We start from the raw sequence: 72,089 nt of genomic DNA, 5'->3' as shown, positions 1-72,089 counted from the left end.
AGCAGGGACTCCTCTACCGGATCACAGAGCAGCACCACACAGGGACGAGCCCCACTATAAAACGACAGCTGGTAGTTCCCAAGAAGTATAGGCAGGAGTTACTGCGAATCTCTCATGACATACCCTTCACCGGGCACTTCGGCGCCAGCGCGTATGGTACGATCGGAGGGCCAGAGAGCGCACCTTGGATATAGGACAGAAGGTCCTGGTGTTAGAGCCCACTGGGCAGAACAAGTTCCAAGCTGCATGGCAGGGGCCCTACCAGGTAGTGGGGAAAATAGCCGACACGACCTATAATGTCGCCGATTGTGACGACCCCAGGGTTATCTGCATGTTCCACGTGAATATGCTGAAGCCCTACCGGGAGCGCCCTGAAAAGGTAGTGGCCATCTGTGCACCTGAAGCAGAGGATTTAGCCGGACTTCCCTTGCCGGATGTCTTAGGGTAAAGGACTCAGTCTAAAACATGGGACTAGGTACACTTGGGTGAAGACCTAGGCCCCCGGTAGAGACAGCAGGCGGAGAAGTTGTTGAGGCAGCGACAGAGGATGTTTTCGGGAAGACGAGGGTACACTCGCCTGGCACAACACAAGGTTGAGACCCAGGATCAGACCCCCCTGCGACAAAACCCCTTCCACGTCCCTGAGTCTGTACAAGAGGGGATGCGACAAGAGATACAAGAGATGTTGCGTTTAGGGGTCATTGAAGAATCAGATAGTCCCTGGGCATCCCCCGTAGTGTTAGTGCCCAAGAAGGATGGGACTACATGGTTTTGTGTAGACTATCGTAAGCTCAATGAGAAAACAGTGATGGATGCATATTCCATGCCGCGTGTGGATGAGTTGTTAGACCAGCTGGCGGGGGCAAAGTATTTGACCACCATTGATCTATGCAAAGGCTACTGGCAGATTCCCCCTAGTCCTGACGCTATTCCCAAGTCGGCATTTGTCACGCCGTTCGACTTACTCCAGTTTTGAGTTATGCCATTCGGGATGAAGAATGCCCCGGCAACCTTCCAGAGGTTGGCTGACCGGCTTCTGGATGGTCTCCAGGACTATGCTTGTGCCTACCTGGACGACATCACCATCTACAGTGCGACATGGGAAGAGCATTTAAATCACCTAGAGACAGTATTGGACAGGATCCACAAGGCCGGAATCACCCTGAACCCAAACAAGTGTCACGTGGGCAAAGCAGAGGTTCAGTATTTGGTGCATTGGGTGAGAAGTGGGAAACAGCGACCAGAACCAGCCAAGATTGAGGCCATAGCCAAATGGCCCACCCCACGCACTAAAACCCAGCTCATGGCTTTTCTAGGGACAGCGGGGTATTACAGGAAATTCGTTCCCAATTACAGCAGCATAGCCAAGCCCCTCACTGATCTGACCTGTAAGAACCAACCCCACCAGGTAACCTGGACCCCAGAGTGTGAGGAAGCCTTCCGCCAACTAAAGGACGCCCTCACCAATACCCCTGTATTGGCCGCACCCGATCCAACGAAACGTTTCCTTGTTCACACAGACGCTTCTATGTTTGGATTGGGGGCAGTACTGAGCCAAGTCGGGCCGGACGGCCAAGAACACCTGGTTGCTTACCTGAGTCGGAAACTACTGCCCCGTGAAGTAAGCTATGCGGCCATCGAGAAGGAGTGCCTGGTGGTAGTAGGGGCACTCAAAAAGTTGCAACCATATTTGTATGGACGACAGTTTTCCCGCCTAATGGACCATAATCCCCTACTCTGGCTTAATCGGGTCTCCGGAGACAACACCAGATTGCTGCGGTGGAGTTTAGCCCTACAACCTCTGGACTTCACCATCCACTACAGACCCGGCAAACAAAACGGTAATGCCGAAGGACTAAGTCGACAAATGGAACTTGTACCAACCCTATAAACTTCGGTCATCCCCAAACCGATCCGTTAAGGATCAGACTGTGTATGCCGATCGCGTCGCTGAAAAGGGAAGCCGTGTTACTTGTTACGGAACCACTCAGCACCCAGAATATGTTGTGCAGTTATATGTATGTATAATAGGTTCCATGTGAGATGAATGTCCCTAATGTATCAGCCCACAGGCTGCGCCCTGGGCAGAGGGGACACGATATTCCCCTTTTGTCCTCCCCCACCTTTGTAATTCCCACAGTAAATATCGGCAGGCTCCGGCCACCTGCGGCTATTGTAATGTATGTCTTGCCTGCCACTTTTTGTATTGGCCTGCCCTCTGTATCTGTGTGATATATTCTGTGTCCTGTGAGTAAACTTTTGTCAGACTGGAAATACATGGATAAGCAGTGATCTTTTATATGCACCCATGTAACCAAGCAATTCCAGCCAGCGTCCTTCATTCAGACCCAAGCCAAAGCAGAGTGGACCTCTTGAAACACGGGGTGGTACTGAAAGAGGTACCCCAGCTTGGTAGACCCCGTTACACCATCATAGAAGGAAATTAGATTAGTCTGGCATGACTTGTTTGCTACAAACCCATGCATGTTCAAAGATCTTTCCTGGTATAGAAGTAAGGCTCACTGGCCTGTAATTTCCTGGCTCCATCTTTTCTCCTTTTTTTGAACATTTTGGACATTTCCTGTCCTCCAGAATTTTTCAAAGATTCAGGCTAGTGGTTCTGCAATTTCCTCTGCTAACTCTTTAAGTACCCTAGGATGTAATTCTTCTGGACCAGGATGTAAATTTATGTAAATTAGCTGAGTGTTCACTCACCATCCCTCTGTTTATAGCTAGTGTAGATTCTTTTATTCCTTCAATGGCACCGTGAATATCAGTTGATGTTACAATTGCTTCTAATAAGTAATGACATCACAACTCACTGCTAATAAGTGGTGTCATAAGTTACTGATAAGAAGTGACATCACAACATACTGATAATTATAAGTTATGACATCACAACTCACTGATAATGAGATGATATCACAGCTCACTGATTATCCAGGTCTGCATGGGTAAAATAATTTGAAAAGAGGTGATTTTTATATACATTTGATTGCTGAACTCAGTAAAAGTATCGAAAAAATTCCATCACATACAGTTTTTTTTTAACAAACACTGACTCCATAAGCTTTTTCTTGCATCAAACTTTAACCCCTTTGCACGACCTTGGTGGATGATTTTAGTATCCTTACATTGGTTAGAAATTAATGCACGCTGTGCTGCAATTGGCTGCTGTGGGCAGAGAAAATTGTCTTAACCCAGTTTCCAAAGATTGTGGTGTTCACAGCATCCAATCATAGAATATCTTTCATTGCACTTCAGCAGTATAAAAAATAAAAGCTGCTGTCACAGGCATACCGCGACAAAGAAGGGCCATAAGATTGGCACGTATGGTTAAACGAACTGCTGCATTAATTAGAACTACTTCACCATCCTATTAGCAGTGCAGGTTTTCATTGCTCTGCCATTACAAGGGTTAATCAGTCCAGCTGATCTCCGGGAGCTCTGCACCCTGAATTGTCTCAGCTGTTCTGTGTTGACCGATCCCCTCTGGTACATATGCTGCCTCTGGCACTTGGGAGTTGCCAGTGATAGTTACAAGTTCCTGGTTTGGTGTTGAAGGAGAGTTCTGAATTAGCATCAGTCGGTTGGTGTAGTTTAGAGGAGATATCTGCGTGGATTTGGTATTGTATGTTTATCCTAATCATTTCCCATTTGAGTTACTCCTCCTACTGTTCCCTTGATTTCCCCTTGGTTGTTTGGTAAGTGCATTTGTGTGATTGTAGCTTTCTTTTATCCCTGTGTTAGGTTTGTGTTTTCCTATACACTTGTCGTTCATACCTTCCTGGGTGGGGTAGGAAACAGAGCAGCGTGCATATATTAGCAAAGCTAGGTATGAGACCGCAGCACCTCCACCTTCAGGGGTAATCTGGGGTACAGGGATAGCCTAAGGACCTCCTAGCTTGAGGGACAGGGAAGGAGCCAATTGCCCTGAGGAAATCTTGCTACAGTATTGTGACACCTGCGCTGTGATTGGTTGTTATGGGTAGTAAAGACAGATTTTTTTTTTAGTCACAGTTCATAACAGTGTGGTGGTGTCTATAGTAACCAATCAGAGCACAGCTTTCATTTTACCAGAGCAGTATACGAGCTGACAGCTGCACTGTGATTGGTTGCTATGGGGAGCAAAGGCAAATTTTCTTTTAGATGCAGTTCATAAGTGTAGTGGTGCGCTTTCCATGATTCCTTTCAGTATTTAGTGGTTGCGGTAGATTAAGGTTCTATTTCTAACAATGTGATCAAAATGGCTACAAGGGGGTGTTCCAATTCACCCAACAACATTTTCTACATTTGCGATTAGTTTGCAGAAAAGAAACAACGGAGGAACATTCTGGACTTCATTAGAAAGGTGTATTATGCGTATTTTGGTGTAAAACTAGGTGATCAGGATAAGTCGTGGGCTCCACACGACAGTGGTCTAAAGGAAAGAAAGAGAGCTTTTGCATTGACATGCCTATGATCTGGAGGGAACTGCAAAATTATTGTCATGACTGATACTTTTGTAAGTGCGATATGGAAGGATTCAACCTTAAAAATAAGGAAATTATATACCCCGACCTCCCATCAGTGATTCACCTTGAGCCTCATGATCCAGGAACACCTGTTCCTTCATCTCCAGAGAAACTTAAAGATACACCTGATTCAGAAGGTTCAGAAGACAAAGAGCAGGATTCTGGCGAAGATTTTCACGCTAGTCCCTTACGAGTAACAGCTTTTCTCAGCTAGAATTAAATGACTTTGTCAGGGACTTGGTCCTTCCTAAACATTCTGCTGAACCTTTAGGCTTTAAACTAAAGGAAAAGAACCTGCTAACTCCTGGTAGCTGATTTTCGTGAAACAGAAACAGAGAAAAGGAATTCCTTCCATAATTTTCTCAAGATGGTATTCTAGTGTATTGCAGTGATGTTCCTGAGCTAATGGACAAATTCAACATTCAGTACAATGTGGGAAAGTGGAAACTCTTTATTGATTCATCCAAAAAAAGTCTGAAATCTGCAAGGGCTCAATGGCGGCACGTATGCTTCATTGTCTGTAGGGCATTCTGTGCACTTGAAGAAAATTTAGACTTTATTCTCTAGAAAGATATCTACAAAAATTAAGGATGGTCAATATGTGGTGAACTGAAAGTTCTCTCTTTGCTCCTTGGGCAGCAGGGAAGATACATGAAGTATCCATGCTTTTTTTGTGAATAGGACAGCTGGGATAGGACTCATCACTGGAGCCACCATTCCACATTAAGCTTGAACTGATGAAGTCGTTTGTGAACGCTCTACCAAAAGGAAAGACTTTTGAGTACTTGTGTACCAAGTTTCGGGGACTGTCCTAAGGAAAACTGAAGGAAGGCATTTTTGTGGGTCCAGTTATTTTGAAACTCATGATGAACGATGTGCTAGAACAAAAATGAAAGCTGTTGGGAAAAGGGCTTGGGATTCTTTTAAAAAAGTTGTGAAGAAATTTCTAAGTAACAACAAATACTCCAAAATTCAAGCCCATCGTGGAGAACATGCTGAAATGTTTCAAAGCCTTGGGTTATCTGATGAATTTGAAGTTACATTTTTGACATTCCCATAATTACTACTTTCCTGAAAACCTTGGTGCTGTTAGCAAAGAGCATGAAGAAATATTTCAACAGGATATAAAGGAGATGGAACGATGATACCAAGGTACATGGAATGTAAATGTGATGGTGGACAACTGCTGGATGTCTCACAGAGATCTGCAGGCCTTCTTTAAGAGAAAAGGTTTCAAGAGAAGCTTTGAAGAGAAAAGGAAAAGGCACAAGAATTCATTTCCAGTAAAGTTGCAGAATGAATGTTCAATACATTTTTATATATAATATTGTGTACATTTTTGGCTACAATAAGGATTTTGTTCATATTGCTTATACATAATTTCACTAGCGTTTTGTGCAAAATCCATACTGGATCTTTAAGAATAGAAGTTTATTTTTTTAAATCAGGGCATAAGAAAATATAAGAATCAGTCATTGGATTGGAAATAAATGTCATGAACCCAAATTTTGCATACCTGTGTAATAAATGGTGACATCACAACTTATTGATAAGTGGTGACATCACAACTCTGATAAATGGTGAAATCACAACTCACTGATGATAAAAAGTGACATCACTAGTGATGAGCGAGCGTGCTCGGATATCGTGTTATGGAGCATGATCGGGGGTTATCTGAATATCTCGGGCATGCTCGAATAATACAGTGGGTGCCGAATTTATTCAGACCCCTTTAAATTTTTCACTTTTTGTTTCATTGCAGCCTTTTGGTAAATTAAAAAAAGTTCATTTTATTCTTATTAATGTACACTCTGCACCCCATCTTGACTGAAAAAAAACCAGAAATGTAGAAATTTTTTCATATTTATTAAAAAGGAAAAACTGATATATCACATGGTCATAAGTATTCAGACCCTTTTCTCAGATACTCATATTTAAGTCACATGGTGTCCATTTCCTTATGATCCTCCTTGAGATGGTTCTACTCCTTCATTGGAGTCCAGCTATGCTTAATTAAACTGATAGGACTTGATATCGAAAGGCACCCACTTGTCTATATAAGACCTCACCGCTCACAGTGCATGTCTGATCAAATGAGAATCATGAGGTCAAAGGAACTGGTCAAGGAGCTAGGAGACAGAATTGTGACAAGGCACAGATCTGGCCAAGGTTACAAAAGAGTTTCTGCAGAACTCAGGGTTCCGAAGAGCACAGTGGCCTCCATAATCCTTAAATGGAAGAAGTTTGGGACCACCAGAAGTCTTCCTAGACTGGGCCGTCCAGCCAAACTGAGCAATTGTGGGAGAAGAGCCTTAGTGAGAGAGGTAAAGAAGAACCCCAAGATCACTGTGGCTGAGCTCAAGAGATGCAGTAGGGAGATGGGAGAAAGTTCCACAAAGTCAACTATCACTGCAGCCCTCCACCAGTCAGGCCTTTATGGCAGAGTAGCCCAAAGAAGCATCTCCTCAGTGCAAGACATATGAAAGCCAGCATAGAGTTTGCTAAAAAACACATCAAGGACACCCAGGCTATGAGAAATAAGATTCTCTGGTCTGATTAGACAAAGATAGACTATTTGGTGATAATTCTAAGTGGTATGTGTGGAGAAAACCAGGCACTGCTCATCACCTGCCCAATAAAATCCCAACAGTGAAACGTGGTGGCAGCATCATGCTACGAGGGTGTTTTTCAGCTGCAGGGACAGGACGACTGGTTGTCATTGAAGGAAACATGAATGCGGCCAAGTACAGAGATATCCTGGATGAAAACTTCTTCCAGACTTCTTCCAGAGTGCTCTGGACCTCAGACTTGGCCGAAGTGGCTTCAGAACAACTCTGTGACCACTCTTCACTAGCCCAGCCAGAGCCCTAACCTAAACCCAATTGAGCATCTCTAGAGAGACCTCAAAATGGCTGTCCATCAATGTTCACCATCCAACCTGACGGAACTGGAGAGGGTCTGCAAGGAAGAAAGACAGAGGATCCCCAAATCCAGGTGTGAAAAAACTTGTTGCATCATTCTCAAAAAGACTCATGGCTGTACTAGCTCAAAAGGGTGCTTCTACTCAATACTGAGGAAAGGGTCTGAATTCTTATGACCATGTGATATTTCATTTTTAAATAAATGTGCAAACATTTCTACATTTCTGTTTTTTTTCAGTTAAGATGGGGTGCAAAGTGTACATTAACCCCTTTACCCCCAAGAGTGGTTTGCACGTTAATGACCGGGCCAATTTTTACAATTCTGACCACTGTCCCTTTATGAGGTTACAACTCTAAAACGCTTCAACGGATCCCAGTGAATCTGATATTGTTTTCTCGTGACATATTGTACTTCATGATAGTGGTAAAAATTCTTTGATAGTACCTGCGTTTATTTGTGAAAAAAACGGAAATTTGGCGAAAATTATGAAAATTTTGCAATTTTCCAACTTTGAATTTTTATGCAATTAAATCATAGAGATATGTCACACAAAATACTTAATAAGTAAAATTTCCCACATGTCTACTTTACATCAGCACAATTTTGGAACCAAAATTTTTTTTTGTTAGGGAGTTATAAGGGTTAAAAGTTGACCAGCAATTTATCGTTTTTACAACACCATTTTTTTTAGGGACCCCATCTCATTTGAAGTCATTTTGAGGGGTCTATATGATAGAAAATACCCAAGTGTGACACCATTCTAAAAACTGCACCCCTCAAGGTGCTCAAAACCATATTCAAGAAGTTTATTAACCCTTCTGGTGCTTCACAGGAATTTTTGGAATGTTTAAATAAAAATGAACATTTAACTTTTTTTCACAAAAAATTTACTTCAACTCCAATTTGTTTTATTTTACCAAGGGTAACAGGAGAAAATGGACCCCAAAAGTTGTTGTACAATTTGTCCTGAGTACACCAATATCCCATATGTGGGGGTAAACCACTGTTTGGGCACATGACAGAGCTCGGAAGCGAAGGAGCGCCATTTGACTTTTCAAAGCAAAATTGACTGGAATCGAGATGGGACACCATGTTGTGTTTGGAGAGCCCCTGATGTGCCTAAACATTGAAACCCCCCACAAGTGACACCATTTTGGAAAGTAGACCCCCTAAGGAACTTATCTAGAGGTGTGGTGAGCACTTTGACCCACCAAGTGCTTCACAGAAGTTTATAATGCAGAACCGTAAAAATAAAAAATCATATTTTTTCACAAAAATTATCTTTTCGCCCCCAATTTTTTATTTTCCCAAGGGTAAGAGAAGAAATTGGACCCCAAAAGTTGTACAATTTGTCCTGAGTACGCTGATACCCCATATGTGGGGGTAAACCACTGTTTGGGCGCATGGGAGAGCTCGGAAGGGAAGGAGAGCCGTTTGACTTTTCAATGCAAAATTGACAGGAATTGAGATGGGATGCCATGTTGCGTTTGGAGAGCCACTGATGTGCCTAAACATTGAAACCCCCCACAAGTGACACCATTTTGGAAAGTAGACCCCCTAAGGAACTTATCTAGATGTGTTTTGAGCGCTTTGACCCACCAAGGGCTTCACAGAAGTTTATAATGCAGAGCTGTAAAAATAAAACAAAAATTTTTTCCCACAAAAATTATTTTTTTAGCCCCCAGTTTTGCATTTCCCCGAGGGTAACAGGAGAAATTGGACCCCAAAATTTGTTGCCCAATTTGTCCTGAGTGCGATGATACACCATATGTGGGGGGAACCACTGTTTGGGCGCATGGGAGGGCTCGGAAGGGAAGGAGCGCCATTTGGAATGCAGACTTAGATGGAATGGTCTGCAGGCGTCACATTGCGTTTGCAGAGCCCCTAATGTACCTAAACAGTAGAAACCCCCACAAGTGACACCATTTTGGAAAGTAGACCCCCTAAGGAACTTATCTAGATGTGTGGTGGGTGCTTTGACCCACCAAGGGCTTCACAGAAGTTTATAATGCAGAGCCGTAAAAATAAAACAAAAAATTTTTCCCACAAAAATTATTTTTTAGCCCCCAGTTTTGTATTTTCCCGAGGGTAACAGGAGAAATTGGACCCCAAAATTTGTTGTCCAATTTGTCCTGAGTGCACTGATACCTCATATGTGGGGGGGATGAACCACCGTTTGGGCGCATGGGAGGGCTCGGAAGGGAAGGAGCTCCATTTGGAATGCAGACTTAGATGGAATGATCTGCAGGTGTCACATTGCGTTTGCAGAGCCCCTAATGTACCTAAACAGTAGAAACCCCCAGAAGTGACACCATTTTGGAAAGTAGACCCCCCAGGGAACTTATCTAGATGTGTTGTGAGAGCTTTGAACCTAACCCTAACTTTAGCCCCAACCCTAACTGTAGCCCTAACCCTAACCCTAGCCCTAACCCTAGCCCTAACCCTAGCCCTAACCCTAACCCTAACCCTAACCCTAGCCCTAACCCTAACCCTAGCCCTAACCCTAGCCCTAACCCTAGCCTTAACCCTAACCCTAATGGGAAAATGGAAATAAATACATTTTTCCCTAACTAAGGGGGTGATGAAGGGGGGTTTGTTTACTTTTATAGCGGGTTTTTTAGCGGATTTTTATGATTGGCAGCCGTCACACACTGAAAGACGCTTTTTATTGCAAAAAAATATTTTTAGCGTTACCACATTTTGAGAGCTATAATTTTTCCACATTTTGGTCCACAGAGTCATGTGAGGTCTTGTTTTTTGCGGGACGAGTTGACGTTTTTATTGGTAACATTTTCGGGCATGTGACATTTTTTGATCGCTTTTTATTCCGATTTTTGTGAGGCAGAATGACTAAAAACCAGCTATTTATGAATTTCTTTTGGGGCAGGCGTTTATACCGTTCCGCGTTTGGTAAAATTGATAAAGCAGTTTTATTCTTCGGGTCAGTACGATTACAGCGATACCTCATTTATATCATTTTTTTATGTTTTGGCGCTTTTATACGATAAAAACTATTTTATAGAAAAAATAATTATTTTTGCATCACTTTATTCTCAGGACTATAACTTTTTATTTTTTTGCTGATGATGCTGTCTGGCAGCTCGTTTTTTGCGGGACAAGATGACGCTTTCAGCGGTACCATGGTTATTTATATCTGTCTTTTTGATCGCGTGTTATTCCACTTTTTGTTCGGCGGTATGATAATAAAGCGTTGTTTTTTGCCTCGTTTTTTTTTCTTTTTCTTACACTGTTTACTGAAGGGGTTAACTAGTGGGCCAGTTTTATAGGTCGGGCCGTTACGGAAGCGGCGATACTAAATATGTGTACTTTTATTGTTTTGTTTTTTTTATTTAGATAAAGAAATGTATTTATGGGAATAATATATATATATTTTTTTCATTATTTAGGAATATTTTTTTTAATTTTTTTTTACACATTTGGAAATTATTTTTTTTTACTTTTTTACTTTGTCCCAGGGGGGGACATCACAGATCGGTGAATTGACAGTGTGCACAGCACTCTGTCAGATCACCGATCTGACTTACAGCACTGCAGGCTTCACATTGCCTGCTCTGAGCAGGCTCTGTGAAGCCACCTCCCTCCCTGCAGGACCCGGATGCCGCGGCCATCTTGGATCCGGGCATGGAGCAGGGAGGGAGGTACGGAGATGTGATCGCGTTGCTGCGGGGGGCTCACGGAAGCCCGCAGGGAACCCCCTCCCTGCGCGATGCTTCCCTGTACCGCCAGCACCTCGCGATCATGTTTGATCTCGGTGTGCCGGGGGTTAATGTGCCGGGAGCGGTCTGTGACCGCTCCTGGCACATAGTGCCGGATGTCAGCTGCGATAGGCAGCTGACACCTGGCCGCGATCGGCCGCGCTCCCCCCGTGAGCGCGGCCGATCGCGTATGACGTACTATCCCGTCGGTGGTCATAGGGGCCCACCCCACCTCGACGGGATAGTACGTCTGATGTCAGAAAGGGGTTAATGTGAAAAAAATTAACTTTTTTGAATTTACCAAATGGCTGCAATGAAATAAAGAGTGAAAAATTTAAAGGGGTCTGAATACTTTCCGTACCTACTGTATGTTCGAGTCTCCGTGGCTGCATGATTCGTGACTGTTAGACAGCCGCAACACATGCAGAGATTGCGGCAAAACATGCAGCTGTGAGGACTCGAGCATATCATTCGAGCACACCCGAGATACTCGGATAACACCGGAGCATTCTTCGATAACAGGATATCCGAGCACGCTCGCTCATCACTAATCACAACCTAAAGAAGATGTGTGGTGACATCATAACTGATCATACAACCCAAATACTAAATTAAGTGAAAATTTAAACCAGGCTGACATCATGCAGAGACCAGGAGGCATCAGGGCCTCTCAGCTGTGAATTTTCTCTGCCTTTTCCGGGTGAGGTTTAACTGCCTGTCACATCTGTGACCGCAGGAGCCAGCTGCACAACCCGCAGGTGGGGGAGGATGTGACGAGACGGGGAGAAAGTGAGCTATTGGTGATGATGAAGAGTGATAAGTATGAAGACCCCCGGCATGAGGGGAGCTATACGTATACCCCAATATTCTCACTCCAGTGCTCGGTGCTGCTGTGAGACCCGACTTCATCTAGTCTCACTAGTATAATCACAGGAAAAAGGTCACTGTCTACCAGGAAATCAGTTCTCTTCTCCTAAAATACTCTGTGCTGCTGTGAGACCCTGAGAAGAAAAAAAGTGCAGCGAAGCCGATACTGTATAAAACCCTAAAATAATATGTTCTCCTCTGTAAATTAATATGTCTATTATAAGGAAGGATTTTGCCCCTGCCCAGTATGAAAGGGGTTAACTGCTTCATAATACTTTTCACCGCCACCTCTCAGTTAATATGACCCCTTATTACGCTCCGTAAGCAAAGCCTTGCTATGGGTTCCTTGGCAACCACCCGTTACCATGGCAACCCCTGACAACCCATGACAACCTTATGCTCATTAATTTAAGGGGAAAAAAGGGTTCACTGTGGAACAAATGATATTGTTATAATCTTGTCATGGCAGAAAAAGTGAGACAGCGGGGAGGAGACGTGTCCATGTTCTATGGGCCTAATACTAGGGTGAAGACACCAGACTCTTAATTTAGAACGCACGACCCACTTCTAAATTCCCTCTTAGAAAAACCTAACATAGGCCTTAGCCTTTGTCTATAGGCGATGATGTGCAGCATTGCACTCTGGGTAATGACTAGTTACTGACATTTTTAGAACAAGTGTTTTGACCCCAAAGAGTTAATAACTCTATATGTAACCCCTTTCTCATGTACAGCACCATGGAATTAATGGTGCTATATAAATAAATAATAATAATAATAATAATAATACATTAAATCAAGACGCATGTGGATGTATGCGTCAGAAACGCTGCGGACACAACCGCAAATGTGAAACCGGACTAAGAAAGTCATGCTGTCATGCATGTCTCTTTGCTTTCCTCTTTGCGTAAGTGTCTTGACCCCGATGCACTGGTCATTCCCAAAAAGCGAGAATGAGCAAACAGTAAAGGATAATAATACATGTCCATCAAAGATCGGAGATCTAGGGAGGTCACCCACAGCTGGGGGTTCTGCTTATCCTGAGTTGGTTTCCATTGGAGACTTTACTGGTTTTGCATCTTTCAATCCATGTGATTTTGAATGAGAAGAAAACTCCCGTTTTCTCTTTCTATCTGTATTCCTAGGAGGTTTTACATTTCCCAGATCTTTGATCTTTAAGTGTTGATCCAAAGTTTTCACTATCTCTGCTTCATCCCTTTCTTTTTCAAAACAGACTGCCGCGACCCACAACCTTCTTCTCCCATCAAGTGACGCTACACCATATTCATTAACCATAACTGTTTATTTGGAAAATATTTTCATACAACTTTCATCTTTTACTTTGGCTTAAAATTTTTGGTCGCAGCTTAACACAGGCAGTATTTGCCAATAAATCGGGTGTAGGGAGATTATCTGCCTTCCGGTCTCCCTTCGCAGTTATCTTCACCACCAAAAACTTCACCCGTTCCACAGCTGCAACTGAAAGAAAACCAAAACAAAGGTGAGGGAGGGCGGGAAACAGGTCCGGGTACTGGGAGACCGGATGTGATGTCAGCCCCCTGACGAAAAGTTCAAACAGTAAGGCTGGCCCATTAGGGGGCGTTGCCTAATTCCCCTCGTCGGCGTCGCTGAGAAGGGAGACCTTTGTCAAACCACGGGGGGAGGGGCATGGCAGTCAGGGGACAGCGGCATTAGCCGCAGTGTCCCTAAGACTGCCGCGACCCACAACCTTCTTCTCCCATCAAGGATCGCTATACCATATTCATTAACCATAACTGTTTATTTGGAAAGATTTTCATACAACTTTCATCTTTTACTTTGGCTTAAAATTTTTGGTCGCAGCTTGACACAGGCAGTATTTGCCAATAAATCGGGTGTAGGGAGATTATCTGCCTTCTGGTCTCCCGGTGCAGGTATCTTTACCACCAAAAACTCCACCCGTTCCACCAAGGACTAGCGCGAACAGCAAGCTTTGACCCCCCCAAAGAATGAATCACCTGAACCACCCCTCACGAAGACCATTGAGAAAAATATCTAACCCAGCATCATTAAGATGAACTCCATCTGGAAGAAGAAAACCAGTATTGTCCCCTTCAAGACGATGGTGCCTTACCACTACACCGTTTTTAAATCTGACAAAATGTGATATTCGCTGATTCAAGGTACGCCTGGATCTTTCCATGGCGTTTAGCTCTCTGGCGCCCCACCATACTAGCCTTGGAATCACTTCTGACCAAACTAATCGCATTGCAGAAAAGAAGCTCGGAAATTTGTCCATGTCCAATCTCATGAGAGTCAAAAGTTCAGCCAGCAGAGATGAGGCCAAATTGTTTCCTCCGGCATGTATGACCACCACTGTTGGGAATGAAGACACTCGTGCGATGTGGACTACCTCTGGAAGAACCTGAGACCACATAAGACCTCTTGTGCCGCGCCAGATCACATCCAAATCTGTAAAACCCAACAATCGACCTCCTGGGCACAGTTCGGCTTGCCAAGCCGCCCAATAAATGTAGGAATGGCCCACGAACCATACACTGGGCTGCCGTTCATCCCATCTGAGAACAAATAAAATTGTAAATTAGACACTTGAACACTACATACCTATGAGTATCTTTTTATTTTTTTTAAAATTCCTATAACACTAAGTCGGGCCTGATGTACCTGGTAAAACAACGAGATTTCCATCTGCCAACTCTTTGAATGTCTGACTCGAAAAACCCAGCCCTAGAAGTTTCCATTGCCGCTCCCATCCGAAAGGAATGCGTACCAAATTCAGCCGCAGGTAAACCCAAGAATAACAAAATGCGTCTTAATATTGCTAAAAATTGACCCGACAGCAAAGGGAATCCATTCTCGTGAATAAAAAATTGGTCCCCGTTACTCCTAACCATCACGTACTTGTTAATTAAAACTAACGGGCAAATATTCCCTTTAATGGCAAATATTGGAAACCATGTGCCTCTACCCTCTTGATCGGTCTTGGATCTCCGAATTCTAATCCTCAAGCCATTGTCGCAAATTAAAATATCTTCCCGTCGCAAGCCACCTGCTTTATTGAGGGCAGGAGCTAAGACCTCACTGACCGACATGGCCCCGAAAAAGGCTAAGCCAAAAGCTGCAGATATAAATGCAGTTTCATAGTCTGATTCGCAAATGAATAGTGCAGCCTTAATTAAGCTGACTAGCTGCTGGAATGAAATAGGATGTCTATTGTCGCTATGATTGTCCTTTCTGCGCCATCCTTTTAACAATTGAACAACTAGGAAATGTTTTGTAGGATCCGTCCAACCCCGCAGTTTGAAATTAAATGCTAACGCGGATACGCGCCACCGCTCCTGACACCCCTTTGGCATGCATCCGGGATAGGAAGGCCATGGTCACCTGCATCCTCGAATCATCTGAAGAACCCACCAGTTTATCTGCTGCTAAATGACACCACTTCTCCCACACCTTACCATAGTCTCTCCAAGTCGACGGAGCTATTGACGACCGTATCAGGGGAATTAAGTCTTCAGGACATCCCAAATCAAATGCGGACATTCCAGCTCCTCCAGTTGCTCCTGAAATAGACCAATTTGTCATATCTGTTAAATCGTCATTATTCTTGACACTAACACTTGCTTTAAACCAAACATTGAAAATCAAACTTTTTAAAACAATAAACCTGATCAAATCTATGACCGGCGCGGAAGAGGATGACAAGTAGTTTATGGCGTGTACAGCACCGACGGTTTCAAATCATAAACGTATTCGTTTGTTGGCTAATTGTTGTCCCCAGATTACTATGGCGACCGCCACGGGGAACAGTTCGAGGAGAGTTAAATCCTTAGTCCAAGCCCTGCTAACCCAAGAATCAGGCCATTTGTCAGCGCATTTCTGGCTACCATAGCGAACGCTGAAGCCGGCGGGGTTCGCAGTTTCAAAAAACAAATTTATATCATCGCTCATGCACTCTTCTTCTTGGAAACAGGTTCTACCATTGTAAGTGCTGAGAAAGCGCTTCCATATTGTCAGATCATATCGCATCTGTGCCGTGATCCTGATCCTATGGTGAGGTTGTTTTATGCCTTTCGTAGCGATCGTCAGCCTATGAGAAAAAATCCTGCCCGTTGGCATGATCCTGCAAGGGAAATTTAAAGCGCCAAGTAAAGACTGCATTTGGTTTAGACAGACCTTTCCGACAGATATGCAATCGTTTATGAGCTCTAATAGCTTGTCAATCTTTTCCCATGGCAACCTGAATTCCATGGCGATCGAATCAATTTCAATACCGAGGAAAGTAATTACCGGAATGGGACCTATCATTTTCTCAGGGGATAAAGGGACACCGAAATGCGCCATAATTTCCTTAAACTGTGTTAGGGCTAGCAAGCATACCTACGAATTCGCCAGTCCCACTAACAAAAAATCATCGAGGTAATGTGTAATAGCAGGCAACTGCGTGACTTCGCGTGGGACCCACTCTATAAAAGTGCTAAACATTTTGAAGTAAAAACAAGAAATTGAACACCCCATCGGGAGGCATGTGTCGTAGTAATACAAACCTTCGAATAAGTGGTGACAATCCGGGTGGACCGGCAGTAGTCGGAAGGTGGATTCTATATCCGACTTGGCCATAAGGGCACCCGATCCAGCTTTCCGGATTAGCTCGACGGCCTTGTCAAAAGAAATATATGAAACGGCGGTGGCCTCGCTGGAAATACCATAATTTACTGATAGCCCTCTAGGGTAGGACAAATGGTGGATCAACCGGTATTTCTCTGGTTCCTTTTTGGGCACTATACCCAGGGGGAAACTCGTAAATTGGAAAACGGACGGGCTTTGAAGGGACCTTGAAAACACCCCAACTCAATTTCCTTGTTTAATTTATCGGCTAGTATACCAGGCGATTCCCTTGCTGATTTTAAGTTTGGAGCTGACTGTGGTTTGCGTGAAAAATTAAACAGGATGAAAAAAAACAAAAGAAAAACCGAAACGAAGTTGTGCCGCGGCCGATTTATTGGGGTATTTGTCCAGCCACGGCCCCATTCTTTTTACATTCACCGACGTCGTGAGTCTCTCCTGCGGCGGATGTTTTACCGTTATTTGTTTTTTGGAAAGTTCGTGTACATTTTGTTGCAGAATGAGAATTGAGCACTCGTGTTTGTGTTTACAAAGGCCATAGAATTTGCAATGACCTTCGTTAAATAACCAACATGATCCTGGTCTGCGGATGGCTGCTGAACCCATGTTATTGCCAGATCCAGCGGTCGGCCCGGGAAAGGGTTGGGCAATGGGCATTCTTCTGAGCCATCATCAAGTGAAGCCACGAATCAGTGGCTTTCACCCCCCCATCCCAATTGCGGGTTAACGGCCAAACGCCAACGAAAATCTTTGTCGTATTTCCACCATGCGGATCCCCCGTGAGCCTTGTATGAGTTGTAAATGCTGTCTAGGTAGATAAATAATTCTGAACATCTTTCTGGGTGTTTTTCCCCCATCACACAGCATAAAACCGCAAAGGCTTGAAGCCAATTATTAATGGTTTTAGCTACTTTGAGTTTCCGTTCGTACGTTTTATCACCAACTCGCCGCTCTCTATCGATTGAGTGCTGGTCAGTGGATACCAGGGACCATATGTCAATAAACTCGTTTGCCCAAATTTGTTCCTTGATACTAGTGTCTAGGTAAGATCCTGGCGGGGGAACTCGGGGGAACTCCGCAAAAAAGACCATCTTTATAAATATCTGGGCGAGGAGGGGGGTTTGCTTCCGTGGGTCCACTGGTTGTAATAATTTTGGGTTCACGTAAATTCTATTACCTATGTTCGCACTAGCTACTGTATCAGATAAATTGGTATGAATTCCATCACTGCACCAAGCTCCGATGAAAGGGTACTCACCATTCTGCGTACTCGATTCCGGACGGCTCTGTTCCTGCATCACGGGATTCTTAGCATTCTTAACCTCCCATAGGGGTGGAGCCGCATATTCATCACTGTAATGTGCGGCACCACGTGACCGCTCATACAGGACAAGCTGCGACGCTGAGAGGAAGCATCGAGGGAGCTGGGTAAGTATTTTAATGCCAGCGGGTGGGCGCACAGGGGGAGGGAGGCGGGAGCTGACCGGGAACTCTATTTTAAACACACACAAAAAAAACATGATTTTTCATTCCTTCTCTCCAGTAAACGCTGCTGGGAAGAAGGAATTAATTCTGGATTCAGCACCCAAAGCAGGGGACAGCGCTTAACTCTAGCGCTGTCTCCTGCACGGTGCGTGTGGTACCCAGTCGGCACACGGCTGCCGCACATGTGCCACACTGATGTGCCACGTGAGCACACGGACACACGGTCACGGATAACTCCGGTACCGATTTTTCCGGTACCGGAATTATCTGGACGTGTGGGACAGGCCTAAGGCAGCGGGGTGTATATCAATGAAGCCCTCTAAGGCAGCCCTACCAGTTGTTCTCCCTTGCGCCTGCTCAACCCCTGTAGCCGCGCTACTAAGTTTGGCGCCTAAAGGAATGGAAGCGCGCGCACGTGAACTGTGCGCACTTCTCTTTGAATGCAATGGCGAGCTAAGCGGCACCAGAGGCCGGGTGGCTCTGCGAGGTCGCCGTCCGTCCAGCGGCATCGCGTGCACCGTGGCAGGGAAGGAGTCGCTCCCAGCTAACAACGCTGAAAGCCAAGCGCTGCCTTCCCTGTAGTTCTGTCAGTGTCCATGTCTTTGAATCATGCATGGATTTTATTTCTATTTCTGCAGCCGTTATCCATTTGTTGGCCTCTTCTTCTGAAAGTTGAGATATGTCCTCCCAAGATGTAGGTTCATAAATTTTATTTGTAGTTGCCTTGCATGAAAGACGTTGAGGTGGTCTTCCCTTGTTTTCTCTTATTGAGCATCTTGGTTCTGTGTCGGTATGGAGCTTTATCTCTTGACTTTCAGTTTGTTGATTTTCACCGATTTCCACTTCTTTCTCATCAGATGTTCCTGCAGTTATATCACTGTCATTTCTCTCATTTTTCATTTCCATTGATGTCATCATGTAGATCTTCAATGAATGTTACACTGTTGCTCACTGTGATTCTGTCTGTATTGGGATCTAGGATTCTGTATCCTTTGCAATTGTCACTATGTTCACACAGGGCATTTTTGCTGCTTTTTTTTTTCTACAGCAAAACCTGATCATCTTGGTAGGAAAAACGCAGGTTTAGGTGCATTTTTTGTGCGGTTTTTGTGCGTATTTGTTGCTTTTTTGTGTGTGTTTTTTTCTCTCATTGTCCATGCTAATGTCCTTGGATTTTCAGCAGAAAAAATGCAGCAAAGAATAATACCAATACCCAAGTCAATGGGTGAAAAAACGCAGCAAAAACGCTGACAGAAGTGACATGCTCAAACAAAAAACCAATGTGTGTGCATAACATTTCTGAAATCTCATAGGCTTTGCTGGTATTGTAAAAAGCAGCTGAAAATTAGCATAAAAAAAACACACCAAAAAAGCAGGAAAAACGCCCTATGTGAACTTACCCTAAATCCAACAAATATTCCTTCCATGGCTCTGTTTTGAAGTTTGGAGGGTTTTCTTCTGGAATAAACACAAAAACTTTGCAACCAAAAACTCTTAAATGATTCACACTTGGTTTCTTACCTTGCCACAGTTCATATGTTTTTCTTCTTTTTTTCAGTTTTCTTGAAAATAGTCTGTTTTGCAGATAAGTAGCTGTCATTGCGGCTTCACCCCAGTATTTCTCTGGTAGTTTGGAGTCTGTTAGCATACATCTTATCATTTCAGTCAGTTCTGATTTTTGTTTCTGCTACCACTTTCTGTTCAGGTGTGTGTGGAACAGTCTTTTGATCTTCTATTCCATTCTGTCTTAAGTAGTTTTCTATTTGGTGTCCTGTAAATTCACCTCCATTATCACTTCTTGTGATAATTGGCTTCCTCTGAAACTTGTTATTTGACTTTGTCACATAGTCTTCTAATTTTTCCAAAACTTCACCTTTGTTCTGTATCAAGTATATGATTGTGTATCTTGAGTAGTCATCTATGAAGGCCACCTTATATCTATTACCTCCTGATGTGGTCACTTTCATTGGTCCACATGCATCGGTGTGTACCAAGTTAGTGGTCTTGTGCTTTTTTTCTCACTCTCTTTAGGTACAGATACTCTTGTAGCTTTAGATTTTATACAACATTCACATTTTACGGTAATTGAGTAATCAGATATCAATAGGTCTTTTGTCAAATTTTTCTTTTGTAACAACATTATACTCTCAGGATGTCTGTGTCCTAGACGTCTATGCCACATGTGAATACAATTCTTGTGATCATGTATACATAACTTCATCTGTTCCTTTAATGTGTCTAAATGATATAATTGTTCACCTGCTTTGCTATCTCCCGCTAGGATTGTACAATTATCATCTTTGAATTTTACAGTAAGTCATTTGGCTGTCAGATGCTTTACGGATAACAATATAGTAACATAGTAACATAGTAACATAGTTAGTAAGGCCGAAAAAAGACATTTGTCCATCCAGTTCAGCCTATATTCCATCATAATAAATCCCCAGATCTACGTCCTTCTACAGAACCTAATTGTATGATACAATATTGTTCTGCTCCAGGAAGACATCCAGGCCTCTCTTGAACCCCTCGACTGAGTTCGCCATCACCACCTCCTCAGGCAAGCAATTCCAGATTCTCACTGCCCTAACAGTAAAGAATCATCTTCTATGTTGGTGGAAAAACCTTCTCTCCTCCAGACGCAAAGAATGCCCCATTGTGCCCGTCACCTTCCTTGGTATAAACAGATCCTCAGCGAGATATTTGTATTGTCCCCTTATATACTTATACATGGTTATTAGATCGCCCCTCAGTCGTCTTTTTTGTAGACTAAATAATCCTAATTTCGCTAATCTATCTGGGTATTGTAGTTCTCCCATCCCCTTTATTAATTTTGTTGCCCTCCTTTGTACTCTCTCTAGTTCCATTATATCCTTCCTGAGCACCGGTGCCCAAAACTGGACACAGTACTCCATGTGCGGTCTAACTAGGGATTTGTACAGAGGCAGTATAATGCTCTCATCATGTGTATCCAGACCTCTTTTAATGCACCCCATGATCCTGTTTGCCTTGGCAGCTGCTGCCTGGCACTGGCTGCTCCAGGTAAGTTTATCATTAACTAGGATCCCCAAGTCCTTCTCCCTGTCAGATTTACCCAGTGGTTTCCCATTCAGTGTGTAATGGTGACATTGATTCCTTCTTCCCATGTGTATAACCTTACATTTATCATTGTTAAACCTCATCTGCCACCTTTCAGCCCAAGTTTCCAACTTATCCAGATCCATCTGTAGCAGAATACTATCTTCTCTTGTATTAACTGCTTTACATAGTTTTGTATCATCTGCAAATATCGATATTTTACTGTGTAAACCTTCTACCAGATCATTAATGAATATGTTGAAGAGAACAGGTCCCAATACTGACCCCTGCGGTACCCCACTGGTCACAGCGACCCAGTTAGAGACTATACCATTTATAACCACCCTCTGCTTTCTATCACTAAGCCAGTTACTAACTCATTTACACACATTTTCCCCCAGACCAAGCATTCTCATTTTGTGTACCAACCTCTTGTGCGGCACGGTATCAAACGCTTTGGAAAAATCGAGATATACCACGTCCAATGACTCACCGTGGTCCAGCCTATAGCTTACCTCTTCATAAAAACTGATTAGATTGGTTTGACAGGAGCGATTTCTCATAAACCCATGCTGATATGGAGTTAAACAGTTATTCTCATTGAGATAATCCAGAATAACATCCCTCAGAAACCCTTCAAATATTTTACCAACAATAGAGGTTAGACTTACTGGCCTATAATTTCCAGGTTCACTTTTAGAGCCCTTTTTGAATATTGGCACCACATTTGCTATGCGCCAATCCTGCGGAACAGACCCTGTCGCTATAGAGTCCCTAAAAATAAGAAATAATGGTTTATCTATTACATTACTTAGTTCTCTTAGTACTCGTGGGTGTATGCCATCCGGACCCGGAGATTTATCTATTTTAATCTTATTTAATTTTAATCTATTTTAATCCTCCTTCTAGTCCTGGAACATATAACACATCCTTTACTAGTAATTTTGAATTATGCCCAAATCTATCAGGGCAGATTAGCATTCCTTGTCCAATACTTTCTGCGGTTATTTTACTCCCATCTGCAAGATAAATTGCTTCCTTCTTATTTTCATCAAGTTCAGTAAAGAAGCTTTTATCACCAGTCATGTGACTTGTTGCTCCTGAGTCAATAAACCAGCCTGACAATGACGCTTTATCAGTTACTTTAAATGTGCCATTCCATATAGTACGGTCTTTTTTTAAATATCCTTTTTTCTTACATCTGAAACATTCTCTTGTCTCTGTATTATGGGGCTTCTTTTCTGCCGCTTTTAGAGCATTTTCACTATCCCTTTCTGTGGAATCGTTTGTTTGCTCTTTCCTTCTATGATATTCATCTATAAGTCTGGTCTTTACAAACTCTAGTGTAATGTCTGTATAAGGTCTTGTCTCTAGTGCATTTATCAGAGCAGTGTATGAATCTGGCAAACTGCACAATAATATTGCTGCTATATGGCTTTCCTTAACGTCTTTGGAGCGCCCGCTAGGGCAGTGGGGTACACAGGCCGGGTCCAATGGTGCTTAAAGGGGTGGTCACAGTGGCAGTGACCCGGTTCACTGCACTGGGCGTTCAGTTAAAGGGGATCAATGGAAGTGGACAATAAAGTCTATACAGGATAATTTGTGATGCCACCTATGGTATTCAGCCAGGGATGGTCAATGCTGCTTAAAGGGGTCCACTGGGGCTGATGGAGTTGGTACAGCTCCCCACAAGTAGAGCTTAGTCCCCAGGGCTACCGGTACAGTTGGTAAGAGGGATGATTGATGGTGGGGTGAAATGATGAAATGCAGGTACAGTCTAGGGTACAGGTAGCAGGTGGTGAAGGGGTCCGGGCGGCTTAAAAACAGCCTGGGATCCACCTAGCCAGGTGGGTTTGGAGGCCTTCCTTCTACACTGTATACTCTGACCCTTGGTGCCTGAAGCTGTGCACAAGTCCTCTCAGTGTCTGTTTCTCCTAACCCATATAGTTGTCAGCATGAGTCTTGCATGGGCACTGTCTTCTTACTGGCAGCCCCAGGCTCCTGACTTGCTGTGGTGCTTCCAGGTGTTAGATGGGCCAGGAGACCTGCAATCTCCTGCCCTCTGGTTCTAGTTGCTGGGTTTTTAGTACTCATGTAACCACAGACTCGGGTGTCTGGTTTCTTTTGCACTTAATCCTGGGAAGAGCTCAGTTACAGCTCTACTCCCAGTCTCTCTCCTCACATGCTTCCTCTCCCTTCACTGTCTCACACTGAACTCACTAACCCCACCTCCAGACCAGAACTTATAGGGAACTACCCTGAAACCGGGTTTAGAGATCCCCCTTCTAGTCTGGAGATAGGAAGGTGTTGTATGTTTGTGTTACCTGCTAAGTGGATTGCTTCTTACCTCCAGGCATGACATCAGCCCTCCCATGAGGAAGGCAATGCCATTGTGGCAACCAGACTCCTGGGGTGCCACATTCACCCCTAGTACAATTCAGTACTCCCGGACTGAGGAAACGTAAAGAAAACATGTCAACAGGTGAACAATTATAAAAGTTTACAGAGTTTCAAAAATATAAAAGTTGCAAAAACCAAAACAACATGGTAATAATTGGGCAATTAAGTTCCTGGGGGCAACACTGGTCCATTCGTGTTACCCACCGCACGTGTGAGTTGCCTCGGTGGGAACCGCCCCGACCCACTTGATGTATCGTCATTGGGTGTGGCTGCAGGGCACTCTGTTGGTGGGCCTGTATCTGTTGCATATCTGCCAACATTATACTCCAGAGCTGCACTCACTATTCAGCTGGTGCAGCCACTCTGTACATACATTACAATCCTGATCCTGTACAGATCCTGAGTTACATCCTGTATTCTACCCCAGAGCTGCACTCACTATTCTGCTGGTGCAGTCACTGTGGGTAAATATTCAGAAAAATTCCCACGCTAGAGTTCATATGAGTTTATGCCACCAGGGGGCGCACCACCGCAAGTCTAAGAAGCTACGTTCCCCTGCATTCCATTCATTCCCCAGTTTTTACAACCAGGAGCAACAGCTGCATTATCAGCGCTCCTGGTTGTAAAGTTATTTAACCCTTTCAAATGGATTTACATCGTGGGACATGACTGTACGACGAACAGGCATGGGATATTGTTGCTTTTTTATTTTATTGTTTTTACAGATCGAGGGTCGTCAGTTGGATTGAGCGTACAATAAAGATTTTAAGGTGTGTATTTATTTAATTAAAATGCTTTATTCAAAATGTGTGTGTGTATTATTAACCCTTTACTACTATTGGATTAATAATGGATAGGTGTCTTATTGACATCTCTCCATTATTAACCAGGCTTAATGTCACCTTACATCAGCAAGGTGACATTAACCCCTTATTACCCCATATCCCACCACTATAGGGGAGTGGGAAGAGAGAGGCTAAGTGCCAGAGTAGGCGCATCTTACAGATGTGCCTTTTCTGGGGTTGCTGGGGCCAGATGTTTTTAGCCGGGGGGGGTCCAATAACCATGGTCCCTCTCTAGGCTATTAATATCTGCCCTCAGTCACTGGCTTTCCCACTCTGGGGGAGAAAATTGCGCAGGAGCCCACGCCATTTTTTTCTGTGATTTAACCCTTTATTTTAACACCTAGAGCCCCCAAATTTTGCACACAGACATTTCTAACATTACTAGTGAGGAATATGTAAAAAAATAAGGGATATGAAATGGTTTACTGTATATAAACCCTGTCTCATATCCTGTCGGGTTTCTTAAGGAGATAGCTTTTCTATAGAACACTGCTGCGTATTTCTCGCAAGTCACACTGATGGTCCGTGCGTAATCTGTATTTTTCTCACCCCCATAGACTTTCATTTGCGGATTTTTTGCGCAATACACTGACAAACGCAGCATGCTGCGATTTTCTCAACCCATAAAATACGGCTGCGAAATATACAGCAGATAGAAGCTGGCCCATAGTGAATGTGCAATGCGTTGTTTTTGCGCCTCTCATACGTCTGTAAAACTCTCTAGTGTGATGACGGCCTAAGGAACACTGGTTCAGTTGCTCATTCTGTCCTCACACACATATTATACATATATACAGAATAATAACTAATAATAATTACTTTCACCTTCTGGTCTGGTCACCAAACAAAATAATAACCACAAACAAAAAAAAAATAAACAATAGCAAACAAAATCTATATACATAAACTTTTTTTTTTTAATACATACATATACCGCTCTGGCAAAAATTAAGAGACAGCTACAAAATGTTCAGTTTGTCTAATTTTTCGCTTTATAGGTATATTTTTGAGTAAAATGTAAATTGTTCATTTATTCTGACAACATGTCTCTGAATTTCCAAGCAATACATTTTGTATTTCTTTTTCTGAAAAGGAGAAGTGGTCAAAATTACAAAAAACACAGGGCTTTCAGACCTCAAATAATGCAAAGAAAACAAGTTCATAATCATTTAGAAACAACAATACTAATGTTTTAACTCATATATCTATTAAGTGCTTTTAGCATCCAGTATGGGAATTTTTTTTATTTATCAAGGACACCTCCTCCTCCAGCAACATAGCATCTTCAAGCAGCTGGCTCAGAGTCACCATATTGATACTGAGGACAGAGAAGACCCCTGAACCACATAGCACAGGATGGACCAGAACTGACAAGCTCAAGAGATCCAACAGCCAAGCCTCCCATAGTAGCTAGGATTGCAGCTGTGCACCACAGCACCCAGCTAATGTTTTAACTCAGGAAGAGTTCAGAAATAAATATTTCGTGGAATAACCATGATTTTTAATCACAGCTTTCATGCGTCTTGGCATGCTTTCACACTGCTCCTGGCGCAAAAATTTAAGCAGTTCTGTGATTGGTGGCTTGGGACTATCCATCATCCTCTTGATTACATTCCAAAGGTTTTCAATGGGGTTCAGGTCTGGAGATTGGGCTGCCAATGACAGGGTTTTGATGTGGTGGTCTCTTAATTTTTGCCAGAGCTGTATATGCAGTGCCCCAGAGTCCTGGTCGTTGCAGTAATGTCATTTTCCTCTAGGGGAGAGTGATATTACGTTTGGAGGCAAAGAAGGACAACTGCATCCAGGTATCACAAACATGCAACACATTTCACACTCCAGACCACCAGGGGGAGCTCTGCTCCTATTTATTAGGTCACTCCTCACATTGGTAAAACTGATTGCCTGTAGGAAAAGTTAGTGAGTTGCTGGCTGAGCTTCGCTCAGGTAGTTGGTCCCAGACAGGGGTGGGATCCTGTCAGAGATCGAGGAAGAAGGACACGGAGCTGTGCATGCCCTGAGAGCTGCAGCTTCCAGAAAGAGACACTGAAGGAGAACTCTATTGCAGAGAAGGTGAAAGACGTCATAGCAAAAGAGTGGATTCCAGGAGGGGATCAGCCCTATACAGGCTGCCTCCTTCTGAGGCGCAGGATCCCAGTAGCAGGAACACCGAGGGAGCAACGATACTTTATGCCTTGCTCCAGAGACCGGCAGGACAGCTAATTTCACGTTACCTGTCCGCCCTACACCCAGGAGGCAAGGTGGCACCCCTTAGAGGCTGGGGCATGATAGAGTCCCTGTAAAATGCCTCAAGCCACCGGTCATACAGGATTGTCCTATCCAGGGGACAGAGAGAGACATAACATCTACAACATCTGTGAGGACCTTATGAGAAGCTTAGCAGTAAGGGACTACAACACTGCAGCCCTAGAGGAAGGCTATTGATTTCTACCTGGACAAGAGGACTCTGGACTTGCCTCCAAACCGGCCGGACTCTGTCTGCCCTGTGATCTGTTGTTCTGGACTGTGGATGCTGAAGTCTTCAGTAAAGTTAAAGAGACGGCAACCTTGTGTCCTCGTTCTTCACTGCACCTCTCACCATCCACCATCTACATACTGGGAAGCCCTGGGGATACACTTCACCTGTGAGAAGGTATACCATCTAGCTGCCATAACAACACCCCAGTGGACCCCTTAAAGCAGCGTCAGTCACCCTGACCGAATACCACAGGTGGCATCATGAACATTTCCCCTTTAAAGACCTTTCCCTTTTACACGGATGTCCCAGGGCGACGGACCGGGTCAGCCACCGTGACATCCCCCCGTGAACCAAAAGACCCGGTACTGAGTAGCCCGCTGCCCTTGGGGGTGCTCCATATATACATACACACATACAAACATAAACTATACAAATATATACAAGACTAAACTAAACACCCCACAATCAAGCCCACCATTCCCAACCCCCACACTGACCTGGGAGCTGGTCCTGCGTCTCATGCCTCAGTCCATGTCCAATGTCCATAGGCCAGATCAGGCAGTGCTAGTTTTTCCCTTAAACACCGCAGTGTCCCATAGTACCAAAAGATGACCCTACCTCCCCCCTTTTCCCACCATCCAACCTAACACCTACACCCAAATCTATATCCCTATATGCAATATATACAGAAATGAACACTACAATAGCCACATCACAAAGCCCAAGTTTGGAGCCTGCAGCCCTACTTCACTGTATAACGATCAAACAAAACAAAAAAAATCTACAGTGTCAGCAGCAGCCCACCAACAGGAAAGGAGATGACCAGACTAGGGCACACTAAAAAAAAAGCCCCTCTAGAGGAGAGCGGCCCTACATGTGCCTAGTCTCTCATACTCCAGAGAGCATACCTTCACCAGGTCACCAAGTATGATCCTAAACACATCGTCCACTGGGAGGATTTTCCATTGCGGCGATACTAAGCACCGTGCGTTCCACATATGATATCTATCCACTGTGCTAACTAGAAATAAGGTGCCTCGGTCTCGACCACCCAGGTCTCCGAATGCTCCATAGGCCAATTCCTCATAGGAGAGACCAGCCAGCCGAGACCAGCCAATGGAGGTGCACACCCGGCTATACATCTCTGTGTTAAAGAGAGAACAAAGCAGGAAGTGGTCCATGCTTTCCAGCATGGTACCACAATGCTCCCGAGAACAGTTCCTGTCCTCAGAGCTCCTACACTTCAGATTGTCTTTCACACACAGTTTCCCATGGAAGCAGCGCCAAGCCAAATCACAAAACTTTGAGGGGATCCTGATAGAAATCAAAAGATGCAAACCCACCCCAAGATCCCGACTTGGGCAATCCCTAAGCGCCAGAGGCCTCTGGAAATGGGTCAACAGAACCCTATTGTCAAGGAGTTTCCTTGGCAGAGTTCTGATCTCCCACATTCCCAGACCCCACTGGAGAATTACCTTCAGAACCAAGGTCCAATGTCCATGCGGTGTGTGAAGATCCTTCACTTGCCCTCCTGTCTCCCATTCCTGGAAGAAAGGCCGAAACCATCCCCTACAGGAGAATACCCACGGAGGAGCCCTCTCTTTCCAGAGATTTGCAATATTGATCTTAATGAAGGTATCCACAAGGAATAACACAGGGTTGACCATACCCAACCCTCCTAGTTCCCTCATACGGTAAGTAACCTCCCTCTGGACCAGGTTTACTCTATTCCCCATAACAATTGGAAGAACAAACTGTAGACCCGAATCCAGAGAGGCTCCGGCAAGATGCACACACTGCCCAGATAAATCAGTAAAGGAAGCAGGAATGTTTTGATCAGGTTTACCCTTTCCCTTAGGGTCAAAGATCAACCCTTCCATTGGTTCACCTTCTGAGTGGCAATCTCTAGCCTGCTGTCCCAATTTTGTTTGGGGTAATCCCACCTGGACAAATTTGATGTCATGGCCATTTGCAGAGATTTTAGGCCCTGGAATGGTGTCCGGGAAATCAAAACTAGGATCTCCTCCTCCCAGCCAGAGACTCTCACATTTATCCCAGTTGATCTTGGACCTGGATGCCTCCGAGTAACAATCTACCTCTGACATCAGCCACCTTGCCTCCTCATGAGAGGAAACAAAAACAGTGACATCATCGGCATATGCCACCACCCTCAGAATTGCTTCCGCTGCTGCCCAGTCCATCCCGATCCCGGCCAATGGTCCACGCTGTACCCTCCTAAGAAGTGGGTCAATCGCAAACACGCACAGCAGCGGGCTCAGGGGCAACCCTGGCGAACACCAGACCCAACCTCAAAAGAGCTGCCAATCCAACTGTTAACAAGCGGGAAACACAATACAAGGTCTTAAGCCAATCAACAAACCCCCCTGGCAGGCCATAGCACAGAAGGACAGACCAGAGCTACTCGTGATTAACCCTATCAAACGCTTTTGCCTGGTTCAGTGACAGCATGTACCCCTTCCAGTGACCAGCCCTACCCTGCTCCGCTGCCTCTTGGGCACAGAGTACAACACTAAATGCACTGTGGCCTGGAACAGAGCAATTCTGGGCCTCTGAAAGGAGACAGGGTGCAAATTTCACCAGCCGATTAAACAGCACCTTTGACAGAACTTTCCTGTCTGCATTGAGAAGCGTTATGGTGTAAAGGGCTCTAAGGACTATTGCTCGCCTCGCCCCTTTAAGAACCGACTCGGTTCTCATTATAATATGTGGTTGTTTTAAACAACTGTAAGTGCTGATATGTTCATGTGTTCTGATAGACACTGTGAATTACATTATTAAAGAGAAAGTGTAGTACCTTAGTTGAGGAACTAGACAGAGCACATTAGTGTACAGTTAGCTAAAAGGAGGGGTTACTGTGGGATAAGATAGAACTTCCTGTTTACAGTTTATTGAAGACTGGAAGCTGAGACAGCTCAGAGGGGCCAGGGAGCCCCAGGCGTTCCGAAGGGCTTAAGAGCCCGGGACAGCGCAGCAGATATGCAGCGTCCTATGAAGAGGGCCCATCCCTGCAGTGCCAGTTTGTCAGAAAGTTACAGTTAAAGAATTGCAGAGGATAAAGATGCAGATCGCTCCTAAAATGTGGCAGTTATCTACATGGGCTGAAGCCCTTCTGTCCGGTGCGAAACAAACCGGGCAACTCCTAAGATTAGTTATCCTGGACAGGGAGGATGCTGCAGTCTCGAACAGTTTGGTATGACCCGGGGAATCCCTGGAAGGAGTAAGAGGAGACACATGGAAAGTAAAAGATGTGAACAACGCCGTACTCTGTGTTGATGCTGTAACTGATGTGGATGTGCTGCGATTGAAACCAAGTAAAGTTTTTTTTTTACAGTTTGAATTGGACTCTGTCTTTTTTTGCTCAGCATCACCAGCAGCCGAACTTCAGCAGCCCCGATCGGACCCTGACAGTGCAGAGGGTGCAGCAGAAGGTATGCAAGAAAAGGAACATTGTTTATATGTGACAGGAGGCCAGGGCGTGCTTAACCTGATAAACTCAGCCATGACTACGGCCTTGGCTCTACCCCTTACACTGGGATGCCAATTCTCAATGAAAAATGGGTCTTTTACCCTTTGACAAGATGATCAGGGTGTCACGCACGTGCCCAGACTGGTTGGCGCGGGCATACGGGGGTGTGGCCCCACTGGACCACAGACCAAACTTCCCTGGAAGGGGCGTAACTAAGTAGCTTCCTAGGTGTTCGCTGGAGCCTCTGATGGTGAGGTCAGACTTGTGCAATAGGAAGCTACCAGGTGCCACTCCAGGGTGATGTCTGGCTGTGGCTGCTGATCCCACTAAGGAACGGAGCGGGCACGGCTGGCACTCTGGCTGGCAGGCGGGCACGGCTGGGACACAGGCAGGCAGACGGGTACAACAGAGACACTGGCGGGCAGGCGGACACGGCTGGCTCTCTGGTAGGCAGGCGGGTACGGCTGGAACATAGGAAGAACCGGTAGGGACCGGTCTGCAGGCAGGTATGTGAAACAGGTTGGAACCTGTTCAGACAGGAGGACTAAGTAACAAGTAGAGAAAGACCGCAAGAGCGGATGCAGAGCGAAAGCACAAGAGCTAGAACCAAGAACAGAAACGCAGGAGGCCGAGTACGAGTAGAAGGTGGAGCAAAGAGAAGAGAAGGAGAAGGCAGAGCCAAGGGCGGAGACGCAAGAGGCGGAGCCAAGGGCGGAGACGCTAGAGGCGGAGCCAAGAGCGGAGACGCTAGAGGCGGAGCCAAGAGCGGAGATGCTGGAGGCGGAGCCAAGAGCGGAGACGCTGGAGGCGGAGCCAAGAGCGGAGACGCTGGAGGCGGAGCCAAGAGCGGAGATGCTGGAGGCGGAGCCAAGAGCGGAGACACTGGAGGCGGAGCCAAGAGCGGAGACGCTGGAGGCGGAGCCAAGAGCGGAGACGCTGGAGGCGGAGCCAAGAGCGGAGACGCTGGAGGCGGAGCCAAGAGCAGAGATGCTGGAGGCGGAGCCAAGAGCGGAGACGCTGGAGGCGGAGCCAAGAGCAGAGACGGAGCCAAGTGCAGAAACACAGGAGGCGGAGCCAGATAGAACCGCAAAGAGCGGAGCCAGATAGAACCGCAAAGAGCGGAGCCACAGAGCAAAGCCAGAGAGTGCGAAGCAATGTCTGAGTGCAGAGCCGCAAGAGTGCGGAGTGTAAGCAGACTGAGAACACAAGGAAAGACAAAGCAGGGAAGGAAGCCACAGACAAGGAGACCGAGAAAAGACAAAGTACAGACAAGGCAATGGAACAAGACACAGGGACAAAGACACAGGGACCAGGATATTCTGCCTCCTGGAGGGCGGACTACAAGATCAAGGCAATAGCACAGAGAAAAGCCTCCAGAGAGGGAGTAACTCAGAGCAAGGCCAGGCAAACTCAGCAGCTAAACACTAACTGAGCTAACACATTGCACAGGCCCAGACCACAGGGTGGAGCTGCACTATATACAGGAGGCCTCTTGATAATTGGTCAGGAACTGATTAAACAGATGCACCTGATTCCTATAAGAACCAGAGAGTTCAGGCGCCGGCCCCCTATACACATAGCCATGAGGCATGCAGAGAGCAGAGACACAGATCATGGAGCTGGCATGAAACATAAACCACATCATGGCCTGGAGCAGTGGGTAAGATAGTGTGAGAGATGTGAGGCCATGCCGTGATGCCAGCAGAGTTGTTACAGTACCCCCCCTTTACGGCCCCTCCTCTTCAAGCCCGCCAGAACAACCTGTAGAAGAAGGATAGGTGCACACATAGTCATAGCCATCACAACATTCCTCTCGTAGAATGAGGTATTTGAGACATTAGAGATCTCAGGATGCTCAGTCTCTTTGAGTCCAGTAAGATCAGCCTCCCACTCAGAAGACACAAGGGACAGGACTTCTTTCACCTGGTCAACAGAAAGCAGGGACTTGGAAGCTTGTGATTTGACCACAACATAGTCTGATTCTTTGGACACTGAAGACACCTTTACTGGATCCAACTTAAGTCCATCATCACAAGAAAATTGGACCTCCTCCTTTAGACCGGTGGGAAGCAGAGATGAGAACACTTCAGTCTTGGGATCTTCGCCCGATAGCCAGATGGAAACTGGAGGCATACATATAGGAAACATCTTCAACCTGGTACCCTGAAAAAACTGGACCTCCTCTTCAAGATTAGAGGATGAGTAAGTCTCTGTCTTAGTAGTATCAGCAAGTAGCCACTTGGAAGCAGAAGACATACATTTAGCAAGCCCCATCAGCCAGTTGCTCTGACAAGACTGGACCATTTCTTCCTCCGGACTGGTGAAGAACAGAGATGCAAGAGCTTCAGCTTCATTTTCTTCATCCACCTGCCACATGGAATCCGAAGGCATCATTACAGGAAGCATCTTCTTCCCAAAGTTCATATAAATTTTTTTAAGTGACAGGGATGTTCCTGGGAACTGGTCACAGGTATTGACACTGGAGGTGTGCGGAGAGGACGCCACTGTTTCCTTTACTTCAGTGAGGTCAGCACATCGGGACTCAATAGCCAGATGATTAGGTGGAGAAGATATCAACACTGTAGGTTGACCTTGCAGTTTAGGAACAAGAAACTTCTGGAGACTTGATAGTTCCAAACGCAGAACCACGCTGGATCTTTGGACCGGAACGGGCAGCAGAGTATCCGGTTCAGAACGACCGACGGGCGGACTGGTCAACAAGTGGAAAACAAATCTCTCCGCATATAATGCTCCGATTTGGAGCTGTAGTTGTCCCTTCAACACTGGACTGTTCATAAGTAGGACTCGGCAATCACCAAACACCTTCACAGGATTCTGGAGCAGTGGAACAGGAATCACACTTAGACTCCGTCTGGTTAGCAGCTTTAACACATCTGCAGGACCGAAGCTCCCACAAGGCACTGGAACAGACAGACTTTAGCGGAAGGGAGTTATTCTCACCAAGGGCAGTCTCTCCTACTGACCCGAGGTTTTGGAGCTTTAGATCCCCTGGACAGCGGTCATCCAGGTGTTCCTCACAAAAGCAGCGACATAGTAAGCCCTTCTTACGACTGGTCTTAGACTGGTGCTTTGCCAGTCCACTCTTGACAGTCTTTTTGGGTTCTATTTGAGTAGCTGCTTTAACGGGTAGAGGAACTGGAGGATCACAGACGGTCATGGCTTGACGTGGAGGTTTCTTCATGGGTTTCGCCCGTCTGGAGCGCCTCTCGGAACTAGATGGGGAAGACTTCACAGGAGCAGCAGGACGAGGCTTGTCAAAGACTTTACGGAAGGCCCCAAGACTCATGACGATAGGATCCCCTGCTTCCCAGAGGGGACAAATCCATAATAAAGCATCTCCTGCTAGGTAGGACATGATGTAGGCCACCTTAATCTGGTCAGAGGGAAAACAAGCTGCATTCTGCAGGATGTAGCGCAAGCACTGTTCCAGGAAGCTTTGGCATTCTTCTGGATTCCCATAGAACCTAGGTGGGTCAGCTGGGTCGTGCTCCTCCTCATAGGCCCGAAGTTGATCGTAGAGAGCGTTTGAAATTATGATTGGGCCCGAGGTCTCCTCAATTGGAACGACACAGGGCGGAACAAATTCTTCAGCTTGCTCATACTGGTAGAAAGAAAGTTCATCATGCTCTGCGAGCGGTAGGACATGGGATACAGCGGACGCCATGGCCTGTGCAAACTGTCACGCACGCGCCCAGACTGGTTGGCGCGGGCATACGGGGGTGTGGCCCCACTGGACCACAGACCAAACTTCCCTGGAGGGGGCATAACTAAGTAGCTTCCTAGGTGTTCGCTGGAGCCTCTGATGGTGAGGTCAGACTTGTGCAATAGGAAGCTACCAGGTGCCACTCCAGGGTGATGTCTGGCTGTGGCTGCTGATCCCACTAAGGAACGGAGCGGGCACGGCTGGCACTCTGGCTGACAGGCGGGCACGGCTGGGACACAGGCAGGCAGACGGGTACAACAGAGACACTGGCGGGCAGGCGGACATGGCTGGCTCTCTGGTAGGCAGGCGGGTACGGCTGGAACATAGGAAGAACCGGTAGGGACCGGTCTGCAGGCAGGTATGTGAAACAGGTTGGAACCTGTTCAGACAGGAGGACTAAGTAACAAGTAGAGAAAGACCGCAAGAGCGGATGCAGAGCGAAAGCACAAGAGCTAGAACCAAGAACAGAAACGCAGGAGGCCGAGTACGAGTAGAAGGTGGAGCAAAGAGAAGAGAAGGAGAAGGCAGAGCCAAGGGCGGAGACGCAAGAGGCGGAGCCAAGGGCGGAGACGCTAGAGGCGGAGCCAAGAGCGGAGACGCTAGAGGCGGAGCCAAGAGCGGAGATGCTGGAGGCGGAGCCAAGAGCGGAGACGCTGGAGGCGGAGCCAAGAGCGGAGACGCTGAAGGCGGAGCCAAGAGCAGAGACGGAGCCAAGTGCAGAAACACAGGAGGCGGAGCCAGTTAGAACCGCAAAGAGCGGAGCCAGATAGAACCGCAAAGAGCGGAACCACAGAGCAAAGCCAGAGAGTGCGAAGCAATGTCTGAGTGCAGAGCCGCAAGAGTGCGGAGTGTAAGCAGACTGAGAACACAAGGAAAGACAAAGCAGGGAAGGAAGCCACAGACAAGGAGACCGAGAAAAGACAAAGTACAGACAAGGCAATGGAACAAGACACAGGGACAAAGACACAGGGACCAGGATATTCTGCCTCCTGGAGGGCGGACTACAAGATCAAGGCAATAGCACAGAGAAAAGCTCCCAGAGAGGGAGTAATTCAGAGCAAGGCCAGGCAAACTCAGCAGCTAAACACTAACTGAGCTAACACATTACACAGGCCCAGACCACAGGGTGGAGCTGCACTATATACAGGAGGCCTCTTGATAATTGGTCAGGAATAGTGTTGAGCATTCCGATACCGCAAGTATCGGGTATCGGCCGATACTTGCGGTATCGGAATTCCGATACCGAGATCCGATACTTTTGTGGTATCGGGTATCGGTATCGGATACATAGAGATGTGTAAAATTTTTAAAAAATGAGCGCATTAAGGACCTGCGAATGACGTCACGGCTTGTGATTGGTCGCGTGGCGGTCACATGGGCGGCCCGCGACCAATCAGAAGCCGGGACGTGATTCTCAGGTCCTAAAAGCGCTGATTTTGAACAAAGAAGCCTGCCGGTTACCCGCGCTGAGTTCAGGGGCCGCCGGAGAGGTAAATATATCAATATTTTTTATTTTAATTCTTTATTTTACACATCCCTATGGATCCCAGGGCCTGAAGGAGAGTTTCCTCTCCTTCAGACCCTGGGAACCATGAGAATACCTTCCGATACTTGATGTCCCATTGACTTGTATTGGTATCGGATATCGGTATCGGCGATATCCGATATTTTTCGGGTATCAGCCGATACTATCCGATACCGATACTTTCAAGTATCGGACGGTATCGCTCAACACTAGTCAGGAACTGATTAAACAGATGCACCTGATTCCTATAAGAACCAGAGAGTTCAGGCGCCGGCCCCCTATACACATAGCCATGAGGCATGCAGAGAGCAGAGACACAGAACATGGAGCTGGCATGAAACAGAAACCACATCATGGCCTGGAGCAGTGGGTAAGATAGTGTGAGAGATATGAGGCCATGCCGTGATGCCAGCAGAGTTGTTACACAGGGCAGACCTTCTCATTGACTTCGGCAGAGTGCCTAAGGAAACACTCATTGAATACCTCAGACAAGAGGGGAATCAAAGCGTCCGTAACCCCTTACCGGCATCGGACGTACTATACCGTCCGATGCCGGCTCCCCTGCTTTGATGCAGGGCTCCGCGGTGAGCCCGCATCAAAGCCGGGACATGTCAGCTGTTTTGAACAGCTGACATGTGCCCGTAATAGGCGTGGGCAGAATCGCGATCTGCCTGCACCTATTAACTAGTTAAATGCCGCTGTCAAACGCAGACAGCGGCATTTAACTACCGCTTCCGTCCGGGCGGCCGGAAATGACGTCATCGCCAACCTCCGTCACATGATCGGGGGTCGGCGATGCTTGTATATTGTAACCATAGAGGTCCCAGAGACCTCTATGGTTACTGATCGCCGGTGGCTGTGAGCGCCACCCTGTGGACGGCGCTCACAGCACACCTCCATTTCTGCTACATAGCAGCGATCAGCAGATCGCTGCTATGTAGCAGAGCCGATCGTGCTGTGCCTGCTTCTAGCCTCCCATGGAGGCTATTGAAGCATGGCAAAAGTTAAAAAAAAAGTTTAAAAAAATGTGAAAAAAATAAAAAAAACATAAAAGTTTAAATCACCCCCCTTTCGCCCCAATCAAAATAAATCAATAAAAAAATATCAAATCTACGTATATTTGGTATCGCCGCGCTCAGAATCGCCCGATCTATCAATTAAAAAAAAGTATTAACCTGATCGCTAAACAGCGTAGCGGGAAAAAAATTCGAAACGCCAGAATTAAGTTTTTTTGGTCACCGCGACATTGCATTAAAATGCAATAACGAAACCGAAATGCTATCATTAAAAACGTCATCTCGGCACGCAAAAAATAAGCCCTTAACCGACCCCAGATCATGAAAAATGGAGACGCTACGAGTATCGGAAAATGGCGCCATTTTTTTTTATTTTTTTTTTAGCAAAGTTTGGAATTTTTTTTCACCACTTACATAAAAAATAACCTAGTCATGTTAGGTGTCTATGAACTCGTACTGACCTGGAGAATCATAATGGCAGATCATTTTTAGCATTTAGTGAACCTAGCAAAAAAGCCAAACAAAAAACCAATGTGGGATTGCACTTTATTTGCAATTTCACCGCACTTGGAATTTTTTTTCCCGTTTTCTAGTACACGACATGCTAAAACCAATGATGTCGTTCAAAAGTACAACTCGCCCCGCAAAAAATAAGCCCTCACATGGCCAAATTGACGGAAAAATAAAAAAGTTATGGCTCTGGGAAGGAGGGGAGCGAAAAACGAACACGGAAAAACGAAAAATCCCCCGGTCATGAAGGGGTTAAAGGTCTTATAGAATTCAGATGTTAAGCCATCTGGACTAGGTGATTTTTGGGGGGCAAGCACTTTAGGCCTCTTTCACACTTCAGTCTTTTGGCGTCAGTCTGAAACCGCCATTTTCCTCAAATAGCGGATCCGCCATTTTTTTTTGGCGGATCCGCTATTTTCCCATAGACATACATTAGTGACGGATTGTGGCGGATGGTCGTCCGTTCCATCCGCCATGTGACGGATCCGTCGAGATTTGGCGGACGTCATTTAGACATTGACGGACATTATAACGTTTTTTGTCTACGCCGAAATGGCGGTTTACGACGGATCCGTCACGTCCGCCATTCCATAGAATGGCCGCCTATGGGTGACGGATCCGTCGCGACCATCATTTCGGCGGATCCGTCGCCCCAATCCGCTTTTCCAATTGCGCATGCTCCAAAAAGTAGATACTTTTCCCTGACAACTCCAAAGTAACGGATCCGTCAAAAAAACAGATCCGTTAGAACCGTTTTCTCAACAATTGTGACGGATCCGTCGATCCGTCACTATGTCGGAGCAGACTGACGCCAAACAACTGAAGTGTGAAAGAAGCCTTAATCGCCAGCTTAACTTCCTCTTCCCTGATAATCTCTGTCAAAACATCAAGAGAGGGGTCTACCCCTGGTTCAGGGACAGCTTCAGCCAGGAAAGCCAACATTTAATCCAAATCAAGATCCCTCTTCCCCAAGAGGTGTTAGTAGAAGGATCTGACATCCTCCAGGATCCCTTATCTGGATCACCTCAGGGACTCCGTAGTGTCGACCAGTCCTGTAACTACTTTATTATTCACTGACATCGTGCAGTTTCTGTAAGGGTCGAGCGAGCGATACTTCCCGTAATCCCTCTAAAAAACTAAAGATGCGTGTCTATCATCCTGACACCTCATAAGCAAAGATTTCACTCTGGAGATCTCCTAGCGGCTACCTCCAGTTGAGACAAGATGCTCGAGTTTCCTCCTCAGACAGTGATACAGGTGGTATCTGCTCAGATTCCTGAGGCTCGAGAACTGGGGGAAAAATCTCACCACCCTTTTCTTGAAAATCTCCCACCTCTCTGACTTACTACTACAAAGATCCAGTAAGGGTACCTGGCTCTGAAGAAAATCCTCAAAGGACTGTCTTATCTCTGCTTCTTCCAAGAGAGACGAATTGAGCCTCCAAAAGCCTCTTCTCATCCAGAGGGTCTCTGTAACATTCAAAGAAAACAAAATTAAACAGTGGTCGGATAACTCCACCTCAACAACAGACACTGCTGAAGAGACAGCTTCCTCCTTTAAATAAAACCTATCTATTCTGGACCTACAGTTACCTCTGGCCTGATGTGTGCCCAATGTGGAGATCCACCAGGCGAGCCTCACTAGCTATACTATTAACCCCTTCCCGACCTTTGACGCATACGCTGCGTCATGAAAGTCGGTGCCATTCCGACCCATGACGCAGCATATGCGTCATGGAAAGATCGCGTCCCTGCAGATCGGGTGAAAGGGTTAACTCCCATTTCACCCGATCTGCAGGGACAGGGGGAGTGGTAGTTTAGCCCAGGGGGGGTGGCTTCACCCCCTCGTGGCTACGATCGCTCTGATTGGCTGTTGAAAGTGAAACTGCCAATCAGAGCGATTTGTAATATTTCACCTAAAAAAATGGTGAAATATTACAATCCAGCCATGGCCGATGCTGCAATATCATCGGCCATGGCTGGACACACTAATGTGCACCCACCCCACCCCTCCGATCGCCCCCCCAGCCCCCCGATCTGTGGTCCACTCCCCTCGGTCCTGTACTCCGCTCCCCCCGTCCTCCTGCCCGCTCCCCCCGTGCTCCAATCACACCCCCCGTGCTCCAATCAAAACCCCCCGCACTCCGATCCCACCCCCCGCACAGCGATCCCCCCCCGTGCTCCGATCCACCCGCCCGCACAGCGATCCCCCACTCCGTGCTCCAATCCACCCCCCCGTGTTCCGATCCACTCCCCCGTGCTCCGACGCCCCCCCCCCCGTGCCCTGATCTCCCCCCTTATACTTACCTGGCCTCCCGGGGACCGTCCGTCTTCTTTCCTGGGCGCCGCCATCTTCCAAAATGGCGGGCGCATGTGCAGTGCGCCCGCCGAATCTGCCGGCCGGCAGATTGGTTCCAGAGTGAATTTTGATCACTGAGATAGATTGTATCTCAGTGATCAAAATAAAAAAAAGTAAATGACCCCCCCCCCTTTGTCACCCCCATAGGTAGGGACAATAAAAAAAATATTTTTTTTTCCACTAAGGTTGGGGTAAGAACCAGGGTTAGGGTTAGGGGTAGGGTTAGAGTTGGGGGTAGGGTTATGGCTACAGTTGGGATTAGAGTTAGGGGTGTGTTGGGGTTAGTGTTGGAGTTAGAATTGAGGGGTTTCCACTGTTTAGGCACATCATGGGGTCTCCAAACGCAACATGGCGCCACCATTGATTCCAGCCAATCTTGTATTCAAAAAGTCAAATGGTGCTCCCTCACTTCCGAGCCCCGACGTGTGCCCAAACAGTGGTTTACCCCCACATATCGGGTACCAGCATACTCAGGACAAACTGCGCAACAATTACTGGGGTCCAATTTCTCCTGTTACCCTTGAGAAAATAAAAAATTGCTTGCTAAAACATCATTTTTGAGGAAAGAAAAATGATTTTTTATTTTCACGGCTCTGCGTTGTAAACGTCTGTGAAGCACTTGGGGGTTCAAAGTGCTCACCACATATCTAGATAAGTTCCTTGGGGGGTCTAGTTTCCAAAATGGGGTCACTTGTGGGGAGTTTCTACTGTTTAGGCACACCAGGGGCTCTGCAAACGCAACATGACGTCCGCAGACCATTCCATCAAAGTCTGCATTTCAAAAGTCACTACTTCCCTTCTGAGCCCCGACGTGTGCCCAAACAGTGGTTTACTCCCACACATGGGGTATCAGCGTACTCAGGAGAAACTGGACAACAACTTTTGGGGTCCAATTTCTCCTGTAACCCTTGGGAAAATAAAAAATTCTGGGCTAAAAAATTATTTTTGAGGAAAGAAAACGTATTTATTATTTTCACGGCTCTGTGTTATAAACTTCTGTAAAGCACTTGGGGGTTGAAAGTGCTCACTACATATCTAGATAAGTTCCTTTGGGGGTCTAGTTTCCAAAATGGGGTCACTTGTGTGGGGTTTCTACTGTTTAGGCACACCAGGGGCTCTGCAAACGCAACGTGACGCCCGCAGACCATTCCATCAAAGTCTGCATTTCAAAAGTCACTACTTCCCTTCTGAGCCCCCACGTGTGCCCAAACAGTGGTTTACCCCCACACATGGGGTATCAGCGTACTCAGGAGAAACTGGACAACAACATTTGTGGTCCAATTTCTCCTGTAACCCTTGGGAAAATAAAAAATTCTGGGCTAAAAAATTATTTTTGAGGAAAGAAAACGTATTTATTATTTTCACTGCTCTGTGTTATGAACTTCTGTGAAGCACTTGGGGGTTCAAAGTGCTCACCTCACATCTAGATAAGTTCCTTTCGGGGTCTAGTTTCCAAAATGGGGTCACTTGTGGTGGGTTTCTACTGTTTAGCAACATCAGGGGCTCTGCAAACGCAACGTGACGCCCGCAGAGCATTCCATCAAAGTCTGCATTTCAAAACGTCACTACTTCACTTCCGAGCCCCAGCATGTGCCTAAACAGTGGTTTACCCCCACATATTGGGTATCAGCGTACTCAGGAGAAACTGGACAACAACTTTTGGGGTCAAATTTCTCCTGTTACCCTTGGGAAAATAAAAAATTGCGGGCTAAAAAATCATTTTTGAGAAAAGAATTTTTATTTTTATTTTCATGGCTCTGCGTTATAAACTTCTGTGAAGCACTTGAGGGTTCAAAGTGCTCACCACACATCTAGATTAGTTCCTTTGGGGGTCTAGTTTCCAAAATGGGGTCATTTGTGGGGGATCTCTAATGTTTAGGCACACAGGGGCTCTCCAAACGCGACATAGTGTCCGCTAATGATTGGAGCTAATTTTCCATTTAAAAAGCCAAATGGCGTGCCTTCCCTTCTGAGCCCTGCCGTGCGCCCAAACAGTGGTTTACCCCCACATATGGGGTATCTGCGTACTCAGGACAAACTGGACAACAACATTTGTGGTCCAATTTCTCCTATTACCATTGGCAAAATAGGAAATTCCAGGCTAAAAAATCATTTTTGAGAAAAGAAAAATTATTTTTTATTTTCATGGCCCTGCATTATAAACTTCTGTGAAGCACCTGGGGGTTTAAAGTGCTCAGTATGCATCTAGATAAGTTCCTTGGGGGGTCTAGTTTCCAAAATGGGGTCGCTTGTGGGGGAGCTCCAATGTTTAAGCACACAGGGTCTCTCCAAACGCGACATGGTGTCCGCTAACGATGGAGATAATTTTTCATTCAAAAAGTCAAATGGCGCTCCTTCCCTTCCGAGCCTTACCATGTGCCCAAACAGTGGTTTACCCCCACATGTGAGGTATCGGTGTGCTCAGGAGAAATTGCCAAACAAATTTTAGGATCCATTTTATCCTGTTGTCCATGTGAAAATGAAAAAATTGAGGCTAAAAGATTTTTTTTGTGAAAAAATAGTACTTTTTCATTTTTACGGATCAATTTGTGAAGCAGCTGGGGGTTTAAAGGGCTCACTATGCATCTAGATAAGTTCCTTGGGGCGTCTAGTTTCCAAAATGGGGTCACTTGTGGGGGAGCTCCAATTTTTAGGCACACGGGGGCTCTCCAAACTTGACATGGTGTCCGCTAAAGAGTGCAGCCAATTTTTCATTCAAAAAGTCAAATGGCACTCCTTCCCTTCCAAGCCCTGCCGTGCGCCCAAACAGTGGTTTACCCCCACATATGAGGTATCAGCGTACTCAGGACAAATTGGACAACAACTTTCGTGGTTCAGTTTCTCCTTTTACCATTGGGAAAATACAAAAATTGTTGCTGAAAAATCATTTTTGTGACTAAAAAGTTAAATGTTCATTTTTTCCTTCCATGTTGCTTCTGCTGCTGTGAAGCACCTGAAGGGTTAATAAACTTCTTGAATGTGGTTTTGAGTACCTTGAGGGGTGCAGTTTTTAGAATGGTGTCACGTTTGGGTATTTTCAGCCATATAGACCCCTCAAACTGACTTCAAATGTGAGGTGGTCCCTAAAAAAAAATGGTTTTGTAAATTTCGTTGTAAAAATGAGAAATCGCTGGTCAAATTTTAACCCTTATAACTTCCTAGCAAAAAAAAATTTTGTTTCCAAAATTGTGCTGATGTAAAGTAGACGTGTGGGAAATGTTATTTATTAACTATTTTGTGTCACATACCTCTCTGGTTTAACAGAATAAAAATTCAAAATGTGAAAATTGCGAAATTTTCAAAATTTTCGCCAAATTTCCGTTTTTATCACAAATAAACACAGAATTTATTGACCTAAATTTACCACTAACATGAAGCCCAATATGTCACGAAAAAACAATCTCAGAACCGCTAGGATCCATTGAAGCGTTCCTGAGTTATTACCTCATAAAGGGACACTGGTCAGAATTGCAAAAAACGGCAAGGTCTTTAAGGTCAAAATAGGCTGGGTCATGAAGGGGTTAAGGGCGACGCTATCATAAGTCAACTTTTCTCTGGAACCTCCTCTATCCTGATCCTCATAAGTAGACACTTCCGATCCCACTTACTGTAGATTGGGGACCATAGATGTTAATGAGCTGGAGCTCTTGTCCCTACATGAAGATATCTAAGATCAGGCACCTCCCGACTTCTAACTCAATAGCACGACGGCATTCCACGAATGCAGTAAAAAGGACTGCCACTCCACTATACGGCTTGGCCGCAAGAGACCATTAGGAGGGCCCGAGTCTCCACTCCCTCTTAGCTTTAAACACATCAGCCATGTTTGGTAACCTGGTCTCTTGCAAAAAGAAAATGTCAGCCTCAACCCGGCTGAGAAAATCAAAGGTCGCAAATCCAGATGTATTTGACTTTATGGACGCCAACGAAGTGAGTACCGCCATCACTTTCTTCTTTCTTCCTCCTCTTTAATGACATAGAGGTGTCCATTCCCATGTGTTTTTTTCTTTTTATCGTCCTCGTCTCTGGACTCTGGGCCAGTCCCTCCCTCCAAGGACCTTACATTCCCAGAAGAAGGAGACTCGGCACCCCCTGTAAGCCCCACTGAAGCCAGAACCTCACCCTCAGCTTCCTCCTCAGAGGAAGAGATGTTCTCAAGGGGTTGGAACCAGTTAGAAAGACCAACCAGAGGGGAGTCAGTTTTTCCTTCCTTAGGTACCTTGGTCAGAGCGGGAGAAGATGTTTTATCTCCATTCTTTCTCTTCTTTTTGGTGCCGAGCTTATGCTTGTCCTCTAGCCACTGCCTATTATCCTCATCTATACTTTCATAATGGAAGTATTCGGAAGCAGTGGCGCTTTCCTTCTGACCTCCTCATCCAACTCATCATCCCTCAGGGCTCCAGCAGCAAGAGTGGCATCCAGGACAGGGGCCGTCCCAGTAGCCCAGGGCTCACCCAGCTCCCTCTCCTGTCTGTGCTTGTCTAGATGCCTCAGCTGGGCAGGCGTCTTTTTATTGCTTTTCCTCCTTGGCCCCTCAGCTCCCTCACCCCTGCTAGTCCCTTTCCCAGCAGAATCAGCCTTATGGCTTTCTCCTACCAGGGTCACGACTGTATTAGCGAAGGAGCGAGGACAACAGCTCAATGGGTGACCTAACTCATCACACAGATGGCACCTAATCTCCACGCAAGATGGCCGATATCCCCACACAATGCACATTTCTGCACGGTGCAGTTTGCACCGAAGTGTGTGGGGTCGCCGCTCTTGTGACAGAGCTTCGGTTGCCCCTGGTAGAAGACCAGGATACGATCCATACCCAGGAAGGCAGATGATAGAATGTGGGCAACCATACCACCTGAACGCTTAAGTTTTACCAAAAGTGTCCAGGCCCCTGACCAGATACCAAACTCGTCACAGTTTTTTGTTTGGCATCTCTACCACCTCTCAATATCGACTAAGCCATGTCATGATGTCATAATAAGAAAGCGACTCGTTAAAAGTCATCACAGTCACTTTTTTTACTTGGTTTTGGCGAGACACCGCCTGAATGGCAAAAGTCTCAGCAGACGGGCTAATTTTTTGCCATCTCATAATTAGACCTGAAGAGCTCAAGCCCCTCTGACCGAACAATGCTGACATCAAACTCAGGCGTGGAATAGGGATGTATCAAGGCGTAGATGTGAATTGCCTTGAAGACCATCCTCAGCATGAGCTCCACAACCTTAGACCTTGGAGGACACGCATCACTGCCCCTCCACCGAAGACGGATCACGGTCCTATGCACACTGCCCGGCTCGGCTGTTGGGAGGGACCACACTGTATTCCCCCCATTTTGCTCACGGAAAGCCCAGAGGCCATGCCTCTCTATCCAGAATGATAGATTAACCTCTCGATCCTCTACCATTAGTGATCTATCCCCCTTCTTTAGAGCCTCCTGGAGACCCCGTTGCAACATGCCATCTCCAGAGCCCAGAGACGAAGAGGATGCCCTATTATCCCCGGAGGTGACAGTGGCATAACTACTGATGCATTCTGCCACCCCAGGAAGGGCAACCAGACCAGCGACCACATCCACACCAACAGTATCACTATTACTGTCCTCCATAACCCCCTCACCCTCCACCAAATCAACAACCACACCACTAGACAAAGAATTTTTCTCATCCAAACACACCACTACATTCTCTCCTGCTGGACCAGTGACAAAAGGGGGTGACATTTAGACCTCTGCATCATCAAGTACAAAGGGCTCAGTATCCACCACAGAACTGGAGGTGACCTCACCCTTGGTCTTACGTGTGCCCTCCGCATCATCAGCTGGTAATTTCCATTGCTTTACTGTTGATACCAAACGCCACTGATCTTTCGTTGCTGAAAGGCACCGCTGATCCTTTATATCAGCATCTTGTTGACCAGCGGCGCCAACATAAAATAGGACTTTGGTGGGAGGACCAGAACTCCCAGCCCCGGCAACTCCCTCACACTGCCGCCGCTTCTCAACTAAGTGATCAGCGGCAACAGCATTCAGGGGTGCCGAGGCTACCAGAGCTGCCACCGATACCGGGCCGCTCCCCCCTTCCACTGAGGAGCACGGAACAGTATCGTGGACTGATAGTACGCCTGCCTCCGGGCTGCTTTCACTGTCCAGCCTCTCGGCTGATGCACCTACTGCTATGTCCCCTCTACTACAAGCAGAGATGGAGCTCTGCGACTTACTACGCTGCTTTGTAATCTCCCCACCCCTTTGCACTGGATCCACAGAAGAACTCGGGCTGGTCTGAGCAATGGGGCTTATACAGCAAGCTGACCCTGTAGCCGACTCAGGGGTACAGAGAGGGGGGCATACATGTAGCTTACTGCTTCCTGCAGCTTTGGCTTGGTGGTCTTCTTTACCTTTTTCTTCTGGCCCCCAGGTGCCTCCTCCAGTAAATCGTCACCAAGATAGAAGTCCTGAAGGCACACTGGGGACTCCAAGAGCTTTATCTCTTCCTTTAGCGCTCCTCCCTGGCCGCTGTTATTGCTCTCCTCCCCAGAGTCAGTAGATCTGCGACCAGATGCCAATGTTGCTTATCCTGTAGGGAGCTCACTGCATGTGGCCTGCGGGTGACTTTGCAGGCCGCCAAGTGGGGCTTTCTGCTGGTCATCATCCTCCTCATCATCACCATCCATCTGGCTCTCATGCAGCAGCCCCATCTACCTTTGCTCTCTGTTATCAGCCATTTCTCGGAATCGGTCTTCATTCTGCAGTTTTTTTTTAAATGGTCCACTTTTTTCTATGATGAAGGCTTTCCTCACCCCCAGCTCATTAATTTCAAACTTAAGTCTCTTTACCTCTACCTGGAGCTGCATCTTCCTGGGCTTGGAGGCACCTACACCTTTGGCACTTGTGCAGCGCAGCTCCACCCGGAGCCTCCTTATGGTCTTGCTCGCATACTCATACTCATGGAGATAGCTTATGACCCTGGAGCCATAGGTGGACACAGACTCCCAGGGTCTCTTCAGACCCCAACCTTCCTCAGTGATGTCGGACTCACCTCCGTGAGGGCTCAGCTTTCCTCCGGAAATTCCGCCATCTTGCACACTAGCAGGCTTCTCCTCCATGTTAGAAGCCTTACGGCTTCTCTGGGTCTCTGCAGACCTGAGGGGAGTAGGAGCCACATTGCTGTGACTCCTGGTGGACCCCCGAGTCCTGCAGGCCGGTTGCTGGTTTCTTCTGCACCCCGCCGGCCTGGTCCGGGAAACAGAAGCCTGGGATTTGGCTCCTTCACTTGTAAAAATAGGGACCGGACCAGGGGTACCTTTCTTGCGCTGGGCCGGAACTGCCGGGACTGTCACCTTTGTTGTCTGGCAGAAAGCTTAGAAACCGATGTTTGCACTTGACAGCAGGGGGCGTAGCGAGATTAAAAAGGGCAAAGCGCGTGAAAAGAGGGTCAGACTTGGCAAGAGCACACAGCGCGCAAGGAAAGTTTGGCGCTCCGTGACAGCGCAGGTCTGCGCTATCAAACCCCTGTGACCACTTACAGAGACTGACCGGGGAACTGCTTGTTGTGACCAGTTGGCTCCCGCCATTCAGAGCACTCAACTCTGTGGGTCAGTAAATATCGCGTGTGTGCCACCTAAGAAATACCGAGTGACTCACCAAGAACTGTTCCCTCTCTCACCCGCATACTTCTGCTGAGCTTCAGTAAGCTCCGTCAGTATCAGAGGCTGCTCTCCACTCTGCAGCTCGAATCCCGGACCCAGGACCCCGCGCAAGACATCGAGGATTCTTCGTCACCGCCAAGAACCGAATGATCAATGCCTGCAGGACGACACTGGATTCAACACGTGCTAACCACGTTGGCACCACCATTTGCACCTAAGGGTACCGTCACACAGTGCCATTTTGATTGCTACGACGGTACGATTCGTGACGTTCCAGCGATATCCATACGACATCGCTGTGTCTGACACGCAGCAGCGATCAGGGACCTTGCTGAGAATCGTACGTCGTAGGAGATCGTTTGGAACTGGTTCGCTTGTAACCAGGGTAAACATCGGGTTACTAAGCGCAGGGCCGCGCTTAGTAACCCGATGTTTACCCTGGTTACCATCCTAAAAGTAAAAAAAACAAACGCTTCATACTTACCTTCGGCTGTCTGTCCCCGGCGCTGTGCTTTCCTGCACTCACTGTGAGCACAGCGGCCGGAAAGCAGAGCGGTGACGTCACCGCTCTGCTTTCCGGCCGCTGTGCTCACAGCCAGTACAGAGAAGCACAGCGCCGGGGACAGACAGCGGAAGGTAAGTATGAAGCGTTTGTTTTTTTACTTTTAGGATGGTAACCAGGGTAAACATCGGGTTACTAAGCGCGGCCCTGCGCTTAGTAACCCGATGTTTACCCTGGTTACCGGCATCGTTGGTCGCTGGAGAGCAGTCTGTGTGACAGCTCTCCAGCGACCACACAACGACTTACCAACGATCACGGCCAGGTCGTATCGCTGGTCGTGATCGTTGGTAAATCGTATAGTGTGACGGTACCCTAAGACTCTAAAGTGAGGAAGCCGTCAGACTGATAAGTTAATCTTAATGAACAATTGTTATACTATTTGCCCCCGCTACCTCCCTCAGTATACCTTTTGTGTTCATACTATGTGCCATACCCTTGCCTCTCTTTCCTACTCCCTGTGTGGAGTATTTCCTGTTCAAGTAAAAATTAATGTTAACCCTTGCTCAGCCTCCTGTCTGTTACTGCATCACGCTATGTGTGCAAAACTGTAAATCGCTGCAGAATATGTTAGCGCTATATAAAAATAAAGATTATTATTATAAAGATTATTAACCTGCTCACACACTCATCCCAAGAAACCCACTCCCTCCCTGGAGAGAAAACAGGTCCTGGGGAGGAGAGGTGGTGATTCTCTGGAGCTCAGGAGCACACAGCAGGATCAGTGGTGACCGCACCCACAATCAACAGAATGAGCAACAGCTGAACAGAGCTGTATTTTACTCCAGAGCTGCACTCACTATCCTGCTGGTGCAGTCACTGTGTACATACATTACATTATGTATCCTGTACAGATCCTGAGTTACATCCTGTATTATACTCCAGAGCTGCACTCACTATTCTGCTGGTGCAGTCACTGTGTTTATACATTACATTACTGATCCTGTACTGATCCTGAGTTACTAGATATTACACCCCAGAGCTGCACTTACTTATCTGCTGTTGTACAATACAGTTTTAACTCTGAAGCCTGCAGAATACTGAATTCAGCCCTTGAAGGTTCAAAGCAATGGTCCACATATACTGAGCCGGGGCCTAGTTAGCCCTCTCGCAGTGGATAGCCATTGTTCTTTACCATTATCCACTTGTCCTACATTCTGATTGTCGCCGCTCATCTTTTGCTCACATTATAGCAGGATGACGAGAGTGCTCATTGGTTGGACCTGTGGCGATAACGAGATCATCAAAACGGTTACTTCCCCTCAGTGCCATCCTAATGAATGCCCCCTATTATTTCATCTGCAGAAATACCGGGGAGAGACGTAAACTTCCCAGATGGAAATGAGGACGATACGCTCGGCCCCAATTACCGGTGAGCCCCCTGTTTAATTCCTCCGCTTGCTTTCATCCATGATTTTACACCCCGATCCCCCCCAACTTAACCCACTTCACATTAAAGTTCTTCTCACTCCGTTGTATTATGATATAAACCAGGAATAATATGATTTTTTTCCCTCCACATCAAAGATCTGCGGTGCAGAGAAAATACGTCTTTTATCTCTGCCGGATTCAACCGCGTCCCACATTTTAAAGGGCACCCCGTCTCCCTTGATCATCGACTGAGGCTGAAAGTTGAACATCTAACAGGCTTCCATGGCTGTGATTGTGCTCTCCAGAAGAAGCGCCGTTCCTTGGGGAACTGCTTGCGACACAATGTCATCCTTTACTTATAGATTCAAGAGTTTAACATGGTTTAACCCCGACTCCCGGAAGGAAATGCATGCGATATGTAGACTGACGGTCCGAGCCAGCAGGAGACGATCAGGAGGACAGGGCAGGACAGTGGCGGCCTTTCTACTGTCTACAGTTGTAGAAAAATCTTCAGAAATGTTGTACCAGGACCATCCCCCTGATGCTCCTGGTGCAACATTTCTGAAGACTTTCCTACAACTGTCCAATAAACCAGATATTTCATTATTTCCCTAATTCAAAATGAACGTGAAAGTGAAGAGGAACCAATCAGAGCTCTGCTTTCAGCTTCCCACCTGCCGTAGATAAATGGGAGTTGCGCTCTGATTGGTTGCTACGAGTTCCAGCTTTTCCCCAGCTCGTCTTTGTCTTCCATCACCGGACTATGGTGGAATAATACAGCACAAGGATTCAGAGTGGGGATATGGCGCGAGGATATGGTGTGAGGATACAGAGCGGGGATACAACACGAGGATACGGAGCAGGGATACGGTGCGAACATACAGAGCGGGGATACGGTGTGGGGATACAGAAAGGGGATAAGGTGTGAGGACACACAGCACAGATACGGTGCGATCATACAGAGCGGGGATACGGTGCTAACATACAGAGCGAGGATATGGTGCGAGCATGCAGAGGGGGCATACGGTGCGGGGATACAAAAGGGGATACAGTGTGAGGACACGGAGCAGGGATATGGTGCGATCATACAGAGCGGGGATACAATGGGATCATATAGAGCGGGGATACGGTGTGGGGATACAGAAAGGGGATAAGGTGTGAGGACACACAGCACAGATACGGTGCGATCATACAGAGCGGGGATACAATGGGATCATATAGAGCGGGGATACGGTGTGGGGATATAGAAAAGGGATATGGTGTGAGGACACGGAGCAGGGATATGGTGTGATCATACAGAGCGGGGATACAGTGTGAGCATACAGAGTGGGATACGGTGCGAGCATACAGAGCGGGGATACGGTGCGAGCATACAGAGCGGGATACGGTGCGAGCATACAGAGCGGGGATACGGTGCGAGCATACAGAGCGGGAAATGGTGTGAGCATACAGAGAGGGATATGGTGCGAGCATACAGAGCGGGGATACGGTGCGAGCATACAAAAGGGGATACAGTGTGAGGACACGGAGCAGAGATATGATGGGATCATACAGAGTGGGGATACGGTGTGGGGATACAGAAACGGGATACGGTGTGAGGACACAGAGCAGGGATATGGTGCGATCATACAGAGCGGGGATACGGCACGAGCATACAGAGCAGGATACGGCGCGAGCATACAGAGCGGGGATACGGTGCAAGCATACAGAGCAGGGATATGGTGCGGGGATACAGAAAGGGGATACAGTGTGAGCATACAGAGCGGGGATACAGTGTGAGCATACAGAGCGGGATACGGTGCGAGCATACAGAGCGGGATACGGTGTAAGCATACAGAAAGGGGATACGGTGTGAGGACACGAAGTAGGGACACGGTGCGAGCATACAGAGCGGGGATACGGCGCGAGCATACAGAGCAGGGATACGGTGTAAGCATATAGAGCTGGGATATGGTGCGGGGATACAGAAAGGGGATACGGTGTGAGGACACGGAGTAGGGACACGGTATGAGCATACAGAGCAGGGATACAGAGCGGGGATACGGTGCAGGGATATGGAGCAGGGATATGGTGCGAGGATACAGAGCGGGGATACGGTGAGAATTACAGAAAGAATTAGAAGACACAAAGTTGCAGTCTCTTTACCTTTTACTGGTGTAAGGCAGCCACAGACCAGAGTACGGATCCCATTTGATGGTGAGGTCCGGCCAGCTTGAAAGCGATTCAGAAAGAAATCCCCCTAGCCAGGTGGGGGTGGAAGCCTTTCTCTCTGCGCTGTGTTGTAGTCCCTTGCTGCCTCAGGCCTCACACAAGGTCCTCACTTTCTCTCTGTCCCTTTTAGTAGGACACTACCCTCATGGCAGGCAACTCGAGCCTTTTTACAGGTGTCTCTAAGTATGACTCCGGGCTCTATGTGTTGCTGTGCCTTCGGGTGTTAATGGTGGGCAGGTGACCTACAATCTCCTGCCCGCCGGTTTCTGCTGTGGGGCATACAGTTACCCCTACAACCTCGGTCTTCCGGCTACCGGTTTCTTGTGCTTCAGCGTGGAGGGACCTCAGTCGCAGCTCCCCTCAAGCTCTTTACTTCTCCTGTGCTTCTCCCCTAACAGTCTCCTACAGACTGCTGTTTCTCTTTCTTCCTTCCAGGAGCTGCAGCACCACTTGTCTGCACGGCCCCAGCTTTCCTCTCTCAGACTTTCTCTGCTTCCTCTCTCCTCTGTCCCTCTGACAGACTGACTCCTAACTCCTCCTCCAGCCAGAATATATAGGGATGCTGCCCTGAATCCAGGTCTTGAGCTCCCCCTTCTGGCCTGGAGTCAGAACAGTGTTGCATGTACTGGTTACCTGTTAATGGGATCCTTCCTCGCTTCCAAGCATGGCATCACCCTCCGTGTGAGGAAGGCAATACCACTGTAACAACCGGTTACCTGGGGTGTTACAATACTGCCTGTTGGGCCGTGTATCTAATCCTAATCTGTGTGATACTGTCTGTTGAGCCTTGTATCTAACCCTATCCTGTGTGATACTGCTGCTGAGCTGTGTATCTAATCCTGTCCTGTGTGATACCGTCTGCTCAGCTATGTATCTAATACTATCCTGTGTGATACTGTCTGCTGAGCCGTGTATCTAATCCTATCCTGTGTGATACTGTCTGCTGAGCTGTGTATCTAATCCTATCCTGGGTGATACTGTCTGCTGAGCTGTGTATCTAATCCTCTCCTGTGTGATATTGTCTGCTGAACCGTGTATCTAACCCTATCCTGTCTGATACTGTCTGCTGAGCCGAGTATCTAATCCTAGCCTGTGTGATACTGCTGCTGAGCTGTGTATCTAATCCTGTCCTGTGTGATACCGTCTGCTCAGCTATGTATCTAATACTATCCTGTGTGATACAGTCTGCTGAGTCGTGTATCTAATCCTATCCTATTTGATACTGTCTGCTGAGCCGTGTATCTAATCCTATCCTGTGTGATACTGTCCGCTGAGCTGTGTATCTAATCCTATCCCGAGTGATACTGTCTGCTGAGCCGTGTATCTAATCCTAATCCTATCCCCTTGGTCATATTGCTGTACACACACCAGGAGGCTCCAGTGAACCATCAGCTGATGATGGGAGTGATTACTGCAGGGCTCTATAGGGAACAGATGTTCTCTGTAGACAATGCCCCTGTAACGCATTGCAGACTCCACATGCAGCGTAAGCGGCCATGACTGCAGGGATGATATCAGGAAGATGTTTGGGAGTTTTATAATCTGACATTTACTTTGTCATCATCTGGAATCATATAACTTGTAGAGAGAAACATCATGCGCCCCTCCCCCTGTCAGGACCGAAAATCCACACTTCTGGTAGAAGTTTATAAATGCTGCTCCAAAATATCCCGTGCCTCTCCCTCTAATATTCCATGCCTCTCACTATAATGTTCCGTGCCTCTCCCCATAATATTCTGTGCCTCTCCCCATAAAATTCTGTACCTCTCCCCATAATATTCCATGCCTCTCCCCACAATATTCCGTGGCTCTCCCATAATATTCTGTGCCTCTCCCTATAATATTCCGTGCCTCTCCCCACAATATTCCGTGCCTCTCCCCATAATATTCTGTGCCTCTCTCTATAATATTCCATGCCTCTCCCTATAATATTCCGTGCCTCTTTCCATAATATTCTGTGCCTCTCCCCTTACTATTCTGTGCCTCTCCCCATAATATTCTGTGCCTCTCTCTATAATATTCCATGCCTCTCCCTATAATATTCCATGCCTCTCTCCATAATATTCTGTGCCTCTCCCCATACTATTCTGTGCCTCTCCCCATAATATTCTGTGCCTCTCCCCATAATATTCTGTGCCTCTCCCTATAATATTCCATGCCTCTCCCCACAATATTCTGTGCATCTCCCTATAATATTCCATGCCCCTCCCCATAATATTCCATGCCTCTCCCCACAATATTCTGTGCCTCTACCCATAATATTCTGTGCCTCTCCCTATAATATTCCATGCCTCTCCCCATAATATTCTGTGCCTCTCCCCATAATATTCCATGCCTCTCCCCATAATATTCCATGCCTCTCCCCATAATATTCTGTGCCTCTCCCCATAATATTCCATGCCTCTCCCCATAATATTACGTGCCTCTCCCCATAATATTCCGTGCCTCTCCCCATAATATTCCATGCCTCTTCCCATAATATTCCATGCCTCTCCCTATAATATTCCATGCCTCTCCCTATAATATTCCATGCCTCTCCCCATATTCCGCGCCTCTCCCTATAATATTCCATGCCTCTTCCCATAATATTCCATGCCTCTTCCCATAATATTCCATGCCTCTCCCTATAATATTCCATGCCTCTTCCCATAATATTCTGTGCCTCTCCCCATAATATTCCATGCCTCTCTCCACGATATACCATGCCTCTCCCCATAGTATTCTGTGCCTCTCCCCATAATATTCCATGCCTCTCCCCATAATATTCTGTGCCTCTCCCCATAATATTCCATGCCTCTCCCCATAATATTACGTGCCTCTCCCCATAATATTCCGTGCCTCTCCCTATAATATTCCATGCCTCTTCCCATAATATTCCATGCCTCTCCCCATAATATTCTGTGCCTCTCCCTATAATATTCCATGCCTCTTCCCATAATATTCCATGCCTCTCCCTATAATATTCCATGCCTCTTCCCATAATATTCCATGCCTCTCCCTATAATATTCCATGCCTCTTCCCATAATATTCCATGCCTCTCCCCATAATATTCCGTGCCTTTATCCATAATTATCCATGTCTCTCCCAATAATATTCGATGCCACGTCCCTTTAGTCCATGCCTCTCCCCATAATTATCCATAACTTTATCCATAATTATCCATGCCTCTCCCAATAAAATTTGATGCCTCCTCCCTATAGTCCATGCCTCTCCCCATAATTATCTATGCCTCTCCATAATATTCCATGCCTCTTCCCTATTCTCCATGCTTCCTCCTTCATTCACCGCTGCAGCCCTGATCATATTCTATTCACCGCCGCAGCCCTGACGGGTTCTACATCCTATTTCACTGAAGGGTCACGTCACCGCCACGGACTCTGCTGTTGTCACTGCTCCTGTCATCACCGCTCCGCCTGTCGTCGCCGCCTCTCTGGTCCATGCCACTGTTCCGCTCCACAATGCTCCTCTTCACTGGTGTCTGATGCTCTTCTGTTCACCTTCTCTGGCATCCACAGCTTCTCCTCATCACAACACAGGACCTGTTATGCCGGACGTGAACAGTAAAGCTGTTGGCAGAATGGGTCCTGTGATAAGAGTGTAAGTGGAGCTCAGCAGATAGTGCGGGGCTATAATAAAATGGTACCTGGCCACCCCTACAGCTGTGAATCAGGCTACCCACAGAGACATTTTAATCCAATAAATTAGGAGAATATCATTACCCTAAATAAATATAAATATATTTCAAGTAGGTACTGTTCTGTTTGATGAATCCTGTCATAAATCACACTCTGTGAGTATCTCCAGGCTCTTTATTCACATCATGTCTCAACCTCCATTACATGAAATCCGAGTACAACAACATCCAACAAGTTCCAAACAAAGAATATAGAACACACATAAAAGTAGTGAGACCCCTAGAGGCCACATGAACATATAACATATTGCTACATCCTTTCTCTTTTAACTAGAGGAACAATAAAAGATACTAAACTAATGTATACTATGACAAAGTTAGAAATTAACCTAGTACGTCCAGTTAGATATAATCTTTGAGGTGCGCCGGCTTTTTGCTAATTCTGCCAGCTCTGGTAATATAAGATGTGTCACTTTCTACATCTGGTACATCTGGTAGTTCTTCTGATATTGTCTGTCTCTGGCCAGAGTCCTCACCCTGATGGTCAGCTGTCACTGTTGGTGCCTGACTTGTACTTGCTGCCTCGTTGTCTTGGGTGTCTGGATACTGTTCAAAAGGCCATGAATCATCTCTTTCTTGCGTTTTCCTCAAATATCTTCGATTCCTCCTTAGTCTTCTTCCGTCGTCTGTTAGAATTTCGTAAGACCGAGGTCCCAGTTTCTGGACAACCTTTGCCTTTTGCCAGTGTTTGTCAAATGTGGTGCTTGGCTGCAGCCGAATGTTGTCATTTCTCTAGAGCTCAGGCAGATCCTTTGCAGATTTATTGTAATAGAAAGCTTGCCTAGCTTGATTCTTCTGTAATTTAGCTTCGATGTTTCCCAGCAGCTTTGGCTCTAACAGATGACACGCAGTTGGTACTAGTGTCTTTGTACGCCTACTCATGAGCCTCTGTGTCGGACTGCTGTCTAGGCCTTGGCTGGGTGTGTTTCTATGATCCAGTATAGACAGATATACATCAGCACCCGCCTGGTTTGCTTTCTGCATGAGTCTTTTGGCCGTTTTTACTGCTGACTCTGCTTTCCCATTACTCTGAGGATATCTTGGAGAAGACGTCTGGTGTTCAAATTCCCATTTCTTACTGAAAGTTTTGAATTCTTCCGACGTAAACTGTGCCGCATTGTCAGAGAAAACAATATCTGGAATGCCATACCTGGCAAAATGGGCCTTGAGTTAGAGAAATAGTCCACTGTAATCAGGTATTCTTTGTCATTCCATGTGAACAAGTCTGTTCCTATTTTTGACCAAGGCCTATGTGGAATTTCATGAGGTTGCAATGTCTCCTTTGGTTGCTTATCATTGCAGGATGCACATATTTCACATTGTGCTATGTAGTTTTTTATGTGGTCATTCATTCCTGGCCAATAAACTGATTCTCGTGCACGACGTAGGCATCCTTCCATGCCTAAGTGAGAAGAGTGCAATGTCTTCAATATGCCTTTTCTGAGAACTTCAGGTATAACAGCCCTGTCTCCTTTAAAGATGATTCCTTGCTGCACTGACAATTCATCTCTTATGTGGAAGAATGGTGAGACTTCCCTCGGAGCATGCTGCTTGTATTTTGGCCAGCCCTGCAAGATGACAGTCTTTAAACTCTGGAGACTTTTATCCTTCTCTGTAAAAGTCTGGATTTGCTTGACCTTTTCTTTTGACACTGCAAGGTAGTTACACATATTGATGGTTTCAATGTCTTCCTCCTCATCATTTGTGATAGGAAGGTAAGCTCTGCTTAGCGTATCTGCAATCAGTAAGTCTCTTCCTGGACAGTACCCGATGTCAACATCATATTTCTGAAGTCGCAACAGCATGCGCTGTAGTCTCTTTGGGGCATTTAGTAATGGTTTCTTTGTAATGCTCTCCAATGGTTTGTGATCCGACTGCACTATTACCCGTCGACCGTAGGTGTACTGGTGAAACTTCTCCATCCCAAATACCACAGCCAGTAGTTCCATCTCAATCTGCGCATATCCATGCTTTGTTGTTGTAAGGGCTCTGCTTGCAAATGTAATTGGCTGTTTGTTCTGCATTAATGTGGCTCCAAGGCCTTTTTCCGAAGCATCACATTGTACCACCACTTCTCGATCTGGATCGAAATACTTTAGGGTTGCTGTATCTGCAATGGCATTCTTTACTGCTCGGAAAGCCGTCTCCTGGCTTTCTGTCCATTCCCAGCGCACATCTTTGTGGGTTAGCTGTCTCAGTGGCTCACACATGTCTGACAGATGTCTGCAAAATTTTGAGAGATAATTCACCATGCCCAAAAATTGTTGTACTCCAGAAACAATAGTAGGTGTAGGCAAATCTTGTATTGCTCTCACCTTTTCAGGATCCACTTTGACCCCAGTTGAAGTCAGTCGATGACCAATATAGGCCACTTCTGTCATTTTCAATTTGAATTTGTCCAAATTCAGCTTTATGTTTTTTTCTCTGCATCTGTCCAAAAATTGTATCATCTTCTGATCATGATCCTTGATTGCAGATTCCATATTTTCACCTTCTCCCACTACTAGGATATCATCCGCTATTGTCTTCACTCCAGTAAGTCCTTCCAAAGCCTGCATCAATTTCTGCTGGAATATCTCTGGAACAGGTTTTAGTCCCATGGGCATTTTCAGCCATTTAAAGCGTCCAAATGGTGAAGAAAATGTTGTCAATAAACTTGAATCTTCAGTCAGGGCCACATGCCAGAATCCATTTTTTACATCACATACAGAAAATATTTTAGCCTTTGATAAATCTGGTAGAACATCATCTAATGTTGGCATTGGGTAATGATTTCGTTTCAGCGCCTTGTTGAGTGGCTTAGGATCAATACATATTCTTAACTTGCCCGATGGTTTCTGCACTATGACCAAACTGCTGATCCAATCTGTGCTCTTATGGATTGGTGCTATCATGCCTCTTCTCTGTAGATCTTGCAGTTCTACTTTCAGCGGTTGCATTAACGCTACAGGCACTCTTCTTGTAGGTAATCTGGTGGGCTGCACTGTGTTGTCAATTTCTAGCCTATATTTACCTTCAAAGCATCCATCACCTTCAAATACATCAGCATACTCTGCTTTTATTTTCTGCATGTCCAAGTTGTGCTCTGCATTTAGTTTTGGATTTTGTATATCCTGGGCAACTTCAACAGACATAATGTTCTGAGACTGTACTTTTATTAAGTCCATTGCCTGAACTGCTTTTACTCCCAGTAATGGTACATGGTTACCACCCCGTAACACGGTAAATTCAACTCTATAACTCTTTCTGTTACATGGGTTTCGTATTTTTAGCTTACATGTCCCCATTGGTTTCAGAACACTTTTGTTGTACATCACCAGTACCTTGTCAGTTGGCTCAATAGAAACCTGTTTGTTTAGCAGATCAAATTAAATTACATTGCAGCTTGCTCCACAATCCAGCTGAAATCTAATGGGCTTCTCACCCAACAAGAATGTTGCATAAAGCTGCTTGGCATCCTTCACTACTGACTGCCCGACTACATTGACTTTCTCTGTTGTAGACTGCATTTGTAGCCATGTAATGTCCTCTGCACTGTCAGTGTCTGGTGTCACAGTGTGGAGCTGTCTGTACTGTTTGCCTCTTCCTTGCCTGCAGACAGCAGAGGAATGATTCTTCTTGCCACATGACCTGCAGGTTTCCCCATATGCTGGACACTTGGTTTTGTCTCTCTCATGTCTTTTCCCACAATACTTGCAGTGGACAGTGTTTATAGGGTAGTCTGGTCCTGTCTTTCCTTTCATAGATACTGCATGTACCTTGTCATCATCATTCTCACTGGTGCCTGCCATCATCTTCAGGCTGTGCTTTGTGAGCTCAGCAGCCCTGCAGATTTGCATACATTTCTCTAAAGTCATGCCTTCCTCTCTCAGTAATCTTTCTTTGAGATGACTGTCCTTTATGCCACACACCATTCTGTCCTTGATTAGACTGTCCCTGATCTCTCCAAAGCCACATGTTTCCGCAAGTCTCCTCAGCTCTGTCAGATATCTATCCACATTTTCACCATCCTCCTGATGTCTTGTGAAAAACTTATATCTTTCCACTGTCTCATTCTTCTTTGGGTCACAGTGTTTATCAAATGCCTGCACAATGTCTGCTAGGAGGAGGTTGTCTGTGTCTGGGAGCAAGGTGTGGGCTAATTCTCTGCCATTTTCCCCAATTAGGTAATAAAACAGCTTTACTTTCCGTTTGTCATCAGTGGGGCCCACAGTCAGATCCACATACAGTGTAAATTCTTCCTTCCAATGTCTCCAAGTCTGGGACAGATTACATGAAGTGACATCCAGTCTCTGAGGGGGCTTCAGACCAGTCTCCATTTTTCTGTACTGTCAAGGAATCTGTACTTACAGTTGCAGTGATCTGTGCAGTTCCAGCCTCATATAAGCTCTAAGAATTTGCAGGTTCTGTGCCCGGCTGCCACCATGTTCTGTTTGATGAATCCTGTCATAAATCACACTCTGTGAGTATCTCCAGGCTCTTTATTCACATCATGTCTCAACCTCTATTACATGAAATCCGAGTACAACAACATCCAACAAGTTCCAAACAAAGAATATAGAACACACATAAAAGCAGTGAGACCCCTAGAGGCCACATGAACATATAACATATTGCTACAGGTACAATATAAATGTCCAAAAGAAAAAAAGAAACTACTTGAAGAAATTCTCACTCCAATAATATATTAAAATCCATTAAATCTTTTATTTAAACACCAACAAGAACATTACACAAAAAAGAAAAAATATATAAAAACAAGAGGGGCAGGTCAGTATATAAGATTTTTTAGTACAACAAGTCTCAACATTTTATAAATCCACAGCACTGGTTACTTAGAAAATTTTCATCAATAACTGAAAAGGGGAGAGGATAAACATATGGCCCTTTAATCTATTAACTTACATAAATAACGTGTCTTTAAAAGACTACTTCACAGTTCTATTTCCAAAGACCACATAATACTCTGTTGCCAATAATTGCAAATAAGTGGCACAATTCCTCAGAAAGCCTCCTCCACCCTTGTTTCTCAAAAAAAAAAAAAAAAGGCACAATATATACTATCCTCCTGATGTCTTGTGAAAAACTTATATCTTTCCACTGTCTCATTCTTCTTTGGGTCACAGTGTTTATCAAATGCCTGCACAATGTCTGCTAGGAGGAGGTTGTCTGTGTCTGGGAGCAAGGTGTGGGCTAATTCTCTGCCATTTTCCCCAATTAGGTAATAAAACAGCTTTACTTTCCGTTCCGTTTCCGTCAAATGCCTGCACAATGTCTGCTAGGAGGAGGTTGTCTGTGTCTGGGAGCAAGGTGTGGGCTAATTCTCTGCCATTTTCTCTGCCAGTGCTCATGTATACAGATCTTGCCACCTCACACTCCAACGTAGGTTTCACTCGTAGCTTTGTCAGGGAGTGACGAGTGACGAAGCTACGAGTTCTTGTTGGTGTTTAAATAAAAGATTTAATGGATTTCAATATATTATTGGAGTGAGAATTTCTTCAAGTAGTTTCTTTTTTTCTTTTACCCACAGAGACATGCCCAGTTCTCAGCTGATGAGGCAAAAATGTTGGAGATAGCCAGGGCCGGCTCCAGGTTTTCGAGGGCCCCGGGCGAAAGAGTCTCAGTGGGCCCCCCCCCTTTAACACATACCCCGATTTATGATGCGCAGATACGGCAGAGAAATGTATAGTACAAAGCCAGATTTCACTTCTTACATGAGTGACAGCTATTGTAAATTCTGCAGTGTATATATACAGGACAGGAGGAGTTGTACTGTGCAGTGTATATATACAGGAGAGGTGCTGTGCAGTGTATACATACAGGAGGAAAGGTGCTGGGCAATGTATATATAGGACAGGAGGAAAGGTGCAGTGTATATATACAGGAGAGGTGCTGTGCAGTGTACATATACAGGAGGAAAGGTGCTGTGCAGTGTACATATACAGGAGGAGCGGTACTGTACATCTTTAAGGTTTAGCAATAACCTTCATACAGATGGGAAGGGGTTAAGCTTCTTCCTACCCCACTGGTGCAGGTTTGGTGTGTCATGCATGTATTCTGGGGTTCTGGGAGAGCTGGGTGGCTGCAGGTTGCAGGCTGCACCCCACCAGCTGCTCCTCCAGACATCACCCACATTTTTAGGCAGCAGAGACAGACAGCAGCAGACTGAGCCATAAGACCAACTGCAACCACTGCTGGATACCATAGCACTCACTCAGGCACTGATAGGAGCTCCTCCGGAATCTGCCTCATAAGTGTTCAGCAGCACTGCAGCCAGCCAGGGGCAGAGATCAGAGCAGGAGAAAGTGCTCTCTCCACCCACAAACAATGTCACACTGGCTGCCTTCTCTTAACCCCTATGTGTGCCTGCCTGGCTGCACTGACTGAGTGAGAAGATGCTTGTGTCAGAGCTGGCACATAGGGGTTAAGAGAACGCAGCCAGCAGTGACTTTGTGGGCGGAGAGAGCATGTTCTCCTGCTCTGCTCCCCCAGCTGTATCTATGACAGTGTGAGTGGGCCCCCCTCTCTTCCCAGGGCCCCGGCATTTGCCCAGGTGCGCCGGGTGCTGACGCCGGCCCTGGAGATAGCGTTGGCGTCCAAGCTCTGTCTCCTATGCCCAGGTGCTGCCGTATTTGCCACCTTTACAGACCTGTAAAGTAAAATGGCAGCACCCAGTGGCTTCAATGAAAAATTATACAAAATGCCACCATAAAACCTATCTAGTACAACATTTGCTGAAACAGCATGCTTTGTAACATTCTTTCATTTTTTAAATAATATAAAAAAGGAGCACCTTCCATTTGAGCAATTGCTGAAATAACAAATACATAGCATAATTATATTCTCAAAATTACTCAGTGGCGGCGAGAACTTTAAATAGGTAGGGCATCAAAAGGGTTCCATACTTTTTGAGGTGTGTGCTTTTCTTCCCCTGTCTCTAGTATGTCTAGCTATCCTGGCTTGGGTGAGTTCTTTTGACTTGAGAGGGTAAGTAGGTCCTAGGGCTTAAAAACAGCGGTGGCAAAATGAACACCGCCAATTTTTATACAAGATTATATCCCTTGTGTTCATGCAGTGCTGCTCACCATTATTGGCAGTCCTTTATTTTTTTCATAGACTGCAGAATATCTTCAGAAATAAATGGAAATGTACCAAAGTTATATCCTCAGGATTTTTTTAATTTCTCGTCCAAAGTAATACAACAATTAAACATTATTTTCAACTTACATGTTGCAATTTCAAAGAAGAAACAAAATGAATAGCATGTGCAGCAATAAAGGCACCCCTAATTAATACTTGGCTGCACACCCTTTGGCATTGATGACAGCCTCCGAACATTTCTTGCAGCCATCTACAAGCTTCTTGCACTTACTTATCAGCTGGTATTTTCTTTTACTCTTCCTTTGCTCTTTTTTCAAGCTGTTGAATGTTTGTAGGGTTCTTTTCCCAATTGCAGGTTTCATCTCACCCAACGATTTTCAATGGTATTGAGGTCAGGACTCATTGCTGATCATTTTAAAACAGTTCATTTTTATTCTTCTTCAACATTCTTGTATACTTTTGGATGTGTGCTTTGGGTCATTGTCTTGCTGAAGGACCCATGATCTTCAACTCAAACCAACTTCTCTCGCATCAGTTGGCGTACGCATTAGCGAACCTGAAGATTGAAGATCAGGATGAAGATGGTCCAGGCCCAGCCATTCCGGTTCAGGCAGTGGGGAGGCCCCTGGCACGGCTGGTGCGGTGTCCTGAAGCTGTCACCTCTGGAACCGATGGGTTTTGCAGGGTGAGCGTGGGTAGCGCAGCTGCCTCACCATATTCGGGTGCAGGGCTTCCGAGTGTCCTCCTGATGACGTGGCCGGGGAGGTCGTGTGACGAGTAGGAACTTCCGGGGGAAACCGGAAGTAAGGTTGAGGACACCGGGCGGCTATTTCAAAAGGGGAAAAATCATGGTGAGATGCTCCCTGCAACAAGCGATCTCCGGCAAGATGGAGGACAGCGATCCACAGCCACCACAGCAGCAGCGCCAGAGGCAGCAGAAACAACAACCTAATTGGGTTCCCCCTTTTTTCTGTTTCATTATTCAGGGAAGGAAAAGACTGGGAAAAAACAAACACAGAAGTTGCCCCATGTGTAACAAAGAGTTACCAGTCACCTGGGATGAGAGACTCTGTCATTCCTGCATAGAGCAAGTGTTGTGTGAAGGGACCCCAGACTTTGCCGCCTAGTTAAGATCGGTGTTTAAATCTGAAGTCAAAAGTACCTTTAGATCCCTCATGTAGGGAGATAAAGTCAGGGATGAGAAAGCCAGCAAACACCCCCACTCTACGTCCTCTAGCTCAGAGGAGAAAAACTTGGATTTATCAGACTCTTCCTCATCCTCAGACAATGAAGTAGGGGGCGCCACTGTTTCCCTTTAGAGGAGGTAGAAAGCCTTGTTAAGATGGTGAGATCCACTATGGGGGTAATAGACCCTCGCGCTGAAAAGACGGTACAGAACATAATGTTTGGGGAATTGGCCCAGAGGAATCAGAGGTTATTTCCCCTGAGTGAAAACATACAAGCCCTGATCAAAAAAGAGTGGGAGAAACCAGATAGGAAAAATTATTCCATACCATACCTAAAAAGGAAATACCCCTTTGAGGATTCAGCGTCAACATCCTGGGATAAAGCCCCGAAACTAAATGTTGTGGTAGCAAAGGCCTCTCAGCAATTTGCCCTCCCCTTTGAGGACATGGGAACCTTTAAAAGACCCGTTAGATAAGAAGGCAGATTCCTTCCTTAAAGGAGCATGGGAAACATCGGGGGGTAATCTTAGGCCCACTATAGCAGCAACCTACACCTCTAAATTCCCTTATGATCTGGGTGGATCAACTAGAGAAACAGCACAGGGATGGGATGCCCAGGAATGAAAGACTAGAGTCTATTTTCTTAATACGGGGGCAGCAGCTTTTTTGGCAGATTATTCAGCCAACTCGGTTAGACTAGCATCTATGCCTGCAACTTTCTCAAATGAAGCCCGCAGGGCACTTTGGCACAAATGCTGGCCGGGAGACCTGCAAACCAAATTAAAATTATGCTCGATCTCCTGTGAAGGAGAGTTTTTATTTGGAGAAATGGTGGATGACATCCTTGAGAAGGCAAGGGATAAGAAAAAGGGGTTCCCTAACCTGGCCACTTCCACTTTCAAACAGTCCTTTTGAAGTAGAACATTTTTCTGTAGGAGGACCTCAAAAGAACAGAGGAGAGTAGATGGGATGAAGGGAGGAAGAACAACTACGGATTTCTCTTTGGAAGCTCCTCTCGTGAAAGGAACCCCTCAAAGTGACGTTCTTTCCCAGACTATTCCGTTTCCTTCCGGTCTGGGAGAAAATTTCAGTCAGTCCCTGGATATTAAATATAGTCAGGTCAGGCCTGAGGATAGACTTCCATTCACTCCTTCCCGAGAACTTTGTCATGACTCCCCTACGATTCTCTCCGGAGGAACAGGAGGCCCTGGAGTGCAAGGTTTTGGACCTAGTGAAGCAAAGCTGTACTCCATGGTGTCCCTCCTCGAGAAAGAGGGAAGGATTCTACTCCCCATTGTTCCTGGTAAACAAATCGGACAATTATAAACTTGAGAAAATTGAACTGGTATGTAAAAACACAAAAATTCAAGATGGAATCAATAAAGTCAGCCATCAAAATATTGTTTCCCAACTGCTGCATGATGGTTCTAGATCTCAGCGACGCATATTACCATGTCCCTATACAGGGGCGTACATAGAAATCATGGGGCCCTATAGGAAAAGTCTGAAAGGGACCCCCCTCCCCCCAAAAAAAAAAATTCACTGCCTGGCCCAGCTCACTGTCTTGAGCCTCCACACAGCCTCAGCTTCTCACGCTCTGTCTCCAACATCAGGTAGCCTCCCTCACATGTGCATCTACTTCCGGCCGGTCCCAGCATACACTGATCTCTCTGGCTGGAAAGCTACGTCAGCCAGGAGGCGTGGTGTCCTTGTCCAAATCCAGCCAGACAGTTCAGCCAGGAGCAATGCAGGACTAAAAAGGAGGAGTTAGGAGGAGCCAGGTACAGAGTGACGGTGGTGTGCACATTTAATTAAAGGCACATGGCACAGCACAGCCCAGGGGTGGACACTGACAGCTTGGGACCCCTGTGCAAGAAATGTGTCTGAGCCCCCTCCTTTTATGGCGACAAAGCTACGTACATATAAATATACTAGCTGAAGAGCCCGGCGTTGCCTGGGCATAGTAAATATCTGTAGTTAGTTATAGCACCTCACTTGTCTTATTTTCCCATCACTCTTCTCATTTTCTCCCTTACACCTCTCATTTTCCCCCCTCACTCCTCTTATTTTCCCCCTCACTCCTCTCATTCCCCCCTAACACTTGTCATTTCGACCTCACATCTGTCATTTTCCGATCACTCCACTATTTTCCCTCACTCCTCTCATTTTGCACTCACAACTTTTCATTTTCACCTCACACCTCTCATTTTCCCCTCAGTATATACATGTTTGTCATCTCCCTTATATATAGTATATACCTGTATGTCATCTCCTGTATATAGTATATACCTGTATGTCATCTCCCCTGAAAATAGTATATACCTGCTATATGTCATCTCCTCCTGTATATTATATATACCTATGTGTCATCTCCTCCTGTATATAGTATCTACCTGTATGTCATCTCTTCTGTATATACTATATACCTGTATGTCATCTCCTCCTATATATAGTATATACCTGTATGTCATCTCCTGTATATAGTATATACCTGTATGTCATCTCCACTGTATATAGTATATACCTGCTGTATGTCATCTCCTCCTCTATATACCTATGTGTCATCTCTTTTATATAGTATATACCTGTATGTCATCTCCTCCTGTATATAGTATATACGTGTGTCATCTCCTCCTGTATATAGTATATACCTGTAAGTCATCTCCTCCTGTATATAGCATATACCTGTGTGTCATCTCCCCTTTATATAGTATATACCAGTGTGTCATCTCCTCCTGTATATAGTATATACCTGTGTGTCATCTCCCCTGTATATAGTATATACCTGTATGTCATCTCCTCCTGGATATAGTATATACCTGTGTCATCTCCCCTGTATATAGTATACTAGCTATTGAACCCGTTCTACGCCCGGGTGGCGAGCATTTATATTGGTATATGGTCTCCATCCTGGTATGTGCTGCTCCATCCTGCGTCCCCATCCTGTCATGTGCTGCTCCATCCTGCGTCCCCATCCTGTCATGCGCTGCTCCATCCTGCGTCCCCATCCTGTCATGTGCTGCTCCATCCTGCGTCCCCATCCTGTCATGCGCTGCTCCATCCTGCGTCCCCATCCTGTCATGTGCTGCTCCATCCTGCGTCCCCATCCTGTCATGCGCTGCTCCCATCCTGCGTCCCCATCCTGTCATGCGCTGCTCCCATCCTGCGTCCCCATCCTGTGATGCGCTGCTCCCAATCCTGTGATGCGCTGCTCCCATCCTGCGTCCCCATCCTGTCATGTGCTGCTCCATCCTGCGTCCCCATCCTGTCATGTGCTGCTCCATCCTGCGTCCCCATCCTGTCATGTGCTGCTCCATCCTGCGTCCCCATCCTGTCATGCGCTGCTCCATCCTGCGCCTCCATTCTGTCATGTGCTGCTCCCATCCTGCGTCCCCATCCTGTCATGCGCTGCTCCATCCTGCGTCCCCATCCTGTCATGCGCTGCTCCCATCCTGCGTCCCCATCCTGTCATGTGCTGCTCCATCCTGCGCCTCCATTCTGTCATGTGCTGCTCCCATCCTGCGTCCCCATCCTGTCATGCGCTGCTCCATCCTGCGTCCCCATCCTGTCATGCGCTGCTCCCATCCTGTCATGCGCTGCTCCCATCCTGCGTCCCCATCCTGTGATGCGCTGCTCCCATCCTGTGATACCCTGCTCCATCCTGCGTCCCCATCCTGTCATGTGCTGCTCCATCCTGCGTCCCCATCCTGTTATGTGCTGCTCCCATCCTGCGTCCCCATCCTTATGTGCTGCTCCATCCTGCGTCCCCATCCTTATGTGCTGCTCCATCCTGCGTCCCCATCCTGTCATGTGCTGCTCCATCCTGCGTCCCCATCCTGTCATGTGCTGCTCCATCCTGCGTCCCCATCCTGTTATGTGCTGCTCCCATCCTGCGTCCCCATCCTTATGTGCTGCTCCATCCTGCGTCCCCATCCTTATGTGCTGCTCCATCCTGCGTCCCCATCCTTATGTGCTGCTCCATCCTGCGTCCCCATCCTTATGTGCTGCTCCATCCTGCGTCCCCATCCTTATGTGCTGCTCCATCCTGCGTCCCCATCCTTATGTGCTGCTCCATCCTGCGTCCCCATCCTTATGTGCTGCTCCATCCTGCGTCCCCATCCTTATGTGCTGCTCCATCCTGCGTCCCCATCCTTATGTGCTGCTCCATCCTGCGTCCCCATCCTTATGTGCTGCTCCATCCTGCGTCCCCATCCTTATGTGCTGCTCCATCCTGCGTCCCCATCCTTATGTGCTGCTCCATCCTGCGTCCCCATCCTTATGTGCTGCTCCATCCTGCGTCCCCATCCTTATGTGCTGCTCCATCCTGCGTCCCCATCCTTATGTGCTGCTCCATCCTGCGTCCCCATCCTTATGTGCTGCTCCATCCTGCGTCCCCATCCTGTTATGTGCTGCTCCCATCCTGCGTCCCCATCCTTATGTGCTGCTCCATCCTGCGTCCCCATCCTTATGTGCTGCTCCATCCTGCGTCCCCATACTGCCTCTGACCCGCTCGGCGCCGAGTGCTGGGGGGCCTGAGCAGGCGGGGACACCGGCGCGCTGTGGGTGTCAGGTGCCGGTATCGCCGCCAGCTCAGGCCCCCCAGCACTTACTATATTCACCTGTCCTGCATTCCAGCGCTGGGCGCCGCCATCTTCCCGGTCTCCTGGCTGTGACTGTTCAGTCAGAGGGCGGCGCCTGCGCGCATTAAGCGCGTCATCGCGCCCTCTGAACTGAAGGTCACAGGCCGAAGACCGGGAAGATGGCGGCGCTCAGCGGTGGAACGGGGCCAGGTGAATATGGCCGATACTCACCCTCCTGGCGGTCCCTGCTTCTCTGTTGGAGATCGCGGTGTGCGTTCAGTGTGAACGCACACCGCGATCTCCCGGGAGCGTCACTCTGTGAGGCCCAGACTGCGCCGGCGCTTGCGCCTGCGCAGTCTATAAAGGCTTCGGACAGAGTGACGCTCCCAGCGTTATATTATAGATATGTGTGTGTCATCTCCCCTGTATATAGTATATACTGTACCTGTGTGTCATCTCCTCCTGTATATATTATATACCTGTGTGTCATCTCCTCCTGTATATATGATATATCTGTGTTTCATCTCCTCCTGTATTAGACCTCGTTCACACGTTATTTGCTCAGTATTTTTACCTCAGTATTTGTAAGCTAAACTGGCAGCCTGATAAATCCCCAGCCAACAGGAAGCCCTCCCCCCTGGCAGTATATATTAGCTCACACATACACATAATAGACAGGTCATGTGACTGACAGCTGCCGTATTTCCTATATGGTACAGTTGTTGCTCTTGTAGTTTGTCTGCTTATTAATCAGATTTTTATTTTTGAAGGATAATACCAGACTTGTGTGTGTTTTAGGGCGAGTTTCATGTGTCAAGTTGTGTGTGTTGAGTTTTGTGTGGTATAATTGCAGCGCCCCAGAGACCTGGTCGTTGCAGTATAACGCTCTGCCACTAAGGGGAGTGATGGTACGTCTGATGGCACTAAAGGAGTTCTCCTGACCAGGTATCACCAGAACACATTACACTTCACATTCCGGCCACTAGGGGGAGAAAAAGGCTTTATTTATTGGGCCACTCCTCACACTGGTAAAACTAGGGGTTGGGGAGGAAGTTAGTCAGACTGACTGGGTTGGACTCAGGCAACATCCCGTGGCAGGGGGTGTTGCAGGGAGAAGACACAGGGGGGTCCCTGTCAGGCGTGGGAACCTGGCAGGTGCCTAGCGAACAGAACAGAATGTAACGGAGCCACGCCTGCACTTCCTTGCGGCGGTATCCTAAGAAAGAGACACGAAGGGTAGGATATTGTGGAACAGTGTAAACGAGATCAAGCAAAAAGGAGTACCAGTAGGAGTCGTACCGTGAGACCGAGGCAACATCCTACTGAGGCGCGTAGCCGGTGGCCGGAACACTGCGGGAGTAACTGACTCTAGGCCTTACTTCGAACTCCGCAGGACAGTTAATTATAGGTTGGCTGTCTACCTTAAATTTCCTACGAAGACATAGGGGGCAACAGTGGGAGAGGGGCATCTCTAGGGTCCCAGAAGACCTCCAGGCCTTCCCATCATACGGGTGCGTCCTAGCCATAACATATCTGGGGGACGAGAAACTAGTAACATCTGGAACTAAAGAGAGAGAGAGCTGTAGAGAACGAACGAGAACAGCAGTTGTGAGGACTATTCCGAATGCTCAGCAGGGTAGGACTACAACACACAGGCGCTAGTGGTGGGCAACGATTTCCATCTGCGAGGGAAACTCTGGAAGTGCCCATCGGACCGGCCGGTCTCTGATAGCCCTGTTAAACGTGCTCTGGATTGAGGATCCTGAAGTCTTCAGTAAAGAGGTAAAGAGACTGCAACCCTGTGTCCTCGTTATTGACTGCACCTCACACCATCACCATCCACCTTACTGGGAAGCCCTGGGGACATACTTCACCTGTGGGAAGGTATACCATCCAGCTGCCATTCCATCACCCCAGCGGACCCCACAGCAGCGTCGGTCACCCTGACCGAACACCACAGGTGGCGTCACGAACCCCTGACAGACTGCATCACCTTTATTGGACGCCCCTTAGCAGGGTCGCGGACCGGGTCTAGCCACCGTGACAGCCTCAGAACCGAATCAGAGAGGCCCGGTACCGAGAACGCGTGGCCCTGTGTCTGGGGGCGATCCATAATAAATATCAAAAACCCGGCACTCAACTTCAATGCAACTTGAAATTTATTGCGTAGTACAGAAAACGTTTCGGTCTCATGCGACGTTCATCAGTTGACACAATATGTACAAAATGAAATAAATAAATAAACAAAATAAACAGCAACATAAGCAAAAGTGTATCACTTAAACAAAAGGAACGAAACAGAAGTATATACAAAGGTGGGATAGGTCATATCTTGATTCGGATGATAGACTACAGCGGGATTGCCACATAATAAACCTATACCACACTATAAATAAATTCAGGTGAAAAAGAAAGGAAAGAGAATGCGCTGGCATACCGTACTTAAGGGTGATTGTGTATCACTTGATGAGCGGAATTCGGTAGGTCCGGTAGGAATAACTATGGATACAAAGAGTGCCCGCCGGTATTACACAAAATATATATTACGTGTCCATGGGTTTTAGATAAGAGATGCTGATCCACGTGCCCCAACTTAATGTAAATTACCTGGAATATAACTGCCCTAGTCCTATGTGGGCTGGGAGCTGTGGAAAAAGCGGTAATACTTGTGAGGGCCGGTGGTCAACTCAGAGTCTTACGACCCTGCTCCATGTAGTCCCATATTGTAAGTGGGTGGCCAGAAGAGTTTACCTTAATGGATCCGGAGCTTGACGCGGTGTCCACCTCTTGTCAGTGTGAGTGCCCGGGTGAATAGACGCTGGTAAAGCGCCCTTTATGTGAGCGCCGAGGGAAACCCGGAAGTGACGCACCAGAAGTGCGTCGTCTGGCTGCCGTGATTGACAAGTTTGCATAGTCCAATCCGGAGGTGCTAGTAATGGGAGGCGGGTCTTATGGAGTTGTGCATAGCATGGAGGTGAATTCAATAGAAAAGGAAGGAGATCCCTGGCGATACGCATTGTGTGCTTTGCAGCGCTAAGAGATATGTGGCAGTGGTGATCGTTCCTATAGCATCCGCTGTGATGAGAGACAAGAGGATAATTCTGAGGTCTCAATAAAGATGGCCCTAGAGAAACAGACACATATGTTAGCGATTTTCAACTTAACCCCTTCCCGACCTTTGACGCACCGTATGCGTCATGAAAACCTGTGCCAATCCGACCTGTGACGCAGCATATGCATCATGGTCGGATTACGCTCCTGCAGGCCGGGTGAAAGGGTTAACTGTAATTTCACCAGGCCTGCAGGGACGTTTCACTTTCACTTTCAATCAGAGCGATAGTAATATTTCACCAATGAAAATTGGTGAAATATTACAATCCAGCCATGGCCGATGCTGCAATAGCATCAGCCATGGCTGGAGATCGTGATCTGACCCCCCCACCGCCACCGATCTCCTCTCCTCCGGTCCTCCGTCCTGCCATCTAGTGTCCCCCGCTTCCCTCCGGTCTCCTGTCCGCTCCCCCCGCTGTCCACTCCCACCCCCCCGCTGTCCGTTCACCCCCCCCCTCATACTTACCGACCTGTGTCCCTCCCGATGTCCGTCTGTGTGTTCGATGGGCGCCGCCATCTTCCAAAATGGCGGGCGCATGCGCAGTGCGGATTCGTTACAGGTACATTTTGATCGCTGTGATAGGTTCTATCACAGCGATCAAAATAAAAAAAATAATAAATAAACCCCCCCTTTATCACCCCCATGGATAGGGACAATAATAAATTAAAGAAATTTTTTTTTCTTTGCCCCACTAGGGTTAGGGTTAGGGTTGGTTCACACTGCGTCTAAGCAGTCCGGCATAAACGTGGTGTAACGTAGTCCGTTATGGCCGCCATTGACAGCAATGTCGGGCGCATCACTAGCGCACGCCCACAATGGGCGTGCGCTAGGGATGTGCCGTCATTGAGTGACGGACCCGGAGACGCGGGCTGCAGCGTTTCCGGGTCCGTCACTGCTAGCGCAGATAGAGCTAGCAGATGCTCTATCTGCGCTAGCGTGATGCAAACGTCGGCACTTGCGCTAGCAGCAGCCCGTTAGCGTATGTGCTGAACGGGCTGCTGCTAACGCAGTGTGAACCTAGCCTTAGGGTTATGGCTAGAATTAGGGTTAGAACTAGGGTTAGGGTTAGAATTAGGCTATGCGC

General features: G+C 46.7%; 1 long non-coding RNA gene across 5 annotated transcripts; it reads right to left on the bottom strand.

Annotated features, from left to right (window-relative positions):
• Positions 1–13,302: 13,302 nt before the first annotated feature.
• LOC138638475 (uncharacterized) lies at positions 13,303–70,830 on the bottom strand. Of its 5 annotated transcripts, XR_011312504.1 has the most exons (6): positions 70,645–70,826; positions 70,501–70,538; positions 70,331–70,392; positions 38,562–38,659; positions 15,477–15,581; positions 13,303–14,576 (listed from the first exon to the last, which is right to left on the bottom strand). It is a non-coding gene; the product is annotated as an uncharacterized lncRNA (long non-coding RNA). The 5 variants fall into 5 exon arrangements; XR_011312509.1 differs by lacking the exon at positions 38,562–38,659 and having other exon boundaries at positions 70,645–70,830; XR_011312505.1 differs by lacking the exons at positions 70,331–70,392; positions 70,501–70,538 and having other exon boundaries at positions 70,645–70,776.
• Between the last annotated feature and the right edge of the window lie 1,259 nt (positions 70,831–72,089).

The sequence above is a fragment of the Ranitomeya imitator genome, chromosome 1 (assembly GCF_032444005.1).
Source record: "Ranitomeya imitator isolate aRanImi1 chromosome 1, aRanImi1.pri, whole genome shotgun sequence".
In the NCBI taxonomy this organism is placed as follows: domain Eukaryota; kingdom Metazoa; phylum Chordata; class Amphibia; order Anura; family Dendrobatidae; genus Ranitomeya; species Ranitomeya imitator.
This window is presented reverse-complemented; position numbering and strand designations above follow the sequence as displayed.